At 28.9% G+C, this 68,753-nt stretch overlaps 1 protein-coding gene across 2 annotated transcripts; it reads right to left on the minus strand.

The window, feature by feature from the left end:
* Nucleotides 1-23,361: 23,361 nt before the first annotated feature.
* Nucleotides 23,362-48,623, minus strand: LOC107452879 (uncharacterized). Of its 2 annotated transcripts, none has more exons than XM_071182431.1 (6): nucleotides 48,428-48,623; nucleotides 33,273-33,357; nucleotides 30,170-30,235; nucleotides 29,963-30,028; nucleotides 28,399-28,479; nucleotides 23,362-25,085 (listed from the first exon to the last, which is right to left on the minus strand). In XM_071182431.1, exons 2-6 carry the CDS (start codon nucleotides 33,352-33,354, stop codon nucleotides 24,670-24,672), a joined length of 711 nt encoding a protein of 236 aa, XP_071038532.1. In that variant the 5' UTR covers nucleotides 33,355-33,357; nucleotides 48,428-48,623; the 3' UTR covers nucleotides 23,362-24,669. The 2 variants fall into 2 exon arrangements, with proteins under 2 accessions (XP_071038532.1, XP_015924990.1); XM_016069504.3 differs by lacking the exon at nucleotides 48,428-48,623 and adding an exon at nucleotides 36,472-36,936.
* Nucleotides 48,624-68,753: the final 20,130 nt, after the last annotated feature.

The raw sequence follows: 68,753 nt of genomic DNA on the forward strand, positions 1-68,753 counted from the left end.
AAAAATAATATATATATATATATATATATATAATTTATTATAAATTACATGCATTAAATATATATTTAAAAAATTGTGAATTACTTTAAATATACTAAGGATATGCGAATTATTTCAAATGTGCTAAAGATTTGCGAATTATTTCAAATATACTAAAGATTTGCGAATTATTTCAAATATATTAAAGATTTGCGAATTACTTCAAATCTATGGAAAAATTCAGAATCATTTTAATTATATGTAAAAATAATTGTGAATTTATTCAAATACATTTAAAAACTGTGGATTACTTCAAATATAATTAGAAGTTCTAAAATATTTTGATTGAATAAAAAATTTAAAATGTCTAAGTTGTAGATGTTTTTAAGTTGAAGGACTAGAAATAATATAAATTGAAAGAGGTTAATTATTTTTGTGTCACATAAATTCCTTACCTTAATCTTGATAATTTTGGTAACAAGTATTTTAAAATTTCACATTAAGAGCAATTATTATGGATATGCACCTCTATATTTTACAAAAATGTGTAAAATATCAAGGAGCAAATTAATGAGTGTTAAGATTTATATTTCAGCACTACAAAGACATAAATCAAACATCAAGTTGCAAACATAGTTGGATAATTGCACTCAAATATTTCACTTCTTTCTCAAAGAATCACATTACACTTGAGCATTATACAAGAAATTACATCTCAAATTAGTACCCTTTTTCAAAAAAAATATTAGCAGCAAGGGTTCATTCTTATTTTAACTTCCAGACATGTAAGTCACTTATGGTCTTGTTTTAAAAAAAGAGTTAAAGATGAAAGAGAAGATAGAGCTGTTTTGAAGAAAAAAAATTATGACATTAGGCATTTGTCATGTGTGTAACACATGGTACAAGCAGCAGTTTCATGCCTTCACTTTCTCTTGATGCAGTAGAAAGTTTTTCATTTGAAAATCCTAAAAGAGATAGATATTATAATACTTTTGAAAACGGCTTCGAAGAAAGGGAGACGAATAGGATATTACAACATTTCTCTCTGTGTGTGAGAGAGAATTTAACTTTTCTAAGAACATTGATTAACCTTTTCCAATTCATTTTATTTTTATTCCTTCAACTTTAAGACATCTACAACTTAGACACCTTACAATTTTTTATTCACTCTAAATATATTGGAACTTCTAAATATATTTGAAGTAATTCTTAGTTTTTGTAATATATTTGAAGGTGCTAAACTCATGCCGACCTTTCTTCCATTTTATCTCAAGGGAAAAACTGAGTTCCTTTTTTTTTCCTTCATTATTTTGAAAAATAACCTTGAGTTAGTCGTAATAAATTACAATCCTAATATATCAGGAAATCCATTGTCTACGAATTAGAGTTTAAAATTACAAGTGAATATTAAAAACAATGTATCACTATGTATGTCAGCTGATTATCACTGAAACTGAAATAAAATTTGATTGTAATTTGAAGGATATCATTTCAATACTAGAAAACAATAAAAGAAAAAGAAGACAGAAAAAAGAAATGAAATAGTTGGTAGACGAAATGGATCTGGTTAAAACGCAAATGAAAAAAAAAGAGAAAAAAGGAAGAAAAGAAAAAAAGAACCTTTGTTCTAATGATCAGATAGTTACGAACTATGTACTGTTTTTCAATAGTGCAGTAGAAATAACATCTAAAATATGCCAATTATTTTAGCATATTTTAGATTTTATTTCGTATTTCGTAACTAAAATATCGTTTGCACGATATTTTCGTTTAATAAAATAATATAACGTTTGCACGAAATACGACACAAAAACGTACCTTTCTTGAATAAACATGTTTTTTTTCTTTCTTGATGGATTTGAAATTTTGATTATCGAAAAGAGAATAAAGTGCAGTCTGTATAATGTGGTTCAAAAAGTTTCGTCAGGAGATCGGTAGAAAGTTTGGGCCTACTTAAAGTTAATTTCACTTTTTACGTATTTCTTCACATCTTGGAAAAATTTTTAGCGAGTCAAAAAATATTCTCTCACAATTTTAAAATTCGAAAATAATTCTATGTAAGAAAAATATTTTTTGATAAATGTTCATTATAATTGCATTTTTGATAATTTTTGAAATTCTAAACTAATTGTTTTTGTTAATTTATTCAATAATACTCAAAAGATTTATAAATTGTAAGGTATGCAAACTTACGATTTTGAACTACGCAATTTTAGATTTTAAAATACAAAATTTGAAAGAAATTGGTCTGAAGTGAGAAGAGTTTAAAAATACATCATTTCAGAGTTTTAATAAAATTCCGAATTTGTTCCATTTTTAATGGATTTATCAAACGTATCATAAAATGGCTTTTTTGTTTGAAAAGTTATCTAAAGCTATAAGGTCCCTTTCTGACAATCATTCTGTAAATTAACATAGGATGGGCAAATAATTTTTTTTCTTCTTTTTTTCAAAAATAGAACGAAGAACAGGGTATTGTTTTCGCCTGACATCCTAGAATGAACAAGAAAAGCGAAATAAAGCTGAAAAAGAAAGTCGGAAAAAATTGTATCTCCTTCACGTTTAAGATCTGTTTCATTTTCAGTTAAGACAGAATTCAGTTTAAATAAGGAACCCTGGATATTATTTTCGAGAGAGAAAGGGAAAAACAAAACAGAAGGAAAAAGGTAGGGATCTTCTTTTTCACGTGAGTTTTGTCACGTGATTGTCAGGTCGTAGAGGGAACATCACGCTTTGGTGAAATGGGGAAGAGGGGGGGAACTGGTTGACATCTGGTTTCCATCTGCTTCCCCCCCCCTTTACTTTTTTTTTATTTATTTTTATTTTTAATATTTTAAGCATTTTTTTTTCTTTCTCGAAATTGGCAACTGGTAAGGCCAAACGTATTTTGGAAAGAAAAAGTTTTACTTTCGATATTGAAAAGCGAAAGTAACGAAAATAAATAAATAAAACAGTGAATAAAAACTTTTTCTTCGCTGGCAAAAAGTTTTCCCTTAATAAAATTTGTCGGAAAGTTTCTATTGCAGTAGTATTGATTTGCAAAATTAAATACATAATAAATATAATCATCATAGGGTCATATGGAGACTATAATTTTTTTTTTTAAAATTCATATATTGTTTTTTTTTTCCTCATAAAAAAATTCATAAAAAATAAGTTCAAAAGTTCTCTATGTCATTTTTACATAAAAAAAAAGAAAGAAAAAATAAAATTTTATTTACTGGAGTTTTTTTATTTTTGATATAGTTTAAATTTCTTCAGTATTAAAATTTTTCAGCTTATATGTTTAGCATAAAAATGTACTTATTTTTTATCTAATTTTTCTTCAGAACTTTTCTATTTTTTAAATCGAAGGGAAAGTTTGAAAAACATTTACAATTAAAATTTTATGATTTTTGTAATAATTTTCCAAAAAAAAAAAAAAAAAAAAAAAATTACAAAAAACACATTTTAAAATGTTTTGCTGTTTTATGGGAATAGATAAATTAAAGTAAAATAACTCAAATGTATGTATTCCAAATTTCGCATAATTATGTTCAAAAAGTTTTAAGACATTTCGTCTTTACACAAAAAAAATTGGAAAGAACACATGAAAAATTTCCTGTTCTTTTCCATTTTTTAGAAGATTAAAAAAATCCACAACCATAAACAACATTGCTGGGTGATATCGGAATTTCAATATATCGTGATGTTCCGTTAAAAAATATTGATAATTTACGATAGATTGCGATACTTTTAAATTTAACATATATTTTAATTGATCAAGATTTTGGTCATCCAAATTAAATTTATCAATACCCACGATTGCATCACATTCGAAAATATCTGCGATATTATCGTAATTAATATTTATCGCTGCTGATAACATTCGCGATGTTGTAGTTGACGAAAATACGCAATATTTATCTCAAAACATAGTAATTATGATTTATTGTGAGATAATCCTTGTAAATATCGATTTTCAAAACGTCGATATCTTATGATATATAGTAGAGCTCTATTAAACACTAAATGGAAAAAGAAATGTTAAAATTGGTAAATGTTACGTTATATTTGTCGCTGTTTTTAATGCTCATAATATTTCTGTTGATGCAAATTATCGAATCTTCCTTATTTATCGTAAGATATAATATTTGTGATCTATTGTGAGGATGCTTTTTTTAAATATCGTTATTGCGATGTTTAAAAATATCACTGAACATCATTGGATATAGGACAGCTCTAATAAACCCCTAAAGGTGTCACGTCAATTCGCCGCGCTAATGTAGTCGTGTTACATTTCGTCACGCAAAATTCGTCGAGACGTAGGGTCAACTTGTCGCAGAGACAATTAGTAGCTGGCACAATTTATTGCGTGCACAACTTATTCGTAGTACGACAATTCGTCGTGGGCACAAATAGTCAGGTTCGCAATTCGTCAAGGGAACAATTCATCACGGCACAATTCGTCCAATCGACAATTCGTCTTCGGCAAAACTCGCTGACGCGAAAACACTCTTCGTGGGGGCTTATCATCGCAACAACAATTCGTAAGAAACACAATTCTTTGCGATTTCGATAAAGTACATCATATAAAAAGACAAAACTCTTGCAATGAATTTTTTCATACTTCACTTAGATTTCCGTATCATGATCTGTGGCAGAATAATTGCCAAGTCTTGGAAACTCCCGGGCAGTGGCCCCCGAGAAGCTAAAGAAAAAAAAACATCACAGAAAGGGACCAACTCGGAAGGCATAACTCGTAGCCACCCCCGAGCAAACATCTACATGTTTTTTTTAAAAAGATTTGCAAGTTTAAAATCTATTTGGCACACTTGGCGATTGTAGTTGGCGCGACAGATCACGATACGGAAATATCTCCCTTTACTTATGCACGATTTTAAGCAAAAAACTAGATAATAAACTAGAATAATGGTTTAAAAGTTACACATTTTGCCATTTTGGTTGCCTTTTTCTATATCTTATTTCAACATCCGTTATTTCAATTGTGTCAACAGTTATTCAAGACTATTTGGCTGATTCTTTCATTTTTAACCAGCTCCCTCTATGCTTTTTATTCAGAAAATGGTGAAAATTTTAATAAGAAGAAAAGATACAGTTTTGGGGGAAAATAAAAAGCGCTTGTGCTCTAATGATTGAATATTTGAAAAGTTTCTCTAACAATGCATTGTTTGACTCATAAACACATTAAAATATTGAGAGTTATTTATTAATCTTAAAAGCTTTCATAGATGTGGAAAATTTTGAAAATTAAATTAAAAATTAAAAATAAAATTTAATTTGATTTACTTAAAAATTTTAATAAATTTTTTTTTAAAAAAAATTATTACTTTTTAAGCAACTTTATAACAAATTTTTTTTAATAAAATTAATAAATTTTCGTAAAAATATCAATTTAATTTAAAATGAGTTGAATTATAATTTTTTTTCGGAAAAGATGTATAGAAAATGGAGAGAAAAATAATTCTTTATTCTTGAATTTGGTTACTTTATAATAAATTTCGAAGTTTGATGAGAGGTAATTTGTAAATGTATATTTTAGCAATTTATTCAATGTATTGATATTGGAAAAAAAAATTTTTAATTTCCCTTTTCAAATTTATTGCAATTTTACATAAATAATTTCATAAAAACAACCTTAATATTAAATGAATAATGGATCATTAGTTGGATGCAAACCTATTACAGGTGTCAAGAAATTATTATTGATAAAAAAAAAAAAAAAAGAATAAAAGACAACTCCCGTTGCCTGTGACCTTTCCGCGGAACTTTTGGGTTAAGCGGAACACCACTTAGGTATCGATGGTCTAGTTCATAATATCGGTTTGAGTGAGCGTTTCCCCAAGCTTCTTAACATTTTATTTACTATTTTTTGAAATGCTTCTAATTTAGATAGAATAAATATTTCAACTTTTTACAGAGCGAATCATATTTTAAGAATCTGTAAAAAGAGAGAAAAGCAAATCAGTGTGGCTTTCTTATTTTGAATTTCAAAGTTTGATGAGAAATACCAATGCAATAATTTTTAAATGCATATTTTAGCAATGTATTCAATGTATTGCTATTGGAAGAAAAAAAATATTTTTAAAAAAATTTCCTATTTCATATTTATTGCAATTTTACTTAAATAATTTCCTGAAAACAACCATAATAATAAACAAATAATATATTATTGGTTGGATACAAACCTATTATTGGTATCAAAATATTATTATGTACTGATAAAAAAGACCTAAATCACGGAACCCTAGTTGAGCTCGCTGGTCTAGTTCATATTTTCAGATTCAGTGAGCGTTTTACCCAGCTATAACATTTTGTTTGCTATTTTTTAAATTTTTTTTAATATTTCTAATTTAGATAGAATAAATCTTTCAACTTTTTGCAGGACGAATCATATTTTAAGAATCTGCAAAAAAAAGAGAAAAGCAAATCATTGTGTCTTTCTTATTTTGAATTTCAAAGTTTGATGAGAAATACCAATGCAATAATTTGTAAATGCATATTTTAGCAATTTATTCAATGTATTGTTATTGGAAAAAAAAAGTTTTAAAAAATTTCCTATTTCATATTTATTGCAATTTTAGATAAATAATTTCATAAAAACAACCATAATAATAAATGATGTATTACAGGTTGGACACAAACCTATTATAGGTGTCAAAACATTATTACTGATAAAAAAGACCTATATCACGGAACGCACGGAACACTAGTTGAGAATCGCTGATCTAGTTCATAGTTTCGGATTTAGTGAGCGTTTTACCCAGCTATAACATTTTGCTCACTATTTTTTTTTTTTTTAATTTTTTAAAATTTAGATAGAATAAATTTTTCAATTTTTTTGCAGAAAAAATCATATTTTAAGAATCTGCCAAAAAAAGAAAAAAGCAAATAATTTTAACTTTCCTATTTTCATCGGTAAAAAGCATTAAAGAATCACTCATAATATCATTTAAATTTTAAAAGTTTGATATTCTTCCAGGCATTTTATTATACACCATGCAAGAGCCAAGGTATGTTTTTTTGCATCCAAAAACAACCAAAGGTGTATATCAGCTGCCCCTTCCAATTGACAGGATGTCCCTTTGATGCAGGTGGAGTTCGAAAGGATGTGGTAAAAGAAGGAGGAAAGGTACAAAAAAATAATAAATCAGCGGGCGAGAAGGAAGATTTAGAACTTCAGAAGATTGACTGGTGACGTCATGGAAGTGGGAGAAGGGGTTTTCTCGTAGTAGGTGCCTGGGAAAACGGAAAATAGAAAATTTACGAAGGTCGTGTGCAAAGATCACTTCCGAATTCATTTTCCGGTTCTGTGTTCATGGTAAGAGACCAACCAGTAGTTTCCTTTAGATAAAATCAACAAATATATTATAAGTGAATATTAAATGACCTTATGAAAAAGCCTCCGTTGCTAAGAAGTTATAGTAGTATCAATGTAGTGCTGCTAACTGGGGCAAGTGTGTTAAGATTTTAAAACGCAATTTGTTATTCTGATATTTTTTCAAGCTAAACCATGTCCCAATTCTGTATTTAGATCCTTCCGTACAAAAGTATGTTTAAAAAAAATAAAAAGATGCATAAGAATTGAATACCGAGACAAACATATAATGCTTAGTAAGTGTAGTAACATAATATAAAAAAACCTCTAAAACAAAATGACTAAACATATAAAATACATCGGCGAAATATAAACACAGTGACAAATGATATGGAAACGCTATTAAATGTACAGTCCCTGGTCAAATTATTAGAAACACAATAAGATTCTATGTAAAATCTTAAGTATCAGTTGATACTATACAGCTTTATTGTTTGTACGCGACTCAAACCAGTTTGCACTTGCTTACGTTCGTGTAGCAGTTGGTTCAATTAGACAATATATAATATAAATTCGATTATTGGATAAATTATACGATATATTATATAAATATGGAATGTTTATTATATCAGGTATTATATTAGTATATTATAATAATTAGATCAAATTATTAGACGCGCTGTTCTGTTTTAATAATAGCATGTTTTGCACGAGTTTATATGCAATACTTTTATATTTAAACATACATGTAATGTGTTTTTTTTTTCAGGATACTTTTTTTTATGCTTCCTATGTGTATTTATTTTTAAACTATTGCATTACAATGTTAACAAATTGATACACGAGCATAAACAAGGACAAACCGGTTTCAATCGCGTAAAAAAGATAATGCTGTACAGTATTACCTGATAATTAGGATTTTACATAAAATCTTATTGCGAGGTCTAATAATTTTGCTTGGGACCGTATACTAAATATTTCTTTGCGAAAAATAGAACTGTGAAAAATAAAGAATTAAAAAAAATTGTTAATTAATTAAAGAGAATTTTTTTTTTTTAAATTAAAAAGTCTTAAAAATATTATTATTTTTAATCAGAAATCTATGTATACATAACAAAAAAATACTGAGTACTCAACAATACAATGCTTTGTTGAAACTCGCCTTGAAAAAATGTAGGACCAGTAAAATATTCCTGATACCCTACATTTAAAAGGACCAAAGGGGACACTTCTGGCCTCCTAATATCGGCGAAATTGATAACTATGAAAGCAAAATTTTAATAATCTGGGATGACATCATGTTGGATGGTCACATGATACCCCTCCCCACCATGTTTTTGAAAGAGCACAGTTACTGCTATGAGTATATCGATATATTCTAGAAGCCCTATATTTGCTTTTTAAGAGATTCAGTAAGGATCTTGACTTCATTTTTTTAACTGTGCATTTTCCCAACTGATCGGCCAGCCAGATCTCCAGGTCTTATTCCGATAGATAACATTTTAGACCATGGAGAAGCTTCTGCTCTGAGTAGTACTCCTCCACGGTCGTTACATGAGCTGAAAAAAGGGTAAGTCTGGTTTTTGCTCCCTATTTTGGAGCCGGTCAATATGCAAAATCGATTAGACCAATGCATCGCAGTTAGGGGTGGATAATCCGTTTTTAGAACACATTTTTGTGATATTTCCAAGACAATTTTCTGTGTTGTGCTGTTTTTTGTGACAAGAGACTTTATTACCAAATTTTCTTTTTTTTCTCTCCGTTTTTTTAAATGGATATATGAAAATTTCCATGCATTTAATAATGGACTAGTTACATATGCATTCCCTCTGAAATTCTAGTTTAAATTTGTTTACATTTTTTTAACTGGACGTGGAAAACAGGTTATATTTTAAATTTTAGAGAGCGTAGTGTCCTAATTCGGCGGAATCTCAAAACTACCGGTGCGTATTTTTTTTTTCTTTTGAAATGAAATATTAAATTATTCTTTTATATCCAAAATTATTATTAAACAAACATATTCTGTGAACTATTGGCTTTTAAAAACTATGCTAATTATGCTTGGCATTTTTATTATGGTGTTATGTATATTATTGCAAGTTAAATTTTTGCTAAACGTTGGTTTTCTTGTGTAGAAATTATGTAGAGTTAAAAAATGGTGCATATCTCTCTATATTAGGAAAAAAAGCTACAGTTGCTGTTACCATTGATTCAGGAAATTTTTTCCCAATGTCATAGCTCAAAAACGTTTTGATAAAACGATATAAAAATTTGAAAATTTCTTGAAAAATATTCATAGAGCATTCTAATGTCTAATGTATGGCATTCTAATGTAATGTTTTTTGTACAACCTCGGAACATTAAAAAATATAAATATTTTCATCTTTTGGGCGAAATCAAGCCCAAATATTCTTCTTTCATTAATTTAAAAAAAAATATTATTTTAAACAAGGAGTTGCATGTTTTTTTTTATTAACTACAAATCACAGATTCTCCGGTTCTTCGTCTGTTTCTATCATCGCATTTCTCTTATTCGCATTCTTCAATTCTTCCTTCAACAATCCTTCTTGCATTCGATGTTTTTATTCATTTCCAAGAAATTAGTTTTCAATTTTAACATTTGCGGTTTTAATTTTTAAACATATGTATGCTATTTAAATTTTTCTTTCAGGCTTAATTTAGCAATCGAAACGTACGTGCCACATTTTTAAAATTCAAATAATAAATTAAAACTTTCAAAATTTTTCATTTTGAGTTTCCATTTTTGTTTTTAGAATTCAATTTTCATTTTTTTTATTCTGAACTTAAATAGTTTTTACTTTTTTTTCTTCAGTTGAGCTTAATATTTCATATATATTTAATGCCAGAGAAAAAGTAGAAGAATAATTAAAAGGGTACCAAATAGAAAAAAAGTAACGAAATAATCATGGCTTCAATACAACAAGCACTTGAAGCCTAAGCAATTAATACTAAGCTGTTCTTATACAACTATAGAGTAATCTAAAAAATGTCAGTATTTCGTTCGAAAATTGATTACAGACTGTTTTGTGATGACCACCTTCTCTGTAAATTTTCAGAATCTTTCTCAATGATGGAATCATAAAAAGCATATTTAAATAAAAATTAAAATAACAAAAACAAAATCTACAAAAAAGTTGTCATCACCTAATTACGATCACTGGTTACCCATTGGTGAATAGCTTTTTCTTTCTGGATTGACTACGTTAAACGTCACAGCATTTCAAATCATGGGTTGCAAAAACTGTCTCAATTGATGTTTGTCGTCGGATTGATATCCTGCCTATGTACGTCTTTCAAGACATCACAAAATACTTTTCCTTCTTCAGCATTCATATTAATATTAAAATCACCGTCAAGACAGTAATTATACTCTAATAATAAATAGAATGTAATAATACTTTAAATTATTATTACGTAAATACATTAAAAATGCCTGCTAGAGAAAAGAAAACGAAAAACAGCAGCGGTCGCCATAGCAACGCATGCAATGACAACGCATGCGCACTGTTTACTATTACTCTTGAACACAGTTGAAAAGTGTGTGAACGCCATCAATCCAAACCAAGACCCATTTTGCCAATGGGTAATAACTCTTTTTCGATTTGAATTTTCACATTTGACATCTTAACATCTATAAGCTAATGAATTTTATTTCGAAATTTTAAGATAGGTGAGATAAATGAGCGAAATGAAAGCAATTCAGACTGTTAGCGAGACATAGTTCGCACGTAGCGTAGTCCGTAATATAATAAAAATAAGAGACTATTAATTTGTGAGCTATTTTATGCCAAAGTTGAAGATTTTTCATCGTACCGCTTAATTTTGTTTTGGGGAAATTATAATCAGGGCAATTACTAATTCTTGCACTTGCGTACTCTTAAGTCTGATGTTGAACTTTGTACTTGTCATACTATGTCAAATTTTCTAATTTGTTTTGGAGCAATTAAACTGTAAAGTTACATTTTACCAATATAACCCATATCAATCCAACCATTCCAATTAACCCATATCAATCCAATCATTAGCAAACATTCCAATATCTTGATCTTCTGAATTTTCTTGATTCTTCGTCTCATGACATGCTGGACAAGTAAAAAAAGCGTGTGCAAGGATCTGGAAAGAACTACGCAAGCAGTCTTGAGGTTTGCCGGAGAAAAAGAACAAAAGGCGTAGATTCTTATATAAATAAAATAAACTGTAAAAAATATGAAGATATGAAACTGGAGTATTAATACAAAACAAAGAAGAAAAAAGTGAAAGAAGCGAGCTTAGATTGTGAAGCGAGGAAAATGCGTTAGTTGTTTATTTGGAGAGCGATATATAAAGAGCGAAGATGGAATCCACTAGTAAACTTGAAATAAAATTTGATTTTTGTATTTAAAGAACTGAATGATTTCAACTTTAGAAGAAAAAATTCACCGTAATGTAATTGGATTTTGAGATTGTGAATTTGGATTTTGAGCTTTGAACAACATGCTTAATGTCATTACCACAAATCACAACGTTGTAAAATAAAAAATGAATGAAACTAAAAAAAGTCAAAGCCATAACAATTATTATTGAGGAAATTACATTTTTGCGGAAATGTTTTTTTACAATTTTTTTGCTTATTGAAATATTTTAGCAAACAATAACAAACCTTAATTCTAATTTTTGAGGGAGTGTCTTGTTGCAACAAAAATCATCAGTAAAGTCAACTAATTCTTCAGAATTGGAGTCTTTTATAGAATGTGTCACACTTAATATCATTTATAGCTGTTTAAACTGTAATTTTGATAAAATTAAAAAAAACTAAAAATTGCTATTTTTCAAATTGTGAACAAAAATGAATCATATTTTTCATCCGTAATTCTGTTCTTAGTTTCAAAAACCATAAGAAAAAAGTTTGTATCAAATACAGAGAAATTAACTTACGCAAAATACAAAAAATTTTAAGCATTTTTTTCTTTCGAATGTGCAGACATTTTACTACGGAATTTTTTTGTCTTGCTTTGACTACTATAGCACGAATATAATCGTCATTTATAGTCAAATTGGAAATTCTCACGTGACTTGTGATTAAAAAAATATCTTTGCCATAGAAAACAGTGAGGAAGAAGTGGACGCAATGAAAATTTCTTAAAACAGTTGCAATGAAAGAAACAACTTTCTTTAATGGGCAGAGAAATTGACACACGTTTGTGTTATATGGAAAAGAAAACAACGAAAACCTTCCACGTTCAGTTCCGTTGTAAAGTGGCTCTGACCCACCTGTCTGCAACTGCTCAGTGCTGTGGTCATTATTTTACGCGATAATTTTTTAAAGTAATATTGCCACACATGTTATTTTATTTTATAACCGTCGTTGAACAGCAGACCCAATTTTATAGGTTTACGACTACTAAAGCTCAACTCCGCAGCCTTGTAATTTTGAACCCAATCCAGAATAGACAAGGGAACTCCTGAATCGAGTATTGGGAGAAATTTGTCTTCGTGGAGGGCTTTTTGATGGAGCTAACCCGCGTTTGCGTTGTATGAAGGGGAAGACCACAAGAACCTCCCACCGTTAGCCTGATGGCAAGGGGACTCCAACCCATGATCCGTCTACCACTGAGGATATTTCACGTCAGCACTGTGGTCGGTGCAAGCCGGATGCGGAATTCGTATGGACAGGGATTCGAACCCGGTTCGCCTCATTGGAAGGCGAACGCTCTATCTTTTGAACCATCGCGGCCACCACACATGTTATAGAATAATTGAAAAAAAATATCAAATAAAATAGTTTTCTCAAGTGTTTCATTAAAAGCATTTAAGAAATTTATTTTTTATTAGATGCCAAAAATATTAAATTATTTTTTGATTAATTTATAACAAAAATAATTTTTCCATAATATATTTAATCTGAGCTAGTTTTTTTTTAACAAAGAAAAAGTCTTTAGTCCTGATGAATATAGATAGACTGCAACATCAAAGAAAGCTTAATTATTTATTAATTTTTGCCACACCTATTCACCCCTCTCTTCAAGTAGTAAACAAACCTGGACACGTGCCGTCATCAGCGCCACCAAGAAGCGGATATCCGCATTACAGCAGTGAACACTCTACATGCATACCTGATCATTTCTATCTTTGGAACTTAGAAGAAGATCGCAACTATGACAGATGGGAAAAAGAGGATTTGCAAAAGAACATTCAGCTGCCCGCAATCTTTAAAGTGCGCGGGCAGGTGAAATTCATCTAAGTATCTGCCTTGAACCAGGTGTAACAATTCGTGTATTTTACATGAGGTGCAGTATTTTGGGTGTTCTAAGAGGACTTAAGCCTTCTTATAAATCATCACTGAAAGATATCTTTAAAATGTGTGGGCAATTATTTCTTCAAATCCAGACATAGATATTTAAATGATCATAGCAAATGTCTTTAAGTCAGTCTTGGATTCTTTTCAATTTGCTATTAATGGAATGTTATTTTAGAATTCCTGTGATTTTTTTAACGTAGGATATTGATGGATTCAAGAAGTAGCTGTCACTTTAACAAATTTGGTGTCACTGTTATATTCCTTTCAGTTTGTAATTAAAAGAATGTTGTTTCACTATTCCAATTAATTTGGTTTTTATATTTAATAATGAATGTAAATAATAAAGTCAAGCTGTAGCTGACAATTTAAAGAATTTGTTGGTGGATTTGGTTTCTTTTGTCAATTTTGAAACTAAACGAGTGCTTACTAATATTTTGTTCTGGCTATTCTGTATTTATTGATGGATAAAGATAAATAAGTCAAGATGCAGCAGTCAATTGGATTCTTTTCAGTTTGTATTTAAAGGAATGCTGTTTATTTCCTGCTATTTTAGTATTTGTTTTTAATAATGGAAATAATAAAATCAAGTTGCAAATGTTAATTTAGAGAATTTGTTGTTGGTTTTGAATTTTCTTAATATTTCATTTTTAAATTAAATTAATGCTTATTTACTCCTTGTATTGACTTTTTACCAGATACGAATTTTTGATACAAATTCTGCCCCCGGCTCGCACTGATCAGAGATCTGACGTAAAATATCCTCAGTGGTAGACGGATCATGGGTTAAAATCCCCTTGCCATCGGGCTAACCCTGGGAGGTTTTCGGGGCTTTTCACACCGTATAACGTAAAGACAGGTTAGTTCCATCGAAAATTCCTCCACGAAAGCTAGTTTGATCCAATGCTTAATCCAGGAGTTTCTCGTCTTCTAGCTTAAGGTTCGAAATTACAAGGCTGCGGGGTTGAATGCTGATGGTCGTAAACTTAATGCCGGTTATAAAATAGAATATAAAATAGATCTTTTCATACTTTTAAAAAGACATATTTCAAGACTTATCAACGTTTACTCTTTTTGTTGACTGGAAGTGATTAAAAGAATTTAAATAATCACCTTTTTAAAATCATGTGACTATTTATTCACAGTTTTGAGCAGTTATGCTAAAAAAAACAACTTCCCTATTCATTTTTTTTTTTTTGCTGAACATTTTAAACATAATTAATTGAATTTTTTGGCAATACTTTGATTACAAAAAAAAATATTAAAAAGAATTACAGAAAACAGTATAATAATATCAGTAATAAATATCTTCATAATTTTAAAAATTAAAAGAAAATCAAGATAAATAAAAAATTTCCGAATAATACATTTCAACTAAAAAAAGTCTTACATTTAAAATTAAATTACTTTACAGACATTTACAATAGTTAAGAATAAATTACAGGCAATATTATTTAAACTTTTAAAGTTACATAGGAACCATCAAAAGCTTTCTCAATCATTATTTTAACAAAAATTATCCACACAAAAAATCATTTTATTTCACTTATGGATAATTTTCCATGAACTGTAAAAATATTTTTAGAGCTTTATTCCGCTAAAAATTATCTATAGAAAAAAATCTTGAAGGGAATCTGTTTCACCTTTATTTTGTTGGAAAATTCTCAGAGATTTACTGTCAAATTTTTATGTCACTTAAAATTTTACAAAAAATACTTTCAATGAATTGTAAAAACTCTTCTACATCTTTCTTTCAGTAAAAGTTATGTAGGGATAAATCTTAAAATAAAATCTGCTACATCTTTATTTCACTGATAATATACAGGAATAAAATCATCTTTATTTCACATCAATTCTAGATATTTTTAACTGGAATAATGGAGTTTCTCTCAAATAGTTGATTCCCGAAGGGAATCAACTTATCTTCAAAGGGACTATTTTAAATTATCATATGCTTTTGGCTCGCTACATCGATTCGAATTGCAAATAATCTCTCTTCCTGTTCTAATGGAATAACCGTAAACCGCATCACTAGAAAATGAAATTTCCAAAATGCATGGAATGATGAGAACTTTCTACCAGAAGCATTTTAGAATCCTGAAAACTGATTCTGCTCTGTAAAACTGGCAGCTGAAATTGATCAGGGGTGTCTGAAACTGACAGCTGGCACGTGCAGAAGATCCCCCCTCTTCACCTACATCTCTTCACATTTTTCCTCCGTAGAAACCACACTGAAAGGGAAACTTTGCAATATCGGTTTAAAATTCTTTAACCCGAGCACCCTTTCATGCCTGAGTTCAACACGAATTCCTTACTTAACATTACAGGTGAACACTGATGTGCAACTGCCTTGTTCGAGCGCAGCAGGAAAGAATGATTAACCGAAGTATAACTCCTCGAATAATGCTTGAATGCTAGATTCCAAGATACATTGATTTGAAGCAGTCTAAGATTTATCAGATTCCAGCTTTCGTTTAACAGTAAATTGATAAGCAGTAGATAGAGTGCTGGAATTTTTTTTTTCAACCTTTGGAAAGATGGGACTTGTTTTTGGTTTTTCTTGGCCACACTTCAACATCATTATCAAAAGTAAAGAGTTGTAAGTGTCATAAGAAATCCGGCTTAAGTATTAAAAAAAGCAGCCATAGATCAATTTAAAAAAAAAAAAAAAAAAAAAAAAAAAAAAAAAAAAAAAAAAAAAAGCAGACGACAATTTTGAAGCTTTTTGAAGTCAATTCGCGATCGCAACGAACTATAGGGGGCGTTGTTGTATGAGACGCATACCTGCGATTTCTATATGAACCGTCATTCAGTTACTCTGGAGACGTCGTTAATGTAGCGTGTAGCATTGCAACGTTCCTTCTTTAATGTGGCTTATTAAATTTAAAAAAGAAAAATGCTTGATCTTCTTTCTTGTACAACCGAAAACAAAATGGTATCTCTTTTTATTAGAGAAGGAATATCCAAAACACATCGGAAAAATATTTGTACATTAACAGAAAAAAATATGTATATTCTTATAAGAGTTAAAACCTAATGCCCGAGAAATAGTATTACTAAATTTAATGATATAACATGAAAGGCCCATTTAAACTTTACATTCTATAGTTTTAAGAATCATATTACTTCAAAAATTAAAATGAACAAAAAGTATACATAAGCCTCATAATTTTATGAAATTTAATTTTGTAAACAAAGTTTTTTGACAACAATTTTTATCAAAAAATTTCAAGTTTCAATAAAAATCATTATTTAGAAACTAAGAAACGTAAAATAAAGAATGCTGACGAAACAAAAAAAAAAAAAAAAACAATTCTTTTTTGTCGCCATTTTTAGTGCTACGAAAATTCGTCTTTGGGATTTGCCAAAAACAAAACAAGATGCAATTTTATTTTTTCAGGAGGGAAATATTTTACCGAAAAAACGAAAATGTACCAATTCCCACAACATAAAACTTTATCTTGGTAAACGTACGTTTTGGAAATGTTATTTCATTTGGAATCTTATTTATCAGAGTTCATATGGCGATATGATTGTTTTGAATCTATGCTAAACTCTATATCGGCTCATTTTCCACCGAAATCCGATTGACTATTTTGATTTTAAATAAAGTGTTTTATTTTATGAATTGTCGCAAAAATTTTAAGTGTAGATTGGCGGCACTTAAAAACCGCCAAATCTGTAGCGGCGGTGGCGTTAATACGTAAGTACCGAATTTTTATTCCATACTTTTCTGAATCCATAGTTGTTATAAATAATTACATATTTGGAACATTTGTGATACAAAAATCAGAGCTAACAAAACGGTCGCTGAAATGTTCGACACCAACTCCGTCTTATACACTATTAAAACTCTTACAGAGTCCTCGGAAATTTTTAATTAAGAAAACTAGATGAGTAAAATGACATACTAATTTTAAACATTTGTGAAAACAAAATAACTTTTATAAGGTGAAAGATTTAATTTCACCTTTAAGACCTATTTTTTATCCCCGGAAGTCGAAGTTAAAATTATTTTTCCACTCCCGCAAAATTTTCTCTGACTCCCCGCAACTGACAAAGAAAAAAGGTAAAAACTTTAGAAAAAGAAAGCAACTAAAATTGAACCGTTCATGTCATTGTTCAATCTATCTTTACTTTCATACAAGCATCAATCAAATCCATACGAACGCTTCTCTAAAGGTCATGAACCTCGTCACCCAACGCACGTCTTTAAACGTTCCTCAACCTATGTAGGAAAAGAATTTCTGACATCTGATTGACTTGGCAACAGAAGCAATTCATCAAATTACCTTAGGAGTTCGCTTTCTCTTTCACACACACGCTTTGGCCTTACCTTCCGGTCGGATGATCGAGGCAGCTTTTCGATATTGCTCTCTTTAACCACCTCGCGAGGGAGAAAAGTTTGGGAGGTCGGAGTACCTGCCTTCACATGTTGAAAGAGATCTAGATTTATTACAGAAGTCATCCATGGGTGCCTATAGAATCTCACACCTTTCTCTCGCTTCAAGAAGTGGGGGAGATATGAGTAAACTGAACTTCTCCTATATGCTCGGTAGAACTTGTTGGTATATTTCTCTATGCATTTGCGTATTTTGCTTTGACGCCTACTTAATATACATTTCATCCATCAAATATCAGATACAGGTATTTAATGTTAATACATTTCTCTGACAAGAACTTGTAATGATAAGTGTATCAATACAATAAGGTATAAAAATGTAAATACTATTTTAAACAAAGGAAAAAAATTTCTTTGAAGAAAATATAAAAAATTTTAGAATACATCTTTTCAATTAATAATAAGACAATATCTGCATATATTGATATGCAATAGGCTCTGTTTGTTGTTAAGGCACTGAGCTGTCTTATTGCAAAAATGGAGTTCTAACTTGAAACCCGCCCAGCTTCAAATGGTACAAGCTTGTTTAAGAAGTAAAGGGGGAGGGTTTCGCAATACTGATCACATTACCACAATTGTGGAGTTTAAACATTCCCAACTACCTTAGACTACAACTGTTTGTTGTAGGATTGCTTTACTTGCCTAAACATTCAGCAAATACGTTTGTTTAATACGCAGAATTCGAGCACTGAGCAGCCATTTATAAATGCCTCCAAATATTCTAGATTGGCCTCCTGAAAATGAAGCGTTAGCTTATGATGTCTTTTAGAAATGTCTCAATATCTTATTCCAGTTTTGCTTTCGCAAAGTATGGGACTATGTGATTTAAAAAAATCTCTAAACTAGCGCAGTAGTTTAAAATAATAATAATAACTTCATAAATTTTTTTTAACATTTACCTTGAGTATTATTTGAAACATTATTCATAAATTAAGAAGAATTTTTTTTTAAAATTGTGTGATAAGGATGAGGCATAATTTTAAAAATTATGTGGATAAATTGCAGTTCATTCAGAAAACAGCTAAAACAGGGAAAAAAATTATTATGAAAAAGGATGCACTTTTTTTTTCTGGGTATAATTCTATATTTTCAAATATTGCAGTAAGTTTTAAACTATGTTACATATGACAGCCAAAGGAAGTTGCTAAAAGAATAATTAGAATTGATAAAGAAGGTGATGAAACAGTAAAGACAAGTTTATCTAGTAGATGAAGACATTTCGTGGGAAGATAAAAATTAAGTGGATGCCTTTGCACATTTTGAAGGGTTCTAGACTAATCTCTTTGACCTTTGAAGCTTGGCATTTATCCTCCTTAAAATTGCAGTCCTAATTTTTATAGTTTTGAATTCAGCTTAAAGGCAAAATTATAAAAATGTGAATTACAACCTCACCAATTAGCAAAAACTTAAAATATATATATGATGGAAAAGAGATTCTGACAAATTATACATCAACTACCATATTTATACCAAAATGGTAGTTAGTGAATCTTTGAACCAGTGTACAAATAAACGAATTACGTTATTACCAGAATTACAATCTGGATTGCTGATGTCCAAAGCAAACTCCTTATCTCTAGAGCTATTCCTAGACAGAACGCTACCTTCCAAGCTATCCTCTATCCTCATAGCTATTTTATATCTGGTATTGAACAGCCAATTCATATCAAATTTAGGACAATCAATGTTCTATTCCTCAGCCGTGTAATTTTGTGCCCAAACCTAAAGCTAATGGTGTTCTTCGTGTAGTACTCTTTTAAGCGTTACGAATTCGCACTTGCCTTCTATAGAAAGAAATTTCTCGAAAAGCTACCACAGTTAGCTCAGCGGAAAAGAATTCCAACTCACGATCTATCAACCACTGAGGATATAAAATACCAGCACTGTGGTTTTTCTGAGCCCGGATCATGTGGGATTCGAGCCTGTATTGGGAGGTTGTCACTTTACGCCTGGTGTTACTGACTCAATCAATTTGTGGCTGATGCCTTTTTTTTTTACCATGCACTGGTAAGTTTGGCATTGAAAAATTAACTTAAAACGGAGAATCTAAAGCAAAACGCCACTTTAATTTAAAACATTCCCAGCCAGTTGGTGTTACTTCACGGTATCTGTAAATATTTCAGAAACCGAACCTCATATTTCATAATCAAATTACTTTTCCATTTTTTTTTAAAAAAAAGCATCAGTTTCATTACATTAATGCCATTTTAAATTTTTCTTTTTACTGGAAAATAAATAAAAAAACACTCGTAGGATTTCTCCAAATCTTGCCTTTCAAGAAAGATAGAACTTAAGTTACAAAACACCAAAACGAATCATCAATTTCGAAATTCTCCCTCCATACCGCCATCTTGGGTGAAATCTGTTCTATCTTAGCAGACTATTTGTTGGTCTTGGTTTAATCCAACGGTAAAACAGCTCGTTCTAGTATTTTATCGTGATTATAATTTTCCCTTAAAAGAATTACGGTAGCAGCCCGTATCCCCTGCTGATTCTACGCCACCCCTCTTCAAAAGTTCTGGAATTTGTTTTACTCAAAGCCCTCATCTGTTTCATGTCTTGTGTCTACATAGCAAACAACAGGAAGAATAGGCTTCCCCCACGCTTCATAATATCAGAGAAATGTTTCCATTGTTCTGATGTATGCGAGAATCGGTAAATAATTTGGTTATTTAGAGAAAATACGAATTTCCTCTTCTGTGTAAATAATTTGAAAAAGGGGATTTTAGGCTTACGCTTGCTTACTTCCCAAATTGCATTTTCCTTTGGTTTACCTCCACTGCCTCTGCAGCTTTTTAATATTTTTAGTTTAATTTACCTTTTATATATTTTGGTAGATTTAAAAATTTCATTTATGGAAATTATACGATGGTATATTGGTACCATACTTGTTCCTTGGAATAAATTTTTAAAAGTGTTTTTTTTTTCCTTTCAGAAATACTTAATATAAGTTTCTGGATTTGTTTTAAATTATGGAAATTGGTGTAAAGGAAGAAATTCACCGATTTTTATACAGTTATTTAATTTATGGAAATGGTGTGATTAAAAATATTTTATGGTGTGTGCCTACTTCAATTTTTTTACTGCTTTTTCAGCAATTCTTTTAAAAAATTATAGTTATAAAACATTTAATAAAGCAATTATTTAAAAAAAAAACATTCTTCCTTTTCTATAATTGTTGGAGTGCTAATTTATCTTCAAGAAAGTGATTTTATAACTCAAGGGGTAACTAGTTTCTGGTACATGAACACCAACTAGGCAGTACAATCTAAAAGTGTTCAATAAATAATGGTAGGTTTTTCTCCAATAAATACTTCATGAAGAATATAGGAAACTATAGACAGATTTATAGCCCGCACATAGACAAAAAAATTCAGGTAAAATTATAGCACTCTATGGTAATGACATTTCTGGTAAAAAAAATAATTTTGCTAATAAACCAAAATATATAGTAGTTAAGCCAATCATTTGGTAATTTTTCCGTTCATATGGTAATGATTTACAGTAAATTTTGGTTTTTAAAATTATAGTTCTTATTACAATTAAAGTTTTTACACCTTTAATAAAAAATAGAAAATTGAAAAGTAAATTTAAGCGAACAAATGGAATTTATGCTCTAAGGTATGAATAAAACTATCAAATTTTACCACATTGATCAAATCTTATAATACATCCTAAAACAATATTTTATTGTTAATTTTATTAAAATCATAAGGAAAGAACTTCGATAAAAATTACCAAGCTCTTTGGTGTTCCTTAGAGCCAAACACAAAATTCTGATAGTTTTGACTATATTTTTCTCAGTGAAACAAGACGTCATCACTAGAGCAAATTCTCCAGTCAGCAATTACCGCCGTACTGACAAACTGTCTCAAACGTTATATTTTAGGTGGACCGGAAAGTAATGTCGTTCCGGAGCATTAAATATTCGTAAAAATCTGTTCAACAACGAACCATACATTGAACCACAGCTAGGGAAAGTTTTCCTCAATTTTTATATGGTGTTAAATAAAATCCCATTTCCATTCAAATTGCCCAGGTTGCAAAGAACCATCAATTTTAAGTAAAGAATACGTATAGTTTTCCGTTAAAGCATTCATCAAATTTGCGTAAAACTGAAACGTCGAATTATAAGAGAAAACGGTTAACCGAAAAACGTAAAATTCACGAAAAATTAAACGTAAATAAATTCTTTTCTTTTCTTTTGCGAACATTTTACCAACTATTTTTTACATTATAAGAATGTATGCGGTATTTTTTCCTATTATTTACGTCAAATCATAGCGTCTAATTATAGCAAAAAATTATTTAAAAAAAACGGAAAATGGAAGGAAAATTTTACGTAAACAAATACGTTTCTTTTACGGCTCTTTTATCAACCACTTTTTGCTAGGTAAGAATGAGTACGTCATTTTTACGTAATATTTACGTCAACAATACGTCAAAATGTGCGTAAGTTGAAACTTCAAATTATACAAAAAAGTGGTTATCCAAACAACAGAAAATTTACGCAGATAAATTCGAACCGAAATTTTAATGGTAAATTTGCTTTGTCAATAATACGTGAAATTCACAGAATCATTTTTACTAAATCTAAGTAGTAAATTATCTTTCGTCAATCTTTCGTAAAATATAGCTAAGCAATCTTATCGAAAGGTAATTGGTAAAATCTATTACGTTAATATTACGTAAAATATACAAAAGTTTTTTCACCAAATATCTCAATGGTAATATCATTCCGTCAATATATTTCGCAAAATTTACGTATAACACGTATTAACTTTACCAATTTTCCAAAAATATACGTTTAATTTACGCACCATGATACATGGGATAGTATTTTGTAAAAACGTTTGAGAAATACCATAATATGGTTTATTTGAGCACTATATTGGGTATTAGAAAATTTGATTGATATTTTGATTGAATTCGCTCTAAAATTCGCATAGGGACTTATAAATTGCAATAAAACAATTATCATTTTTCAAATTTTCGTTTCAGATGCTATTTCAAATCATTAAAAACATGTTTTAAATACGTAATAACAAAATAAATTTTTTTTGTTTGTAAAAAAATCTCCTCAGTATTCAGTATTTTTGAAGAAAAAAAATGGAACAGACTTGGCAATTTCAACGTGGGTTAATAAAAAACGCCGGAGTTCTCTTAAGGTTTTCTCATCTACGTTTAAATAGAAAGAAAACGAGTTTTAAAAAATTCTTTTTTTTAATTTTATTTTACTTTACTAGTGTTTATAACAACATAATATCAATACTGAATCTATGTACATAATACAGCAAATAAAGACCTAAAGATATTTCGATCAACATTTGTATTGCATATTATCTAACTAAATAAAGAAACCCCACAAAAAATTCCATTTATTTTTTATTTTGTAAATACACCAATTAAAAAGTAAAATACAAAAGATTTTAAAAAAATACGTGCATTTTTAAAAAATTTCCAAAACACCAGATCTTTTTAAAATAAAATACAATTTAACAATCTTACAAACATATTCAAGTTTCACATTTATCGTTTAAGCATGAATTATTTTTAGCTTTTTCAATTATGACTGTTAAGGTGACAGTTATGAGACAGCTCAAAAAGTAACAGTTGTACACTATAAAACAGTCCGGATCAAATTACGGTATTAAAGTCCCGGCATTTTGGGCAAATCATCCTTAAAATCCATTTTACTATAAAATATGATACAGTAGTATTTATTTAATTAGAGCAACTCAGTGATTTTATGGTGATTATTACGGTAAAACTTAGTGTAAATCAGATTTTTTGTTCCGTTATTATGTTCCGAGCCCTAAGTGCTGCTACTTTCTAACCGTAATTTGATCATGAAGTTCTTACAATGTTCTCAATGTTGATCATGAAGTTCTTACATGGGATTATTCTTAAAATTTTGATTACCAAAATAACGTTGAATGAAATAACGCTTCATTGTTGAAAGCAAGTGGAATCATCGGAAATATTGACTTTATTTTTTAAATCCATTTTACCGTAAAATATTATATCTTAATTTTTACAGTAATATTTATTTAATTAGAGTCATTCAGTGATTTTACGAAAATTATTACTGTAAAAATTACGGTATATCAGATTTTTTGTTCCGTAGCCTTTTCCGGTAAAAATGGATTTTACAGTAAAAGGTACCGACATCCTAAGTGTCGGCATTTTTTACCGTAATTTTGTGCTGTGAATGGCATTGAAATATTCTTAAAATTTTGATTACCAATAAATATTAATATCGTTTCATTGTTGAAAGCAAGTAAAATCATAGAAATATTGACTTCATTTTTGAAATCCATTTAACCGTAAAATATTATATCGTAATTTTTACTGTAATATATTTAGTATTATTATAATTAGTATAAATATATAATATAATTAGTGTAATTCAGGGATTTTTCGGAAATTATTACTGTAAAAATTATTGTATATCAACCAGCACCCTAAATGCCGGTACTTTTTAGCGTAATTTTGCACTTCATTGAAAAATTCTTAAAATTTAGGTTACCAATCAATTTAAAATATTTATCATTGTTGAAAGCAAAAGAAATCATTGGAAATATTGACTTTATTTTTTAAAACAATTGAATTTCTTGAAAATATCATTGCATTGTTGAAATCAAGTAAAAATAATATTTAAATAAAATTATCTCACTATTTGTATTGCGTACAAATACAAGTATTACAATGACATGTTTCGTTTGAGTATGATTTCTTTTTCAAATGTTTTCCTTCACAACATTTAGTTTCTGACTTTATTTTATTAGTGGTTATTGTTAGCTCTTTTTTAGCTGTAACTTTATTTTTACAGTCTGCAATATATGCTTTAGCTCCTTTGCATGCCAGAGAAAAGCAACATAGACTGAAGATGCCTGTTAAGGTAGCAGCAATAGGCACTGGTATATTCATGAGACTTGTTTTATCAATAAATGGAGATACCGTTACATTGCTAAAATCGGGCGTAGATGTTAGAAGCATTGTTTCATTGTTGAAATCAGGTGGAATTATTGGAAATACCGTTGTTGTATTCTCAAGTGGAATTGATAAAACCTCTGTTGTAGATGATAATGCTGAAAATAGGAAAAGAAAAGTTTATAGTGAAATTTTTGTACCTGTAAATCTGAAACTTTAAAGAGAAATTCAATATATTAGAAATATGCCTTACTGGTTCAAATTTTAAATAGAAATTCAATATACTAGAAATATGCCTTTCTGGTTTAAACTTTAAAGAGAAATTCAATATATTAAGAATATGCTTCTCTGGTTTAAACTTTAAAGAAAAATTCTATGTACTAGAAATATACCTATCTGGTCCAAACTTTAAAGAGAAATTCAGTATACTATAAATATACCTCTCTGGTTCAAACTTTAAAGAGAAATGAAATTTAATATACTATAAATATGCCTTTCTGGTTCAAACTTGAAAGTGAAATTCAATATATTAAGAATATGCTTCTCTGGTTTAAACTTTAAAGAGAAATTCTGTATGTTAGAAATATACCTCTATGGTTCAAATTTGTGCTGAAAATTAAGGAGACTCGATCGTAAAATTTTGAAAATTTAAAGATTTGTGTTATTACTAAACAAATAATGCTATTGTAGTCATCTCTAAAACTGGGTTGAAAGAATTATGTTAGTCTACGTATGAATATAAATTTTAACGTGAAGTAGGACTTCTTTTTTTCCGTCTGAGCTTCAATTTTCGAGTTAAAGTTTTGGAGGCTTTTTTTTCTATGATGAATTTATTTTTCGCTCTTTTTTAACTTTAAAACTATTTTCCGAACATTATTTTAAATGTTTTACTTCAAGAAATAGGTTTAATTTTGATGTATTGTGTAGCATTAAAAATAATAAGAAGAAAAAACAAAAAAATATTAAAATTATAATTTTTTAAATTCTAATAAAAATATTGTTAATATTAAAGCATAATATTTTCCGCAACTTTAAAAATTAAAAACATTACTTTCTAAAGTTATGAATTTTATTTTTTTTTAAAAATGTTTTGCTGAAATCTTTGCCAAGAAATGTTTATATTCATTAAAAATAATGTTTATATTTATTATATTCATTAAAAAGAATGTTTATATTCATTATATTCACTAAGAAGAATGTTTATATTCATTATATTCATTAAAGATATTTATTAATGCCATTATTCATCATTATATTCAAATTAACAAAAGACTCTACATATTTTCATAAAATTTCAACTACTTGAAATATCAAGACCTATCCTGATTGCCAACTTCAACGTGAGCAGCATTCCCCTAATATTGTTTAAAACATTGGAATATTTCAATTTTACATTTGCTTAATAAAGTTCGAAAAATAGAGTGGCAAAAATTGTTCATTTTTAAAATTTCAAGCTTATAGAAAGTTTAAAAAAATAAGACCTGAATAGATTAAAAATGGTGTGAAATTCGCTATTCCCGATCAAATACTGGAGAGTAAATAATAAACTTTGACTCTAAAGTAGCTGAATTTGACTCTAGTATGACAGAATTTGACTCTAGTATGACAGAATTTGACTCTAGATTAACAAAAGTTTACCCTAGTGTAAGGAAACTTGATTTTTAAATAACGGACTTTAGAGTAGCTGAATTTGACTCTAGAGTATAGAGTAACAGAATTTGACTACAGTATAACAGAGTTTGACCCAGTCGGAGAGAGAATCGGAGTCTAGGGTTACACAGTTAGTCTAGAGTTGACTCTTGTTTAACAGAATTTTACTGTAGAGTAACAGAATTTGACTACAGTATAACAGAGTTTGACCCAGTCGGAGAGAGAATCGGACTCTAGGGTTACACAGTTAGTCTAGAGTTGACTCTTGTTTAACAGAATTTTACTTTAGAGTAACAGAATTGTACTTTAAAAGCTACACAGTTTGACTCTAGTGTAACAGAGTTTGATTCTGAGAGTAATTCTATTTGTCACTAGGGTTGTAATTAAAAACTTATTAACATGAAACGTCTTCTTTATTTTTTGATAACAAAAAGGAGGAAAGAATTGAAAGGTGATCTTTTGTAAAAAGAATCATTATTTTAAAAATTTAACTCATAAATTGTTTAAAAAGTTGTAATGCTATTATTTTTCATTATGATATCCATGAAAACATTTCCAAGTTTAATTGCAATGACAGCAATGTGACAAACTGAACCATGTTAAATTGAACCATAATATCATGTTGGACAATGGGTTTTTCAAATGTAAAAAAAAAGAGCTTATATTGATTGCTTTTGGATAGAAACTTATTTGTTTTACGTCGAACAATACATATTCAAAGGTACTTTAGATGTAAAGATTTGTAAAAAATATTAGAAATTTAGTGCAATATTAATTACCATAGTTATTTTATTTCAGTTATTTTATTACATGTAACTAAAAACAGTCTTTGTATTAAAATGCAAAATTTTTAAATAAAAGCATTTTTTCTACAAAATTTTCTGAAAACTTTTTTTTTATGACATGATTTAAATAGAAGTAAAAATATTGAACTGAAGCAATGTTTTACTCTTTAAAATTATTATGAGTCGTTTTAAAAAATATAAAGCAAAGCAATACTTGTTCTACGTTCATTAAAGTTTGAAAAATATGTTTTATATCCTAAAATAACAAAAAAAAAAAGGAAAATATATTGTCTCCAAAAAATTTTCATTTTGTATAGAAACTTAAATGAATATAACAACTTCCATCTCATAATATTACTAAATATCAGAATTACAGTGGATTATTAATTTTTTTTTAATATTTTGAAATGTAAACGAGCGTCTCATGTCTGAAAGCAAATTTTTATACCAGGAGAAGCTTCTTTCAACATCTACTGATGTTATTGGTGCGTACTTGAAAAGGACGGTCACACTTACTGACGATTCTTCTTCAATGTGAAAAGATTTTGCTTCAACTTTTAATATCCTAAAGATTTTCTTCATTGTTTAGAAGCCAGTGTAATAATAAAAAATTATAAAAAATAATAAAAATTAGAAAAAATTAACAAAAAATTTAAAAAATGTTTTAAAATGCAAAATACGCCCCAAAATTTAAAGAAAATGCCCTATAAATCTCAAAAAATGCTCTAAAGGACAAAAAATGTCCAAAAATGCAAAAAAATGCAAATGTTTTTAAAATCCGGGCCTTAGTTATAACTAACTATAGAAATCCCACAGCAGTTATGAAAATAGCTTGTTATTTACAAAAACGCGCTATTTGTGAGACAACTGAGCCTTCAAAAAACATTTTAAAATTCAGGTGTGTTCTGAGATGTGGTGCTTGTTATATTTATTAAAAAATTATAAATTTATCCATTTAAATTTTAAATTTGACCTTTTCGTTTCAAATGAAATCTATAACTTGAATCTTAAATTTGACAACAAAAAAAAGTCTTACTCGTGTACGAAGTCACATTTCTTAATTTTCTTGTTACAGGTTCCAGTACTCGATTTGCTGCTTTGGATGAAAGAGTTGTTGCTGAAATTCAGTGTCAACAAGTCATTTATTAAAACAACTTGAATAAATGAATGTAATTGAATCAATGACTTCGAAAACCGATCATCTCCAGCGAAACAAATTTTGTAGGAAAGACAAAAAACTGAATAGTTACGTATCAGCTTCATGCCTGGAGCTTTTTTTCCTTTTTTTTATTAAAATGTGTGGCTGGTTAGAAAATATTCGACTGCAATTGAAGACAAATGACTTAATTTTTTAATTTAAAATATAATTAGAACTTGAAGATGACCAGTTTTCGGATAAAACGTTGAAACGAGCTCTATACATTTTTTTAACAAGAGAGAATTACACTTACAAATAAAATAAAGACTTTATTTAAGTCTTAGACTATATTTTCATGGATATTTGTGTAGATTTGAAAAAATCTTTTTGATTATTATTACCTGTGTTTGGGTACTTACAAATTTCTTTATAGAAAGGCAAAAACATATTTGATTTATAATGTAAATTTTTTTTTTTGATGTCTACAAATTTCAGTGGTTTATGACAACTTTTTCAAGATACGCTTCCATAAATGGTTATGGTGCCACTTTTTGGGTACCTTTTTTGTATTGAGTAAACATTTCGCTCATGGGCAGCAATAGCGGCGAAACTCAAAAAACTCATGTTTTGAGATAAGTGGGTTTAAAGTTTTCATTGCTAATGAAAATGCATAAGAAAAGCCTTAGTTTGCTTCAACGAAGATTACCTTCAAGTTGAATTATGAGTTGTGCTAGTATTGCTGCTGAAAAGAGTGTGTATTTTCATATTTACACCTGTTCTTAGTCCAAAACGCGAGTTTTTTGAGTTGTGTCACTAATGCAGCCCATGAGCGATTTGTTTGCATAAACGACCAATGGAAAGAGATAATACAATTTACCAGGTGTCGTGCGTTAAAAACTAAAATTGCTATAATGTGACTCCTGAAACTGTTATTTCTCCTTTGTTGCTTTTCCACAGGAGCATTTTGTTAACACATTTTTCTTATAGTTTTCTTATATTTCCGGTCACCAGATTTTGAAATCAAGTATCATATATATTATTTGTAGTCACCTCCCTTACAGTTAGTTACTCTTATACCCCTATATTTTCTTGCAAATACCATCTAAAAACTACTCTCTGTATCACTCATTGTGTGATAAAAAGTATCAACAAAATAACAAGCCTAACTAAATAATTAATCGTTACGTTATTCAAACGATTCCTTAAGTAACAATGGCAGCCATCTAGCCGTATATTTCCAACTTTATTCCGTGGAACAGGCCACAAGATAAGTTGAAATTTATCAGCACAAAATATACTGTGCCAAGTAGAAAGGAATGATTTTTTTAAAATCCTAACCATGTATCTACGTCAGCTAAACTTAAAAATGTAAAAAGCGTAATTTTGATGAAAAAAATGGAGATAATTAATGGTTTTTGGACTCATCGATTCAATTATAATATTTTAACTGAAAAATACTTACTTAAGTCAGGTGAAGTTGTATTTCTCAATTCTGTTGTTGGTTTCAATGAAAGAGCAGGTGACATTTCTGAAATCAAGATGAACTAGTCACTTAGTAAAAAACATTAGAAAAAATAGTTAACTTAGAGGAAGAAAAATCTATGTGGCATTTTTAAAAAATTTAAATTTCTTCGATTCAATTATAATATTTTAGCTGAAAAATACTTACTCATGTCAGGTGAAGTTGCATCTCTCAATTCTGTTCTTGGTTCCGATGAAAGAGCAGGTGATATTTCTGAAATCACGATAAACTAGTCACTTAGTAAAAAACATTAGAGAAAATAGTGAACTCAGAGGAAGAAAAATCTATGTGGCATTTTTAAAAAATTTACATTTCTTCGATTTTTAGAGAGGTCTAGCTGTATTAAACTATAAAACATAAATTTATTTAGCCAAATCTTTGAGAATACAAGTTCTAGGATATTACTCATGATGAATTTGCCTCATTTACAACCTTTCAGCCACCTGCTTATTTTCCATTTTTTGATGCTTTGTTACCAATAATATGTTATTTTCATAACTGTTGTGAGTTTACAACAGTTACTTATGGCTGTTAGGCTAAGTTTAGCCTATCTTTAGCCAGCGCCCTTAATGATTAATCAAAAAAAAAAAATGGCTCAAAACAAATATACGGAGAAAAGACACAGTTTTGAGAAAATAAAAAGCATTTGTAGTTAAATTTTTTAATATTTAAAAACATAATCCATTGCTGCAGTACCTGGGCTCTTAAGAATTTGCAAAAAAAGGATATAAGACAATGACTTTGATCACTTCAATCTATGCTTCAAAATGTCGCCAAACTGGCAATTTTTTAAAAAAATTTAACAATTTTTAAAATATTTATTTGTCTGTTCTAAACCCCAGATAATTCTTCATGTACTTAGTTGAAAATTATGAATTTGCTATCATCCCATAATAACAAATTTCATAATTTGTTATCATGGAATTATGGAAGCGCAAGGCAGTTAAACTGTGGCTTTTTTATTTGCCTTGTCCAAAGAAAAATCGTGTAAAGAAAGTGGCGTGAACTTAACTAATTTAGATCCTTGGCTAGACGCTACATTCCAACTGTCATTATCGTAGGAGTAAATATCGAATAGTCTCTCCACGCTCTCTGAATATTGCATTTTAATTGATGAAGATAACTACCATATATGGCAGTACTTTTACTTTCGTTACTTGTACCGCCGGTACAAGTAAAAAGTACGTACTTTTACCTGTACTTCATTACTTTTTAAATTTAGTACTTTAACTTGTACTTTGTTACTTTTTAAATTTAGTACTTTTACTTGTACTTTCGTTACTTTTTTAGGAAAACAGTACAAGTATTTGTAACGGAAATATCGAATGAAATCGTTACTTTTTCCTAAAACTCGGTAAGCTTTCTAAAAAATAAAAAAAATAAATAAAAAATTTAAATTAAAAAAAATGCTTATGTTTTTTTAATTTATAAAATTAATGTGCAATATATATGCATTCACAGCTAACTTCGTGTTTAAATACCTTCTGTTTCATCTTATACTGTACATTCAATTATTTTTTACTAGCTCAAAGATCACAAAGCTATCTGAAACCCCGTGTTTGCTTTGTTTATGTTTCTACTTTTAAAACGCGTTTCTAAAGAGTAAAAAAATTTTAAATCAATGGTAATTTAAATAAATAAAAATAATAAACTAAAAATTAAAATCTATAGATAAAATTTCCTTTTCGGGCAAATCTATAAAAAGTTTGATATTAAAGTTATATTTGATTTTAAAATTATATTATATGATTATATTATAAAATTATATATAATATTCTTCCGAATTTAAAAATAAATTAATAACCATAACTTTCAATATTAAAAACAATTAAATAAATAACAACAATTTTGTAACAACATTAAAGAACATAAGAATATTATTCTATAAAATTTTAGGTTACTTTGAATTTTCGATTTCCTAGAAATGTACTTTTAAATCGTTACTTTTTGTTTAGTACTTGTACTTCTACTTGTACTTTTTACTCATTACTTTTTAAAATAAGAACTTTTTACTCGATACTTTTTTTAAAAATACTTGTACTTTTACTCGTTACTTTTTAAAAGTAACGTTGCCATATATGATAACTACTCAGACTAAATATTAGAAATAGTCTAAGTAGTTATCTTCATCAATTAAAATATAAGGAAGCTGAAGGAAGTTTGAAACACCATTTGGCACCAAATAGTCTATAACAGCCTCTCTTTCGACTGTATTTTAAAACGAAGAATTATACATTTCGCCAATTTGATAATTGTCAGCCAAGAAATAAAAGCAAGGCATAGTCTTTATTTCCTTTTGTTAACGCCTAAACTTTAAATCTAATTTATCAAATTCACTAATTCGTCACTTAAAACCTTAATGGATAGAAATAATCTTGTTATCCAAGACTTTTGGAGGACTCTAATCTTTGCACTAGCACTGTATGCATAGACACGACAACAACAACAACAACATGAATAGAAATGCATTTTTGAAGTACACTGCAAAAAATTTTAGTGCACTTTAACACCAAAAAAAAGTGGCAACTACTTTACGTCAAAGTGGTGTAGAACTACGGACAATTCCTGACAAATTGAAGCACATTTTTGGTGTGAAGTAACTACCATCATTTTTGGTGTTCAGCAATAATGATGGTAGTTTATTATTCATTTCATCATTTATTATTTGTAAATAAAGTACGATAAAATATACATAAAAATTAGTAAACTTATTTTTAAGAGAAAATACAAAGTAAAAATTACTTATTTAGGATGCATATATATTTGTTGCCAGACTTAAATCATATCATATGGATAAATCAAATTTTTTTCGATGCATAAATTTCTTGAGAAAGATTTAAACTGTTCGTAATTTGAACTCTTATATAATATAAGGTTATCTTTATGGAGTGTTGACAATTTTTATTGCGTCATTCTGAGTTTTAATATCTTTTCTCAAATACAGTTAATTATTTTTTTAAATTTCATTTAATTGTGATTAACATATTAATTAAATGTACTAAAATTATAATAATAATTATATATTTTATAAACAAAGTGATCTTTTAATTTCATATATATATATATATATATATACATACATACATATATTTGTTTGATTTGTATATTACAATAACAATATGATACTGTAACTATATGAAGGTATGCTTCAGAGTTATTGTTTTATTACTTGCAGAAAAGATTACAAAAATTTGACCTTAATGTTATGATAAAAGATTTTAAAAATGGTAGAAATCATACGTATACTCACCTTTAGTACATGGACATAACATAGGCTTAGATTCAGAACCATTAAACAAAAAGAGAGTAGCAAAACAAACTGCCAGTAGCATCGCCTGGGGAAAATGAAAAAAACGACTTTAAAAACAAAGATTCAGTTTATACTATAAAAAAAGTTGCTCGTGGGGAAAAATTTCTAATAATCAATTGAAGTATAGCAGAATCAGTATTATTAGCAAAGCAATAAAGTTTTTATTCCAACTTTTGTATTTTCAATTGCTGTTAACTCATTTTAACATGAAATTTAGGATTTGTTTTGTTCTATTTGTAATTGCATCTTAGTCTGATATTCAAAAATCTATAATTGAGACTGCGTAAAAATTCCTATTTCTTTTATAGTTGTTTTTCTTGTATTTTAATAACACAGTACAAACCATTCGAAACTGAATCTCTAAATTATATAAACTACACGGAAACTGAATCTATTTTTAAACCTCGAGATAATTTATTTGTTTTCGTTTAGTTAACTTTTTTTCGCCATATCTAGATTTTTTGACATTGTTTATTTCATTGTAAAGCAGCTTTATTTTGAAATCTTTTTTTAATTTTTTTTTAATTATTATAGTCGAAAACACTACAGCATTTTAATGAAATCCGAAAATTTGGAATTTTAGCGATAAGTGATGTTCAATGGCTTTCTATTCTTGCTTTGAATTCAATTAATATTCAAATAAGAAATAATTTTTAATTTTTGCTAAATTTAAATGCGCAAAGAACTTTGACAATATCGCAGACATCTCTTGAAAACAGTTAAAATTAAGATCAAGCTACTATTGGGCGAGCAACAGCTGAAGAATTAGAATATTTAAATACTGTTGTGGTGTGCTTCCGGTATTGTTACCATTAGAGTATATGTTATGCAGTGAGAATAAAAAAAAACACCCAAAATAAAGTTTGATCTAGACGACCTCAAATATGCTAACTAATTGGTTCTGACAATATTTTAAGTTGCGAAATCAGATACAAAAACGTACTTTCTCTGAATAAACATACCTTTTTTTTCCCAACGGATTCGGATTTTTGACTTACAAAATAGAGGGGGCAGCTGCAATATGGGAAATATGGCCCCCATACTTTGGTCAGGAAAGCTATCTAAAGTTTGAACCCAATAATGTTAATTTTATTTTTTGCATATTTCGTCATATCTGGAGAACTTTTTAAACGAATTGCAAAACCTTTGCATGCAATTATAGAATTCGCTAATCCAAAGATAAATCCATACAAAAAATATAAATTTTAGTAAATATTTATTATTTTCGATTATTTTATTTAATAATAGTTAAATTTAAAGTATCTAATTTTACATGGCAAAACAAAAATGTGAGCGAAATTGGTTGAATAGTTCCTCAGAAATCAAATTTTAAGAAAACCGTATATTTAATAATTAAAAATGTTAATTTTTAAAATTTTTTAAATGTTTTAATATTTAAAGCTAATATAATTTTTTTATGCTTTATTAGTATTAAATAACAGTCTTTTCAAAATTTCTAAAAATAATTATTGCTGTTTAAAATATCTAATAACATGGTATTTTCTAATGTAAATATCCGTAACTCTTACGAAAGTGGTTGAAAATGTGAGAGAGCGAAAAACTAATGCTAAAAATGGCATGATTTTTATAGCTTTTATTAAAAAAAAGTGCCATCTAAATTAGAATCATCCATTTCGAATTAGAACATCCTATAAGACTATATTTTGTTTCTGATATGACAATATATTTTAGACTTTCAAATTCAATGAAATATTTTTTAACTGTTTCAGAAATATGAACAAAATAAATCAGGACTATGATTTTTTTTAATAACAAGCAATTCCATTTTTCTTTGTTATATTTGTAGTAAATAATAATCCTTCAAAGTTTCTAAAAATTTTTTTTATTAACTTAAAATATCTATAGAGCATACCATTTTATAGTATAAATATCCACAACTCTTACTAAAGTGGCTGAAAATATACGAGACTGAAAAAGCAATGCTATAAATGATTTAACTGTTTAGATGCTTTTAAAAGAAAAGACAAAAGTGATATCTAAATTAGAGCCATCAGTTTTGAATGGGAATATCCCGTAGGAGTATTTTTTAGATAATATTTCAGATAATCTCTTATATGGGCTTCTTTTTTCCTTATATAACAGTATCTTTTAAAGTTTCTAAATCAATGAAAAATTTTTTAAACTGCATCAGAAATAGCAACAAAAAATGAATACAGAAGATTTTAATCGTTAAAGCTGTTTTCATATTTTAATAGTTAAAGCTGTTTTACTTTCTTTATGTTTTATTAGTAGTTAATAAGAGTCTTTTCCAAATTTCTAACAGAAAAATAATTTTTTTAACAGATTGATGTATCTGTATAGCACTCCATTCTATAATATAAATATCCGTAACTTTTACTAAAGTGGTGGGAAAATATGAGTAACTGAAAAACTAATGCTAAACAAGACATGCTTTAACTTTTTAAAAGCTCTTATAAGAAAGAAAAAGTACATCTAAATTGGAGTCATCAATTTTCAATTAGAACTTCCATTAAGAGTATCTTTTTTTGTTTTTGTTTATAACAGTATCTTTTAGATTTTCAAGAGAAATGAAATATTTTTTTAACTGTTTCAAAAATATAAACAAAAATAATAGGAGATTAAATTTAAATAAACTTCATATTTTATTTTAAGCTATTTTAATTTTTTTAGGTTTTATTAGTAGTAAGTAACTCTTTTTAAAATTCCTAAAAATATTTTTTTAAGCAGTTTACAATAACCGTGCAAAATACCATTTTATGGTATAAATATCCACAATTTTTATTATAGTGATTGAAAATGTAAGATACTAAAAAACTATGAGGATGAAAATGACATGTTTTCACCGTCTAAAAGGTTTCATAAGAAAAAAAAAAGACATCTAAGTTTGCATCATCAAATTTAAATAATATCCTATAAGAGTATCTTTTTTTTTTATCTAACAGCATCTTTTAGAGTTACAAAATAATAAAATAATTTTTATTCTGTTTTAGAAATGAGATCAGGAATAATAAGAAATAATTGAAAAAATATTAGATTTTTATTTTGAAAACTATTTTAATTTTTTTGCTAATTTAATTTTTTTAATAGCTGTATTTTCAAACTCTTTTTTTAAACAAAATACGTTTCTATAAAAATTTAAAATATCTACATAACATACCATTTTATAGCATAAAAATCAGTAATTCTTGCTAAACTGCTTGAAAATATTAGAGACTGAAAAACTAATGCTAAAACTGACATGGCTTTACTGCTTAAAAGCTTTTATAAGAAAAAAGTGATAGCTAAATTTGAATCATCAATTTCGAATGAGAATATCCTATAAGAGAAAAGCCTTGTTAAAAGATAAAACACTGTTTCATGTGTGTACAAAATTTTGAAAAAATTACAAAAAAACTCTTTTCTCTTACTGATAATTCCGCTTATTCGCAAAATTGAACGTATTTCGTGTTCACCACCAACTTAATGATAGATGAAAGTGTTTGAACAACCAGATAAATAATTTCTCTGATAAACAAAACAAACAAATATTTTGCAAATAATCAATATTTCGATTTACTTTTCATTGCAAAGCTTTATTTTTATGAAATCATAGTTTGTTTTAAAATTGTTTATTTTCTCCTAGTCATTTAGTAAGATTATTTCCGATAAAGGGGAAAAAAACCTAAAAAGCATATTACTTTTTTGGGAAATAATTCATAATATTTTTACAAAGAAGTTTAAAATGATGTAAGCATTCCAATACAAAAAAAGAAACTTTTTTTCTGGAATATATTCTTTTACAGCAAATTTGATTGCTTTGTGGCTTTGGAAATAATTCAGATAGGTAATTTACGCCCATTAAAAGTAGAATTGCAGATCAATTACAATACTTTGAAAACGCTGTCATACTTCGCAATAAATGAAATGATCAAAAGTCTTTTTTTAATGCACTTTATAAAAAAATAATCATTTTAACGTTGCAAATAATTGTTATTTTAATTACTATTAATTATTATTTTAACCTTGTAAATACTATAATCAAAAATTTTTAGTTTTACTTTTAAGTGCCTTGCTCTTTAACAAAACGTCATTTTTTCTACGTTTTAATCTTATAATGGAACCTACAATATCTTATCCATTAAATCTCATCTAAATTTAAAGTTTTTAATTCTTGTTTTATTATTAAGTGAATTGCCTTATTTATCCATGGAAACGAAATTAAAAAAGATGTACAAGAGTATTTTCATTACAATTTGATCTGAAGTCCTCAATTGGTCTGCAATGAAAATAAAAGAAAGAAAATAAGAATATGAAGAATTTTAAGACATTCTCTCAAAAGGGACGTTGGATATTAAAGAATTTAAAATACGTACAATTTCTATTATTCTAATAACCTATAATCCATATTGCGACTAAATAAATTTGCTTATTTTTTCCTAGAACTAAAATAAAAAAAGGTATATTTTCATGACAAGTTGATCTGAAGTCCTCAATTGATCTGCAATGAAAATGAAAGAAAGAAAATAAGAATATGATGAATTTTAAAACCTTCTCTCGAAAAAGATGCTAGGTATTAAAGAATTTAAAACGCACACAATTTCTATTCTTTTAATAACCTCTAATCCAAATTCTTGTCATATGACTAAATAAATTTGCGTATTTTTACCATGCACAAAAACCAAAAAAAGTCATATTTTTATGACAAGTTGATGTGGAGTTCTCGAAAGGAAAACCCATAGTGTGGAAAGAAAGAAAGAGAAAAAGTATTTGACTAAGAGAGAGGTAAATCTTTAGAATAAGAATGCAATAGTAGTAGTAAGGCCGCCAGAGAGTTGGATGGTGATTATAGTACCGCAGGCATTGTAAAGGGTGAACATGTGGAAGCCATTATAAGACGGCTAAAAAGCAAGTGGCTCAACGTGGAAACAGCTGCTACTAATATCCAAGTGCTGGTCGGTTTGGCTTGCACTTCGGAAAGAGACGACAGCTGTTTCTATTCGATGGGTTTGCCAGAAATATTCTCTTTATGAATCTTTTGGCGAGAGTCTTTACTGATTACTTAAATAATAAATTTAAATTACAGTAATATAATAAAACTATATATCAGATATTTTTCTTTTCGTAGTAGATATCTATATGTGTTTTAATGTTGAACTTGTCTCAGACTTTCCCCTAGGCAAATCAAGCTTCTATTTAGCTATATTATCCTGTAAAATAATAGGTATTCCTGAAAAATTTACGGTTGAATACCGTTAATGCTGGTGCTCGTAATTTTACTGTAAATTTGATGTTTAACGTTAAAAAAAATTTTGTGGTCGAATAAAACTTGTATTGTATTGTAAAACTGAAGTCTTAGTCATTTAGCCAGGGGATAAGAACCTGGAGGACCTGAATAACAAGCTCGTGCAATTACCCCTTTAACTATCCCTTTACACAGAATGAATGGTTCTAAAAACTGACACAGTGTGTTAAAAAAAAGTGGTCGTGACGTCATAGTAGATTAGAAGATCCTAATTATGGCCCTCTATGGACATTGCTTTGAACTGTATTTTTCCTGTGAAAGTTAAATATTATAGCTGAGACTAAAGTTTACTATAATCTTACTATAATCACACTGCCACAAACCCGTTCATAGGGTGGGCCACATTCACACATCACACACAACAGAGGACAACACAAGAGAGACAAGCATCCATGCCCAGAGCGGGATTCGAACCCGCTGGCATTGGCTTCGCAGACAGGCGCGCTAACCGCTCGGCCACCGGGCCGGCAGTTTTAGAAATCTAGCTTGTGGTAGAAAAAAAAAACGCTGTTTTGGGAAAATGCTATTTAAAGTTTTGGAAAACTATACCATGCATGTGGGCATAAATTTGAAATCTATATTCCTTCTCCTTTATATAAGTGTCAGATTCTAAATATTAAGAATCAGGGGGGAAAAAGCACCGGAAAAAAGCACCAGAAAAAAGCACCAGAAAAAAGCACTGCAAGAAAACTTCCGGTAAAAAAAGCACCTCATAAATCATTATAGATTGAACGTTCGTATCATTTGTCCCGTTGAACCCGAGTTGAATATAATTAAATAATATTCGAAGTAAATTAGATATTAAGTAATTAATGAATTTAAAAAAATTTGAATGAGAGAAGCTTTTAATACTTTATATATTTTAATGCAATTATATATCATTATAAATGATGCATTTACATTATTATAAATGATGCATTTAATAATTTTTTTTTTAAAAAATAACTGGTTTAAAAAATATTGTTTGTAGATCATTATTGTTTCACGATACGATAAATGTAATTATTTAAATTTAGAATAATTTCAGAATTGCTTAAGAGTTCTTCTAAATTTTTCTTGTCTAATGAAAGTTTTTCAGTATTTATTTAAATTAACTCCTATTTAATTAGTTTTTAAAGGAATATCTAATTTCGTTCGAATAAACATCTAATTGCATTAAATTTTAACCCGACGGCCTACATTGAATAGAGTTGCTAATTTCATATAATGAGATGCTTTCTTCGGGGTTTTTTTTCAGGTACTTTTCTTCGGAGCTTTTATCCGGTGCTCTTTTTCGGGGGTTTTATGCTTTTTTTTTTCTCTTTCCTCTGCCTACCACACCTGCCTACTACATTTTATACGGCAATTAAAAAAATTGAAAAAATTACGCTTTTTTAAAATTAAAGCCTTATTTTAGAGTCTAAGAAAAATTTATAGGTCACATTTAAACAACAAACACGTCATCTATAATTTTCAATAATTCAAATAGTGCTCGAATTAACTAAAATGAGAAACAAATTAAAAGGAATAAATCCTAACAATTATCAAACTGATAGTAATAAAATGTTAAAATGAACGATAGTTTACAATGCTTTAAGTGCATCACATTAGCAGATTAGCATCAAAGGCATTCTATGTTCACTGTTTTATTACAAATCAAAACTTAGATTAACCAGCTTTTTGCAATGTGAGGTTAAAATATATTTTTTAAACTTGCTTCTTTAGTGCTATCAAGTATATTATATTTACTTAATTCTTTAATGCTGTCAAGTTAAAGCCTTATGTTTTTTAGCTTCTAGGATGTAAGCAAACTGTTTCTACAGTGCTGGAAAGTGGAGTTGCATCTGTTCATTACATTCTCAAATGCTACCAAGTTAAAGTAAGCATATCGCTATCATTATTTAAATTCTTTACCAAATTAAATAACTAATGTTCTCTAGTTTCTACAACGAGGTAAGTTTAATGCTGAATCCACTGTAATAGCAAATCAAGTTGTGTGTGTTCACCAGATTCTTCAACTCCACCAAGTTGCATATGCTCACTAACCTCTACAATGTTGCTACTTTAACACATGGATCAATAAGTCCCGAGACTAACAATGAAAACAACATTTTTTTTGCAAAATTTTTTTTTATTCATCAACATAATCACCTTTTAGGGTGATACAATCGTTCCAACGCTTTTCCAATTTTTCAATACCATGTTTATAAAAAAAATTATCTTTCGCTTCAAAATAAGCTTCAGTTTCAGCGATGACCTCCTCATTTGAGCCAAATCTTTTTCCCTGGAGCACTTTTTTAAGATCAGCAAAGAGCCAGTAGTCACTGGGGGCTAAATCTGGCGAGTATGGGGGGTGGGGAAGCAGATCAAAGCCCAATTCGTTCAATTTTGCCATTGTTTTCATCGACTTGTGGCAGGGTGCATTGTCTTGGTGAAAAAGGATTTTTTTTCTCTGCATGTGCGGTCGTTTTTTTGCGATTTCCTCCTTCAAACGCACCAGCAAGTCAATATAATAATCACTGTTGATCGATTTACCTTTTTCGAGGTAGTCAATGAAAATCACGCCATGCGTATCCCAAAAAACTGACGCCATGACTTTGCCAGCTGACTGCTGCGTTTTCGGACGGCTTTCGCCAGCTGTGCGCCACTCAGATGACTGCCGCTTCGACTCTGGAGTGTAGTGATGTAACCATGTTTCGTCCATGGTCACGTAACGACGCAAGAAATCTTTTTTGTTGCGTGTAAATAGCGATAAACAGCTTTCTGAATCATCGACTCGTTGCTGTTTTTGTTCCATCGAAAGCAATCGCGGCACCCACTTGGAAAAAACCTTTTTCATGCTCAATTTTTCATGAAGGATAGTAAATACACTTCCATATGATATCTGTGTCATCTCAGCAATCTCACGGAGCTTCACTTTACGATCTTTCATTATAATTTTTGTCACTTCACTCACATTTTCCGGTGTAACGGCTTCCACAGGTCTACCCGAGCGTTCCGCGTCATTTGTGTCGGTACGACCACGTTTAAACTCGGCAAACCACCGACAAATCGTTGCTTTTGATGGACAAGAGTCCGGGTAACATTTGTCAATCCATTGTTTCGCTTGCACGGTGTTTTTACCCATTAAAAAACAATGTTTTATCAGAACACGAAACTCTGTTTTTTCCATTTTTTAAACAAACTACAAAACGACTTTACTCCAACCTCGATAACTCAGCTGTTTCTGGTCCGATCGACTTAAAATTTTGACACGTTTCAAGCAAAGGTTAGTACTCTAGAAAGACCTGGTTACTGGTTTACTACGAGAGCCATCTCTGGGTTAGTCTCGGAACTTATTGATCCATGTGTTATATGTTCAATGTCAACTTCGTCAATCTTTTCAAGTTAAGTCGACGCAAAGGTAGAGTGCGTAAAAATTTATCACACCATTCAAAATTTGTTTTAATTGAAAAATAAATGAAACTGGAACTGGTGTTAAGCAAATATAAAAGTGAAACTCTGATATATTAGCAACATATCATCCTTGCAAATTTTATTCTTGTATAAAAAATGACAATAATTCAAAGAAAATAGAGAGAAAAAATTATTTTTGCAAACATTTTTATCTTTTTCATATGAGACAATTTGGGGTGAGTAAGGCAGCTACTGCTGTATTCATTTATTGATTATACATGTAAATATTTTTTAAAGTTTCTTAACTTCTACGATGACTGATTAAACATGTAAAACTCAAACTGATGTTCTTATACAAAGAAATTGAGCTTTATAGCATTTTTTTCCAGTGTGAAAATATGGTGAAAAAATTTATCCAAACATATAAATTGCGGTTAATTAAAACTTAATTTTTATCTAAAAATGTTAAGAGACATCTCACAAACATGGTCAGGAGAAATTTTTCTTAGATAACGAGCCACTAACTTTTGCATGTAGTAGAATATCTTTCAAATAGTTAAACAGTTAATTAATTAATTAGTACGTATATTTTTTATGTATTTTCGATAAAAGAAAACTTTAATTAACAAGTAATTGGATACCTGTAACTGGAGAAGAAATGAAGTGAATACACCTTGTAATTTAAAATAGATTTAATTGGATACCTCTGGGCAACGTCACGCGTGTGTGGCGAACCTGATTGGCTTCTGAATCGACAAATGTCTCGATTTAGATACAATGACGTCACTAGCAGGTATCCAATTGTACACAAACAATTATATTTAATATAATTTTTTTAAATTTTTCGATTTTTTTTTTGTTGATAACTTTTGACAATTAAAATTATCGCGAAAAAGGCCTTAGAAAAAATAATATAATGACGATTAATTGCAAAAAAGAGAAAACTGTGATCGCTAGTTACCAATTGGTACTTTTTTTCTAGATAGAGTTTTATTAACGCCACAATATTTCAAGACATATGTTGCAATAAGTGCATCAATTTATGTTTATCCTCTATTGAGATACCTACAAGTGACGTAGTATGGGTATCTCGATCCTGATTGGTTGCTGCAACGTGGCGTTTGATTACGTTAGCAACTGTTCTTACCATTCAATTTCGAGTAAACCAAATTCATCAAGTATCAATTCTCTTAAGTGACAAGTTCTATATTCTTACACAAAGATTCTATCACTAAGATTTCAATTCTTTGGCTTACTTCACGCAAAGACCGGCACGAAGCCATGTAGAACATAAACAAACTAATTATGAATCGAAGTTGCCAGACACACAAAACAAAAATATATCACGGTTACAATAAAATACATAAACAGATAGTAAATCTAAGTTAAGTGAAAAAACCTAGGAAGGACGTAAGAAAGCGAGGAAGAATTATATTTCAATAAATTCGATGCGTGATACAGAGCTGTTCACGCAGAGCAGGAAAAACTTAGTTCAACTTTAACGTGCTATTTTGCTTATAAACGATCAGCTGCCACTAACGTCATTGACCACATATGTAGGGTATCCATGATCTTCTTCTTGAAGTATAAGTACTCAATAAGAATGTATGGTTTTCAATTTCTGCAAATATACATTTCTTAAGACGTCACAAAATTCCTTGTCATTTTCTGGATTCATATCTAGATCGTCTCCAAGACAGTAATTATGAATAAGTCAATCACGAAAAGAACATAAAGCTACCTTTAACTTAATATAAGATAAAAAAAAAACATAAAAAATGCACACTGGTTAAAATAAAAACAAAAAAATTAAGTCTATAAAACAACCAACTCCAAAAAGTTCCAAAATTATCGTCTGTTTTTTTTTCTTTCCTATTTGATCTTGTTGTGCTGCTATTTTATTAATGCTTATGTTAACCTGATTCTTTATCACTCTTACGTCTCTTTATGTTTGTTTATGACGTTAAAGTTAAACTAGTCGCAAAATGTGAGGGCATAAAAGATCTAGAACAACATCCATTTTCCCACTCGCTAATAATTGATTTCATGGGAAAATGAGAATTCCTTTTTAACATTCATTTCTTCATCTTCGTTATCGACTCGAATACAAAGACGGGATAATGTCTGCTTTAGAACCTTTTTCCATTCTGCTCTCTTCGTCACATAACATTCTTTTACTTATTAGTATTTCCTGTAAGTTGCTTAAAATTTGAAAATGATTATAAACATAGGTAAAGCATGAATAGCATTATTTAAAAATGTATTGCAGATTTTGAATCCCCTTTGGCTTGCTGATCGATAAATTTTTTCAGTTCAATTTACATTTCATTGTTTTCTGCTAAATATGAGAAAAATTCAACCATTAAATTCTTCTAGTTTAAACTTATTTTAGTAAAAAATGAAATAGCAATAAAATTTTTGACCGTTTTTAAGCATTTCTACTAATATAGATAATATTAAGTGTCATAAATATTTATGTGAGTTTTTACACAACATAGTTCAATAGTACGTAATACTTGTTTGAGTTTTTAGAATCTACTACTTATAATCTTGTAATTTAGTTTTTTTTTACTTTTTGAGCCAGTTTCTGAGCTTCCCTTCAAGTAATTGTTCAAAACAACCTGAACATTTAGTTAAGAAGTTAATTCTCTCTAATTATAAAAAGTTAACGCTTCTAATCATTTAAATAGAGTTCTTATTACTTTTATAAGTAGCTCAGGTTTAGATTCTGGCTATGCGAGTTGGAACCATTTCTAGTTTAAGTTTACAATGACTAGGACATCAGCAACACTAGGAAGAACCTAGAAGTCATATTGCGATTCTCTTTTAATATCTAATTTTTTAGAGCAATCTTGATTAAAAATTTTGGCATGCCTTGCTTAATAGTGAAAATGTCAACCTAAAAGTTAGACATTAGTCAATAGAATTACTTCTTTGGTTTTGAAGTATTTCTTTTATCAGAAATTCTGTCTTGGTTAGTAGTGTAGTTACCTTCCCTTTGTGATATGGCGAAATAGAATTCTTACCTTGGTTCAAAATTTTCATTGATTAGAAGTCCTCCCTAGGTTAGCAGTGCAATTGTATTCCTTTGAACAAAATGTTATGTATTGACCAATAGAATTTCTATCTTGGTTTGAAGTCTTATCTTGATTAGAAGTCCTCTCTTGTATAGCAATGCGATTGCCTAACTCAAATGAAAAATTGTACTTTGACCAATCGAAAGTCATACTTTAATTAGAAGTATTGTTTCGATTAGTAGTGTAATTGCTTACCTTAGTAAAAAGTTGTATTTTGATCAATAGAATTTAAACCTTGGATAGAAGTCCTGCTTTAATTAGAAGCCCTCTCTTAATTTGCTGTGTAATTGCCTTCCTTAGTAAAAAGTTATACTTTGGCCAATATAATTTGTACCTCGTCTAGAACCTTGATCTTAACTTATTTGAAACCTAACCCTGATTAAAAATTCGGTCTTAATTTGAAAAGTTAGTACCTGTCTAAATAAAAACTCCGATGTTGGTCAGTTGAATTTTTACATTGGTTAGTTCATCCAAGAAACACAACTACATGAGAATAGTTAAAAATAATTTTTCATTTTTCATAAATAAGTGAGACTTTTCTATGCTAATAAAGATTATATAATATCACCGAAAGGCCACATTAATATTTTAGCTTGAAACAATTTTATATTAAAGTATGTGACGCATAGTTCCTATCGCTTTTAAATATCTATTTACACTTAACCTTCCAACATGAATATTTTTGTTATTCAATTTTTATGTAAAATTCATTCACTTATGTACAGTTCATTCATGAATAAATTTTTATGTACAATTATTTATATTACGTTATAAATACAGATTTCGTATTTTGAAGAAAAAATTTAATTTAATAATGATTTTTTAAAATAAATATTGGCGATGTTGAGTGTCTTTCAATGGAGAATAAAAGGAAAATTCGCCAAAAGCAACCCTATCGCCTTTTTGGTCACGGGCGAGCTTTGCGGTGCAGTGAAGGTATTGCCCCGAAAAATGTTGGCACGCGCCAAGCTGCTGGGGGGTAGAGAGGGCGTCAACAAAGTTTGGCTGGAGGCAGAGCGGGCTGATGATGTTTAGCCATGCATGCCTTGCCCCTTTACTCCTATCACATGTAGAAACGAAAAAGAAAAACGAAACTGCTGATATTTCTCGAGGATCTTTTTTTTTTTCTTCTTGCATCCCCGCGGAGACGTTTACGCAGAGCATTTTGATGACAAGTTAAAAGGTTGTGAATGACTTGAAGGAAAGGAGGTAAGAGAGCGATTCGAGTATTTCTTTTGAGGAAGAGAAAAGCTCCAGAAGTGACTCACTTTCCATTTACAAGTAGAGTAGACAAAAAGTTTTAAAGAAACATTTATTTAACTGCTTCAATAAACAAATATTTTAATCATTGTTTTTTTTTTTATCTCAATATACATAAATTCTGCTATATATGAGAGAAATTAGATAAAACTAAAATTTTCGGGTCCGAACGACCATGTATAGCTTAATAATGACCTTTCTGAAATGTATGTGTGCTCCAGAAATAAGAAGAAAGTTCCAGAAATGACTCACTTTCCATTTGCAAGTAGAGTAGACAAAAAGTTTTAGAAAACATTTATTCAAATGCTTCAATAAACAAATATTTTAGTCATTGTTTTTGTCTCCACATACGAAAATACTGTTATAAATGAGACAGATTAGATAAGACTAATACTTTCCTGCCCAAACTACAATTAATAACCTCGTAATGAGTTTTGTAAAATGTATACAAGGACACTAAAAATGAGAAGAAAATTCCGAAAATGGCTCACTTTCCATTTGCAAGTAGAGTAGGAAAAATATTTCAGGAAACGTATATTCAAATGCTTTTTTAAACAAATATTTCAGTCATTGTTTTTGTCTCCACATACGAAAATACTGTTATAAATGAGAAAAATTAGATAAAACTAAAATTTTTCTGTCCAAACTACAATTAATAACCTCGTAATGAGTCTTATAAAATATATACAAGGACACTAAAAATGAGAAGAAAATTCCGAAAATGGCTCACTTTCCATTTGCAAGTAGAGTAGGAAAAATATTTCAGGAAACGTATATTCAAATGCTTTTTTAAACAAATATTTCAGTCATTGTTTTTGTCGCCACATACAAAAATACTGTTATAAATGAGAAAAATTCGATAAAACTAAAATTTTTCTGTCCAAACTACAATTAATAACCTGGTAAAGATTTCTGTAAAATATATACAAGGACATTAAAAATGAGAAGGAAATTCCGAAAATGACTCACTTTCCATTTGCAAGAAGAGTAGGAAAAATATTTTAGAAAACATATATTCTAATGCTTTTTTAAACAAATATTTCAGTCATTGTTTTTGTCTCCACATACAAAAATACTGCTATAAATGAGAGAAATTAGATAAAACTAAAAATTTTCCTGTCCGAACTACAATTAATAACCTGGTAAAGAGTTCTGTAAAATATATACAAGGACATTAAAAATGAGAAGGAAATTCCGAAAATGACTCACTTGCAAGGAAAATGACACATTCTTCATTTGCAAGAAGAGTAGGAAAAATATTTTAGAAAACATATATTCTAATGCTTCTTTAAACAAATATATCAGTCATTGTTTTTGTCTCTAACGTACATAAATAATGCAATAATTGAGAGAAATTAGATAAAACTTAAATTTTTGCTTTCCAACAGCAATGTATTACTTTATAATGACTTTTTAAATATATATAAGGACACCAGAAATGAGAAGAAAGTTCCGAAAATGACTCACCTTCCGTTTGCAAATAGAGTGGAAAAAATGTTTTAGAAAACATTTATTCAAATGCTTCTTTAAACAAATATATCAGTCATTGTTTTTGTCTCTAACGTACATAAATAATGCTATAAATGTGAGAAATTAAATAAAACTTAAATCTTCCTGTCCAAATGATAGCTTTTATAAAATATATGTATACAATGTATAGCTTTTATAAAATATATATGTGATCCAAAAATGAGAAAAAAGTTCCAGAAGTGACATTTTTTAATTTGTAAGTTTTGAGTTGTAGAAAAAAATATGCATTTTAAAATATAATATAAGTTATTCTAATAAGATATTCCACTTTTTTAGAATGTCGAACTCTAATTATAATATTCTTCAACTTGGAATACAATCATAAATTTTTTTAATATTAGAAAGTCTAGATATTGTATTTTTCCTAATCATTAAATTGCATTTCATTTTTGACTTATCCATAAATACTGTGAAAGAAAATTTGCTACATTGAATAAGAATTGCCTTAATTGTTTTCAAATAAAAATGACTTGAACATATTTCAAAACAGGTGAAAAAGAAAACGTTAAATTGAGATGCAATGCTTTAATGAAATTTGCATCAAATTTCACTTTTGAGTTTTACATTTAAAAACTACTCTGCGCACAAACCTTGAGAAACTTTCAACTCAAACCCGAGAAATTTCGCAATCTTTCTTTCCAATTTCAGATAGAAGTTAATTTGAGTAACACGTTGTGCCCGCACATCCATTTTTAAACTTGATCGAAAACACACGCAAGGGCATTTCTTTGAAGCTTAACGCGCGATTTCACCGAAACAGGTGCAACATCTCTTTGCAGCAGCAGTTTTCATTTTAGAAGCGATGTTTAAAGGCAGGTGTATTCTTTTAAAAACATCTTAGTGTGAGGCCGAGAACACGTGTTTCCGCATTTTCTGTGGAATTAGAAGGATGTTTAATTGAGTTATTATTTAATTTTTGAAGATCACGTGTTTCAAAATGTATTCTTTTCTCCTTTCATTGGTTTGTTGTTGGCAGGGAACGAAAACTAATAACTATTTAAAATTAAAAAATCAGATGTAGTAAAAATTATTTCTTCATGATAAATAGGCTTAACTATATCTCATTTAGCCATTTTTTCATATTTCTTTTTTCCACAAGAAACTTTCTTTTGTACCAAAAAGTTCAAGTTCAATATCAGACTGGCAGGTTTTCAAATATTTATAACAGGGAAACAGTTAAGATCAAAGAAATAATTTTTGTAGCAAATCCATGTGCCGAGACGTAAATGCTTCCTCTAAGAGGTCTTGTTTGTAATTTTTTCGGCTGTTTTTTTTTCAATAGATGCTCCTGTATATTGTACAGTGCTAAAACAACGGACCATCCTGAATAACTTTTGATCGAAAGATCCGATCTTCACGTTCTAGGTCCGAGTATTAAGGGTCCGAGAGGATGTCTCTAATATGCTAATTAATTATAAACGATGTTTTAAGTTATGAAATCAGATCAGACACAGAAACTTTCTTTCTCCGAATTAGCATATTTGGAAAAAGCATTCGCATATTTTGATAGACTCGGATTTCAGATACCCGAAATACAGTAGTTTGGTCAAGAGAACGGTCTAAAGCTTGAGACCCCTCACTGTTAAATTTTCTTTCTTCACCGCTAGCCATAGTTCAAAAACTTTTTAAGTGAATTGAAATTTTTTTTCACACAATTATGAAATTCGTTTATCCAAAAATAACTTTTAGTAAATATTGTGATTTTTTATTATTTTATTTAACAATAGTCGAAAAATTTTGAATTGTAAGGTATATAATTTTTACATAATTTATTTTAATATAAATTTACATTGTAGAATGCAAAAATCGAGCAAAATCAATCAATAGTTTGTAAAAAATCAAAGTGTTGTTAAAAAAAAAATATTTTTTTCAAATTCGATTTTTTTAAAATTTGTTTTTTTTTTAAAAACTATTCGACCAATTTCGTCCTTTTGTATTTTGCCATGTAAAATTAACTTTTTTAAAATGATGCAAAAATGCATACCTTACCATTAATTTTTTTTTCTATTATTAAGTAGAATAATAATTATTTACAAAAAGTTATATTTTGCATGGAATTGTTTTTAGATAAATGAATTTTATAAAATAGTGCATGATCTTTTTAATTTGTTTAAAATCCCTTCTTGAAATAGTAGAAAATGCAGCTTTAAGTCTATAATCAAAATATCCAATATTTAAATACATCTGGTGCAAGGATTAATCCACCAATCAACTTTAAACATTAATCTAAACTTTCAACCTGCGAAAGAGATGTTTCACAAAAGAAATTTAGAAGAAGGATGAAAAACTTTGAAGAATCTTTGAGAATATTCTTTGAGTAAATCTGTATACAACTTAAAAATCTTTTGTATAAAACATTCTTTCACTAAAAGGAACAGCAAAAAATCTGTAAAAAATCGTATTTGTTCAAAAATTTTTTTATCTTAGCTGTCATGAAAATTTTAATCTTTATTTAAGGAAATAATCCAAACCTAAAATGCTTTCATAAGTACAAATTATTTCTAAGTGTAATAATTATTTTAAACAAAACTAGTAAAAATTAATTACATTTTCTTACAAAAGTTGAGTTTCAAACCATAAGATTAATAACAAAAATGCCTTTATTAATAAAGGAACAAAAATAGCGACTACCATTTGTGGTAAACACATCAGCCTCAGTTGTTTTCTTGAAGTAGAAAATGCAGCCTTTGGTCTACAATAAAAATATCCAATATTTAAATACCGTGTATCTGGCACTGGGACTATTCTACCAATCATCTTTCAGCGTTAATCTAAACACTCAACCTGTGAAAATAGATGTTTCACTAAAGAGGAAAGCTCAGGGGGAAAAGCGTTCGCCTTCAAGTGAAGTGAACCGGGTTCGAATCCCAGCAATGGCTGGTCGATATGAATTCCTCACCCTGATCGCACCGACCACAGTGCTGACGTAAAATCCCCATTGGTAGATGGACGTATGGGATAGAGTCCCCTTGCAGTCAAGCTTACAGTGTGAGGTTCTCGTGGTCTTCCTCTCCATGTAACGCAAATGCGGGTTAGTTTCATCAAAAGTCCTCCACGAAGTCAAATCCCCCCCTTCCAATATTTGATCCGTGAGTTCCCTTGTCATCTGGATTGGGTTAAAAATTACAAGGTTACGGAGTTGAACATTAGTAATTATAAGCCCAAAATTGGCTCATCTGTTAAAAGACGATTATAAAATAAATTAAAGACGAAAAGTTTGAACAAATATCCACTCTAAGTAAATGTATAAACAGCTTGAAATCATTTGCAAAATAACTTGTTTCGCTCAGTTTTCAATTTTTCTAGAAGTGGAAAATACAGCTTTTAATCTATAATAAAAATATCCAAAATTTAAATATTGTATATCTGGTGCTAGAACTAACCTATCACTCAACCTTCAATGTTAACCTAAACATTTAACCTTCAGCGTTAACCTAAACACTCAACCTGAGAAGTAAATGCTTCACTAAAGAAATTTACATAGATCTAACATTTGCAAAATAATTTATTTTCTTAAACAAGAGCGAAAAAGAATCCATAAAAAATTGTATACGTTCTAAAAATATTTAATATCGTAAATGTCTTAAAAAAATTTATCTCTTTTCAAGGAAATAATCCTGACCTAAAGTATTTTCCCCTAGTGTGGATTGTTTCTTAATGTAATAATTATTTCAAACAAAACTAGTAAAAATGAATTACATTTTCTTACAAAAGATGAATTTCAAACCATAAGATTAATAACTAAAATGTTTTCATTAATAAAGGAGAACAAAAATAGTGACTATCATTTGTGGTAAACACATCAGCCTCAATTCTTTTCTTGAAGTAGAAAATGTAGCCTTAGGTCTATAATCAAAATATCCAATATTTAAATACCGTGTATCTGGCGCTAGGATTAACCTACCAATCAACCTTCAACGTTAACCTAAACACTCAACCTGTGAAAGAGATGTTTCACTAAAGAGATTTACAACACGGACGAAAAGTTTTGAAGAATCTTAAAAGGTATAAGTTGGGTGTGGAAGAGGGGAGAGCATCCTAAGAGATTAGCGATTACAGGTGTTCTTTCTCCCAGGGGCGCACCCAGTGGGGCATTATTTCGCTCCATTAGGGGCAGGGGCGCCACTGGCTACATGATTGATACATTCATTTACATCTGTCAACGCGCAGCCTGTGTTTCGTTTTCGCCATTTGAGCCTGAGCAAATGTGCGGTTGCCCTATTGCTATCGAACTCTTTCGTTTGGCGATAAAAAATTATTGAGATGGTGCCAAGGAATGATGCCATAGAATTAAATGTAGAAAAATATTCTATATTCAAGGAAAGTTAATATTTTTAGTGGTGTAAACTATGGAAATATGACTAATAGTCATACTGTTTCATTAATTGAACATTTTGCTATTAAACATGTTTCTAAATTTGCATAAAATGAATTGATACGCATTTTTCTTACGACTAGAATTAACTTTATCTAATGTTAGGTACAATTAAATGTTAGTTAAAACTGTAGTTTTAAGTAATTATTAAGAAAGTTTCATCAAAAAATAATATAAGAGAATAACTCTGTTTGAGTGGAAGGTAATTGTCCCAGTTTTATAAAAATCTTTCTAGATATTAATATAGATTAGTACAAAATTGCACAGTGCAGATGACTATACACACATGAATAATTTTCATTTCTTTTTCTTCTTTTCCTTTTCTTTCCTTATTTTTTCCCCATCATTCTTTTCAATTTTCTTAATTTTATAACTATGCGCAACAAAACATACGCAATTGCAATTTACTCAAAATTGTTCTTAAGGCACATTTATAATTCTTTAAAAAAAAGAAAAAATTCTAATTAAATTTGATTGTTGCGAATTCAAACTACGTTTTATTTCAGGAACAATTCAAGCGAAGTATATAAGGAAGAGCAAATGATAAAACTAAATAGAAACCACATAAGCGATTTATTTATTTAATTTTTTATTTATTATTTTTTGTGATTTTGAATCTTTTGAATCCTTTTCCTCTTGTTAGTATATAATCGCAGCTATATACTAACAAGATATAACTATATAATCGCAATATCAACAACCCTTGGACGGGATAGCCTGGTCAGTAGGGCACTGGACCCATGTCCGAGAGTTCGTGTGATGAGGTGACTGATGCTCATTAACTCTGTCGAGTCGTAATAAAAAAACTCTGTCGAGTTTCCAATAAAAAATTTTTTTTATTGCTTACACCCTCCTACCTGTCAGCATAAGTAAACAAATAACGAGACTCTCTTTCCCCTTTTAGGTAAATTTATAAATACTTCCAATACTTAGAGCTATTGTTAATTTTTAAACTATAAATAATACTATTTCCTAGTTCAACTTCAAGTTTTATTTTGTTTTTCCATTTGAAACCATAAGATTTCGAAACTTGAAATTATGAAGACTTTTTACTAGAATTTATAGAGAAATATATATAAGGAATGCGTGCGTAAAGAAAAAAAAATCAACTATTAGTTAAAATTTCACCGGCAGTGAAAGTAGATAAAACAAATATTTTGGCTCATCTACTGCCCATTGAAATGCAACTGCAGAGTTGAAAACGACATTTTTGTTAATATTTCAAAAATTAATTTTTTTTTAAAATCCAATTTGTTTGAAAATTATTTCAATTTTAAGCATTATTTTTTCGTGATTTTTTTTCAACTTTTCTTTTACCTTAAATAATGATATGTTTAAACATTGTTGTAGAAAAATGTATTTCTCTCGAGATTTTCCTTTTGTTCGCTCACACTTTGTCTCAAAAAAAATAAAAAATAAAAAAAAAAAACGAGAAAGAAATCCGGATATAAATTCTGACATAATTTCCTGACATAAATCAAAGCATTTGTATGGAAAATTTTGAAAAAGTGAGAGTCTAAGAGCGATAAAAACATAAGATTATCGTTATAGATTGTTAACCAGTAAAATTACTCATTTATTACTTCGTATTGTGTCATATATTTTATACTAAGTTGAATTTTTTTCAAGTAGAGTTGATTTGTTTTTAAATTCAGTACGATTCGCGTGTACGAAATTAATCCGTAACGATTAACATGTTCCTTTTCCTTTTATTTTATGTTAAAACCGATGGTATACAGTTTACCAAATTCTGATTTCACGACTAACAATGTTAATCTCCGTTGCTTTGTAATTTTGAATCCAACCCAGAAAACAAGAAAACTCCTGTGTCTAAGCATTGGACGAAACTAGTCTTCATAGAGGACTTTTTGATTAAACTTATCTGCATTTTCGTTACATGGAGAGGAAACCACAAAAACCTCCCCTGTGAGCCTGAAGGCTATATAGCGCACTATTCGCCTACAACCGGGGATGTTTTGCGTCAGCACGTGGTCGGAGCGAAACGGGTGCTCTTATAATTATAATACATCTCATAAACAGAATTATATTTTTTTAAAAAAAGATTTGACTTTGAGGAAGAAAAAAGTATAAATGAATAAAAGGCCACCATGGGGATTGTAGAGTAACTGAAGGGAGGATCTTTCAATCCATTAAAAAAAAAAAAAATTAAAGATCAATCTTTTTTTTTATCTTATATAGTTTGAAGTATAGATGAATATTATTTTTTCCTTTTTATGATTGTAGGCTACTCTGTAAATTATGGTAACCAAATTAGGCGGGGTTTGCTAAAAATATCTTGTTGTCAAATCTTTTTTTTTCTTTTTTTGTTTTCCTGTAAATTTTCGACCAGTTGCTTTTATCTTGATTTATTTATTTATAATTTTACCTTGGTCCCAGTTGGGCTCAAAATTGGCCCAATAAAGGTCCTCTAAAAATGCATCGAAGAACCAATGTCCAGACTTTTTAATATTGGTTCTAGAATGGCTTTTAATAAATGGCAATAACAGTTCTATAAAATGCCGATATTGTTTGAAAAGTGTCTATAAAATATTGGGCGAAATGCACAATTCTATATAGGGCCAATATCGGAAAAATATAGGCCCTTTTCTTGTGAGCAACAGTAATGTTTCTGTACTTTAAAATTAACAAAATGTTATTTATTTTTCAATATTTCAGGTATCAAGCTAATACAATTAAACAATTAAATTAGTAGATAAAATCAATCGTCAATTTAATATAAAAAATTATAATACAGAAAATCAAACTGTTTAAAATATTATCTAACAGAATTCACAATGGGACTATGTTCATTATTGCTAATATCAATACAATATTGAAACATTTTGATGCGTGTTGTACCATAATATTACCATAAGTATTATTCCAATTAGTTGCTACTATCTTATTAGCTGTTATAATCTCGTACGAGCTGTAAATATGGCGTTATGTTGAAACTTGATTACACTATACTATAGAGGTGAAACTAGAAAGGAAACTTTAATTTGTCAACTTAATATACAAATTTGAGCAGCTTTATGGTACGATATTGTGGTTCAACTTAGAAGAGATTTTACTGTGATAGACTCAGCCACCGAACTCACACAGTCGAGTTTGCTTATGGTTATCATCGAACTATTTATGGATTGGCTAGGTTATCATCGAACTGGCTATTTATGGATTGGCTTGGTTATCATCGAACAGGCTAAATATGGATTGGTTTGATTATCATCGAACTGGCTATTTATGGATTGGCTTGGTTATCATCGAACTGGCTATTTATGGATTGGCTTGGATATCATCGAACTGGCTATTTATGGATTAGCTTGGTTATCATCGAACAGGCTATTTATGGATTGGTTTGGTTATCATCGAACAGGCTATTTATGGATTGGCTTGGTTATAATCGAACAGGATGTTTATGGAGTGGCTTGATTATCATTGAACAGGCTATTTATGGAGTGATTTGATTATCATCGAACAAAATCAAGATTCCCAGATTCTTAGAGAAGGATTTTCTTGAATGGTTTGTTAGAGCAATCCTCATCGAAATGAATGAAGAAGGGAGAGTTTAGCAAAGCCCCCTAGTAAACCAACATGACATCCGACATGACAATATATGATCTTCAACTACAGCAGACCGTTAAAAATAATTTAAAGACATTCTAGTAGTACTCTAAGCCAGTTCCAACCAACACAAGTATAAAATGGGTAGGGTGCAGTGCGCAAAAAGAAATAAAAATACTACCCTGAAGACCTCTTATTTTTTAATTGATCGGACTGTCAGATAATAAACTTAATTTTAATGGTTTGCAAATTTTTGTATCAATCTCAATATTTTAATTAATTAGAGCTAATAATCAGACACAAACACTTACCTTTTCTAAATAAACATTCCATTTTTTCCGTAGGATTTTGATTCTTAAAGCTCAAAATAGTGTGGATAGCTGCATTCTGAAAATACAATTCAAATAGATCGGTCAGAAACTCGGGCTTATAAATTCTAATTTCTTTTTTTGAGTATTTCACCATATAGAGAGATTTTTGAGTAAATTAAGAAATTTTTTCACGCTTTTATCAAAAACATGTTTTAATGTAGAAATATATATGTTTTTTGATAGTTAATTATCATTTTGCTTTAAATTTTCAGTTTTTGGGCAGAATTTTTTTTTTTATCATTTTAAACTTAATAACTAATTTTAAATGATGAAGTACAAGATTTAAACGAAATCAGCCTCGTAGTTCATGGAGAATGAAAGTTAAAAATATTACTCTTTTATTTTTCAACCCAAATTACGTTAAATTCAAAATGTTGTTCGACTGTTACTAATTAAAATAAGAGCCAATAGCTGAATGAATAAGACTTAAAATAGTGTGCAAATATTTTTAATTTTGCTTAAAAAGTTTATTTTTACTTGAAAATTAAGTTATAGTGAAGTTCATAAAAAGTGAAGTTAATATCAAAGGGCCCAAACTTTCGACCGCTCTCTTGACTAAATTTTCAAGACCCTGTTTTTCAAAATTCTGCCACCCTTAATATTTAAATTTAAAAAAAAACGAAAAATAAACAGAACACGTAGAAAAAAGGTGAGTTTAGTCAGACAAATGACGTTCTTGTGTTTGATTTCCTTACTTGACTAATAGCAAATACCAATTAATTATCCTATATAAAGTTAACCTTGTGTACCTTGTTGTGTTAGGATAGTTTTCTTTTTGTACGAGAAAATCCGATGATTAAAACAAAAGTTTTTCAAAAAGATATTTTCTTTGAGTATCCTACTAAACACGATGCAATTGATCACAAGCTAATTAACTAGATGATTTAAATAATGAACAATTTCAATGATCATTTATGATGGAAGACACTAACGAAACTGAAAGAATTTTGAACAATTAATGAAGGAATAAGCTCTTCTCGAGAAATGTATCATACATGTAAATAAATGAGTGTATGATTTGATAACAGAATAATAAATCTTGTTATGTTCATGTGGAAAGTTTATTATCTGTAGAACGTCCTTAAATTAAAAAATAAATGTAGAAAAAATTATGCACAACATTCTATTAGAAAATATAGCGGAATTAGAAAAAAATATGTGAGGACATTTTCGTTTTTTTAATATCTAATCACTAAAATTCGATGTCTCTCAATTATATCCGTAAGAAAATAGAATTGAAATTACTTGAAATGTAATAATTAAAGAAAAAATGCACATAGATTTTATAGCTTTAATTCTGTGAATGTATATGAATAATAAACCTTTTGCTATATTCAATAAAGTTGTGCTATATGAATTGAATTTTTAAACTAAGTTCCCATTTTTAACAATACATATTTAATTTAATTTAAATATTATCAGGACTTTTTTTGAAAAAGTATGGAGAATAACTTTATGATTGAGCTTCGATAAAACACCAATCAAAAAGTTTTGGAGAAGTGTTCTCTTATTGCCTGGTTTTAAATTGAAGTAAAAATCATGTTTTTAAGATATTTTGGAAGAAATTTCGGCTGTATATGTTTTTAATCTACCGAAGAGAAACTAACATTCTTAAAAATATTTAGATATTATTCCTATTATTCTTTAACATTTTGAAGCTATATAAATTGCATTGAAAAATATCATTAAAAATCCTAGTTCGCTGCAATAATTAACAAAATTTTGAAATTTGGTTTCAGAATTATATGTTTACTTCAGATCATTTATTACGAGCATCTTTTTACTTTTGGCGAAATCTTGGCGTTCAAGAATTTGGCGTGATAGAAAATTAACGTCGTATGGAAACACAGTAGAAAGGTGGCGCTGCTTTTAACTCATTCATCAATCTGAAGCAGCTGTCTCCTCACCCACCAATAAGCAAACAACTGATCGATAGGAGCATTGGGAGAACTAGCCGCTCAAAATAAATATAAGGAATTCTTTGCTTCGCTTCAAATCGCCGTCTCCAGAGATTCAAACCAATCAGAGAAACAAAGTATAAAAAATAATCTTTGAACAGCAATTTTTATTACTTTTTTACTATAATATTTCTTTTTTTTTCTTGTTTTCATCGATATCGGTTAAAAATTCATTCTTTTACCAAATGAAAAAGGGCCGAATCGAAATTTTATTTGATTCTCAATCACCAAGTAATGCATAAAACTTTTTTCCGATGGCACTTTTTTTCAGAAGTCCCATTTGTTCTTTAAAATAATTGTTGTTTTCTTCAATTTATTTGGAGAAGAAATATTGCTAGCATTTTGTTTATTTAAGAGCTTCAAATGCTTAGAACTTTAAAAAAAAATATTTCGATACATAACAATGAGTGGATACATAACTTAAATCCTTAGATGTGTCATAAATAATATTAAAAACAAATATTTATTTAGAACTGCTTATTTCATGTCCTTAAACTCAGTCTCTTGCTTCATAAATTAATTAGTAATTAGTTTCTACAAAAATTAATTTTTCCCTCTAGCTTTTACGTAATTTTTTTACCTAAATACACTGCCAAAATTTTTACAGAAATACAGTACACAAATCTGCATATAAATGCAATATTTTATAAAATGACATTGTTATAAGTTTCACGTAAAACTTCACTATACAAATCTGCACATGAGTGCACTGTTTTAAGTTTTATATATTTACGTAGCACAAATGTTTACTTAAATGCACTGCATGAAATTTTCCATTTGCAAATAAGATCTGCACATAAATCCACCTGTTTTACATAGTAATTACATTGCCCAAATTTTAACCTAATTGCACTGTCTAAAGTTTTGCATTATTGTAACACACAAATCTGCACATAAATGTACTGTACAAAATTTCATATAATAAGTTTTTACCTAAATTCACTGCGAACAATTTTCCCCAATTACAGTATACAGATCTGCACGCAAATCCATTGCTTTAATTTTTATATAATTATAGTCGAACCTCTATTTAACGAAGTTGCTAAATCGTTAGTTCGTTACATGGAAAGTTCGTTAAACAGAAAATCACCTTTTAAAATGCTTAAACACAAAACAGTTTTTAAACTCATAAACACTAGACATAATTAAAAAAAACGCAATGGACACACCTTTAGCTTGTAAATTAGTATCTACTATTTATTTTATAAATCTTAACCATAAAAGAAATCTGCATGGAAAACAAGAGTAGAGCAAAACATTATCCAGTGTTACACTATAACACTAGTGTTACATCACCAGTGTTACATACATTTTCGAATCATACGAAGAAACAAACATACGTTACATACGAAGAAATTTCCAAAATGTTCTTGGCTCTTCAAAAAAATTCGCAAAATAGAAAAATTCGCGAAATGGAAGTTCGTTAAATGGAAGTCCGACTGTATATTGTCCATAGTTTTACACCGTTAATATTTTTATATAATTGTATTACACAAATCTGCGCATAAATGCAATTCATTAAGTTTTATGAAATTATATTGTAAAAATATTTACTTAAATGCATTGACTAAAGTTTTGCAAAATTTCGGTACACATAACTCAGATACCTACACTACGGTACATACGAATTCACAGTCAGAAATTTTATGTAATTACATTAGACAAAATTTAACATTCATCCACAGCCTTAACGTTTATATAATTACATTGCAGAAATCTTTGCAGAAATGCATTGCAATAAGTTTTAGATAATTAAATTATACAAAATCTAGCTTAAGTGCCCTGAGTTTTACAGAATTATATTACACAAATGTTTGAATAAATGCTCTATCTGAAGATTTATGCAATCGTATTTCACAAAATCTAACGTAAATGTACTGCCTAAAAGTTTGGCATAATTACATAGCACAAATGTTTGAATAAATGCACTACCTAAAGATTTAACTAATTGCCTTATACAAAATTACATAATTACATTGCGCATTGCGCAATTTTTAAACAAATGCTCTACCTAAAGTTTCATATAATTACAGTACGCAAAATATATAAAAATAGAATTTATATTATACATACATTTTCACTAATTATATGTTATATAAACTTTTATTAGATTACATTCTTCTATTTCAAAAACAGTCAACATTTTTAATCAATTATTTGACAAAACAAGCAAAAACAAGCAAATAAAACAAGCAAAGCATTTGAGTAAAAAAAAGCCTATTTTTAAAAATATTAAAAGAATATATATTGAGTTAAGAGGTGCATTTAAATAAAGAAAAAATAAAAAAAATAACGAATAATAAAAAATAAATAAATAATCAATATTATCACGGAAGATTTTCAGCAAAGGGCTAACTAAGCAGATGCTTTTTTTTTTATTTCATGTTACAGCTGGATAATAGCATATTGATTTGAATTTTCCAGACTGTGCTTAGATCCTCATTAGCAGCAGCATAGACATACAAATATATACAGCTAGACCAGGTGACAGCAACACCTGTGAATAGTCTACTTCATTTCTTGTTCTACAGATACATTTAACTATATAATAAATGGACGAAAATAAGAACATTAAAAAACATTGTTTTGAATTTGCTTTTAAGAAAAACTATTCGCAGTCTTTTTATAAGTCATCCGTATTACAACAAAGCCAATTTTCGCATACATGTAAAATCAGTAAGTTTGCTGATAAATTGAGTAGTTAAAAAAAAATTTTTTTTGAATAAATTTGTTTATATAGGGCTTTTTGTATGTGTTTCTTCAACTATCATTGATATATATTTTTAGAAACCTTGAAAAATGAAATTTAAGGAAAAAGTTTTAAAAAAAAACAATATTTTAGCTAGCACGAAAAAAAACTAAAACAATATCGAAATGTAATGAATCGTCAATCAGAACTGAAAGCATTGAAACCCATTTGATTGTCGGAGGAAACAGATGTGATTTTAGAGGTGATTATTAGAAACACCAAGTGTCATTAAGCAATTAAACTGGTTTTGATGTTTTTCATGTCACCTTCCTCTAGTGTGATTTAAGAGATTTTGATGAAGTTTATGCTTCATCCCTGCTGAATTTTTTTTTGTATGAATATTAAATAATATACAATAATGTGTATACTTTTTTAATTCAGTTTTGGTATCGTTGAAGGACGGCGCATACGGAACACAGTGAATAATTTATTTTATACAATTCGCTTAATGTTTATTTTATTAAACAAGCTTTTTTCATTAACTCATTTAAATTCATTTATTAAAGTTGAATATGTACTTATGATTATTTTTATAAATTTGTTGTCATTATTTGTGAGAGTGGGATCTAATGTAGATAAATTAAAGAAGTTCATTCAATGTTCCATTGAAGGGCTTTTATTTTTACAGATTAGAAGTAAATATATTGCCAGTAAAACTACTTTTGCCTGAAATTTTCCTAAGAATTATTTTTTTCTCCATGTTAGACCTAAGTTAGCTTCAGTTTCGACAGATTAGCAGAACGTTTAGATTGCCTGACTGTGAAACTAGTGGTCATGAATTCGAAACCAACTCAGGGCATGGATCCTGTGGTGTGTGTATGTGACCTACTCAATGAATAGGCATCTGTGGTGCGGGTAATGTTTCTCACGGGTGCAAATATTGCTCAGGATCACAGGTGCTCACGTGGTAACGTTAAATGAACAATACTTCTGGCATCTTTCTTGGCGAGGAACGTAATAATTCAGTAACAGCCATTAGGGAAAAAAACGGTTGTTTATTGTAAGAAAATGCTTACCCAAATTTCACGAAACTCTTTTCATTTTTGACAAAACCGTTTCCTAGTAAATGTTCCGAAAAAACATTTCGTTAAATTGACGAAACAACTATCGTCACTTCCTTGAGGAAACGAATTCCATCAATACTTTATTTTATTTAATAACTGTCGTTGAACAGCAGACTCAATTATTTGGGTTCGCGACTACTAATGTTCAACTCCGTAGCCTTGTAATTTTAAACACAATCCAGAAGACAAGGGAACTCCAGGATCAAGTACTGGGAGAAATTTGCCTTACTGGAGGACTTTTTGATGGAATTAACCCGCATTTGCTTTACATGGAGAGGAAAACTACCTCCCACGGTTAGCCTGACGGCAAGGGGACTCTATCTCATGATCGGTCTACCACTGAGGATATTTTACGTCAGCATTGTGGTCGGTGCAATCTGGATGCGGAATTCATATCGATCCGCTATCGCTGGGACTCGAACCCGGTTCTCCTCATTAGATGGCGAACGCTCTGTCCCCTGAGCAATCACGACTCGAATTCCGTCAATAGTTACGAAATATTTCATCATTCTATTTTTCCCCCAAAAAACTAAAAAAAAAAAAAATCGAAAAAGAAGAAGCCTAATATATCTAACTTTACTATTAATCACTTTATAGTGGGCTATGTTATCTTAATAACACATGAAAGACAAACAGAACAGAGAAATAAATTGCACTCAGCCTGAAGCGGGATTCGAACCCGGGATCTTTCTGGTGCGAGGCAAACTCCTCGACCACCTCAACCACCAGTGCCACTTTATTTTTGACCGTCTAGCCTTCATGCTAGTTTCGTCATTCTAGTTTTAAAAAAATCTCCCACAATGCACTGAGACAAGGTTTTGAGATGAAGAAACACTTTTGTCATATATTCCGGAGTAACAAATCACATAATTTTGGTGTAAAATAATTCTCAAAATTAACGAAATATAACTCAAGTATTTCTGAATCGTCAAAAGTAAGTGTTTTATTTCTGAAAGTGTTGTAAATAAATTTAAAGACAAAATATGCGTAGGTCTAAGAAATTAAAACCAGACAGTTTAGGGCCCGCTCTAGGGATTTCAAATTATCAGCCAGTAAATTAGCCAGTATTCGCCAATTTCCGAAAATCTCCGCCAAATGCAAATCTTAACAATTTTTTATGAGTAATTTTTTTCTCTATAGAATTATTTAACGGGGTTTAATCTGTATTTTACGGAAGTTTGTTTAAGGCTTATATTATTTGGACCCAATTCTAATCGGTTGTGTAGCGCATCTAATGAAAAATACTGTAATCGATTAAAAAATACTGATTTGTTTAGAAAAATTTATTTTAACGTAATTTTGAGGATCGAGCTAAATATATTCTTTTCTTTCCAGAGCAAAAAATTATTCGCCAAATTTACGATTTTATCGCATTTGGCGAGGTGGCAAATGCTTAGCGTGGACTAATTTAGTGAATTTATTTATTAAAACAATAATTTATGATAAATGTAAAATGTAGCGTAAATTATAAAGGGAAGGTAAATCTATACAGAATACTAAAATTTGTTACTTCTTTCATTTCTATAAATAACATGAAAAAAGTATTATGTCAGCATTATTTTCAGACAAATGACTTGGAAATATAATTATTAGGTTTTAATCCTCCTTAAAAAAAATTAGATTTAAATGGATCGTTTAGAAATTGAATAGATAAAGTAAAGGATTTGCTTTTATTTTTAAAGAGATTGGATATTACAAAATTTTCTATTCTACTATAAATTCTGTTCTATTATACTTCTGTTTTAATTATACATCCTATAGTTTATGATATTTTGTTTAGAAAATAGTCTCATTTCTTGAAATTATTATACGAAATGTTAGTTCAATTGCCTAAATCAAGAATTCATGAATTATATTTATGATACACTAAAACGGTAAAAATAGTCAGCAAATGGAATGGTTAGGTAAAAAACTTAATTTTTTTATTGAATGTTTCTGTTTTTTGTCATACACTCTACAGTTTATTCTATTATTGTCAGTATTATCTATTTAATGAAATTTATTTAATTTATTTTATGAAATAAAACAGCTATAAATAAAATTAATATATATGTAAAATGGTCATAGAACGTTGACTTTACGAGTCTAAGTAGGAGCTCTCAAATAATTGTTTGCTAGGACTCTATATTTTGTTATACAGAGCTTGATTAGGTAATTTATTTCCTTAATTACCATAAAGAGGTAACAAAAAGTTCAACAAACACTTGAAATAGTCATTTTTCTTTATCTTAATTTGTCAGACATTTCAAATTTCAAGCATGTTTTAGCATGTTTGTACAGATTTATGAAATATAAAACTAGAGAATGTGGTAAAATAAAATGTTTAAATGCAAAAAAAAAAAAAAAAATCTCAGAAATGAACAAATATTAGAATAAACAGGAATTTTAAAAGATACTGATTAAATATTTCCAACATATTTACAATTGTTATCTAAAATCATTTTTAAAAAAATGGAAAATATTTTTTAACATTTAAGTTCTTAAGTTTAAAATGAGTTATAAAATTAAATTGGAAACTTTTCAGTTTTTATGTTTAAAATAAAAATTTTAAAAAGGTTTGAAACCAATTCTAAATATAAGCGAAGATTTTTAATTGCACTTTTAAAAACTATCAGTACGAACAGATCTTACGCAAAAGAAAAATCGTTATCGAATCTATTCTTTAAAAAAAAACTTTTAAGAAAAATCACGTATTTCAAAAATATACTAATTTAAAATACATAAGCTATTAAAAAATTATCATGTGGTAAAATAAAGGAAAAAGTGAAAAAGCTTTTGTTTGAAAATTATTTTTTCAAGCAAAATGATCCCCCAAAATAATATTTTTTTTCACAATATAGAATTATACATAGAATAGAACTTATTTTTCCACTATCAGAAGCAGTAAACTCAGCACTATTGCAACTACTTAACTGTCAAATGTGATATGTGCGCGCCATCTATGTAACTTCCCTGAAAATACTGAATCCATGAAAAAGTAATGTTTTAAAAAAAGCGCGTGGGAAACATACTTCAAATTAGTTCACTCTAATAAGAATATTTCCTTAAGTAAACAACTAAATTAAGTACTATGAAGAAAACCGAAATAATTCGATATCAACTATGTAATGAAAAGTTTTGAAACCATTAATAAATTAATGATTATTTTTAAATTAATTAATTTATTTATTTTGAAAATAAAAGTGAATTTAAGGCGACGTAACATACTCCGTGAACATATTTTTCATAAAATTGTAACACAAATTTTTAATATATATTTTTTTGATGCATAGTTATTTATATTTTTATATTGAAATACTTTAAATTTAAATTATTACTCTTTATCAATTGTCTTTCGGTTTTTTAATTAATATTGTTTTGAATATATTTTTAAGATCTATTCAAACGCTCAGTACTTCAAAGGTGACATGTCTTTGAATACAAGAAAGCATTCTTCATGCTTGTAAACATCACATGAATTACCATCATAATAAGGCGAATCAAAAAATAACGTCACAATAAAGTGCACAACAGAACGGATGCGTTTTTTAAACGAATCAGTTTGAAGCTTTCTAATTATTCAACTTTTAAGTTAATTTGGTTCTTGCTAACTGGAAAACTTTATGAACCACACTAATTTAGGTCATTGTTGGCCATTTCCAATATATCAGACTTTAAAAAAGTATGAAATAATATCAAAAATGAAATTTTTAAAACATTGTTTGTTTAATGAAATCTTTTGTTTTTTAAATATTTTTATTTCAATTTTATTTTATTTTACAGTCATTGAAACGCCGACCTGATTCATAGTTTAAGACAATCGATGCTCAACACTGTAGCCTTGTAATTTTGAACCCAACCTTGAAAAGAACTCTTGGATCAGACGTTGAAACAAAATGGTTAAGTGAAAAGAAAAACCCTGAAAACCTCACACGGTTAGCCTGACGGCTAGTGGATTCTAACCAATGCTCCATTTACCACTTGGGATATTTTACGTCAGCACTGTGGTCGGTGAACGCCGAGATCAGAATTCGTAGTAACCAGCAACCTTGGAATTCGAACCTGGAGCACCAGATTCGGAGGTGAAGGTTCTATCCCCTGAGCCACCTCGACACTATTTTACTTTAAATCGGATTAAATATACAGGCATACTATTGGTAAATTTAAAGATTAAACATATACTGAGTAAAGTTTGATTTTGTAATCGAATTTTTATGCACTAAATTCTTATTTTTATAATTCGATGTTCCCATTTTGGACGTTCTAATCGAATGTTTTTAACTAATAATTGAGTAAAAAAACCGACACAAAGTAGTAAATTTTTAAAAAGAAAAAAATTCGAGTTATGTTATTAGGAGACACTAAAATGAGATTACGATATTTTGCATAAAATTAAATTTTAAAATAATAGTATGCTTAATATAACATGTATTTGACTTATATAACATGTATGTAGTACAATGCTAAAAATAAAAAACAGTCCACCCTGAATAACTTTCGATCTAAAGATCGGATTTTCACGTTCTAGGAATTAGTTCGACATACGCTAATTACAAACAACATACCAGTTGCGAGATCAGAAAAGAAAACGTACTTACTTTGATAAGCATACTTTTTCGTGAAAAAATTCGTATTTTTAAAATAGTAATATAGTTAAAATAGTCGTATTTTTCAGGAGCTATTCAACCAATTTTGCTTTTTGTATTTTGCATTCTGCCATTGTTAAATTGCATTCTTTAAAAGAATGTAAAAAATTGCACCTTAAAATTCAAAATTTTTTTGACTGTTATTAAATAAAATATAAAAGAAATAATAAATATTTTTTATAGTAATTTGGAGACTTTCTAGAACTCGTTTAAACTGATCTGAATACATTTTAAAATCACAATGTTGCCATCCTCAATTGCGAATTCCAAAATAAATGGGGAAAATTATTATAAAGGCAATTTAATAATTTTAATCATAATTTATTTTAATATCATGTAGTATTTAATAAAGTAAATCAATCTATTATCATGATTAATAGATTGATTTACTTTAGATAATCATGGAACACAGATTTTCGCATTTAACAATTTTAATCTTAATTTGGTGAAATGAAAGGCTTAGCAACAATTTTAGGTAATCAAAGATTTTTGATTTTTATATTTAGCAATTTCAATTATAATTTATGGATAATTACGGATTTTAAATAATAATGGCTTTTGGATTTGCATATTTCATAATTTGTTAAAATAGATGGAAAGTCATGGATCTTAGAAAGTTCATGGAATTGAATAAATTTCATTAAAATCTGTAAAATTTTTATTGTATAACAGATGAGGAAAAAATATAAAAGAAATAATAAATATTTTCTAATAATAAAATATAAAGAAGTATAAATCTAAATAAAATATAAAAGAAATAATAAATATTTTCTATAGTAATGCTGTTAAAATTTGGAGATTTCATAGAACTCGTTTAAACTGGTCTGAATACATTTTAAAACCACAATGTTGCGATCCTCAATTGCGCAAAAATGGAGAAAATTATTATAAAGGCAATTTAATAATTTTAATCATAATTTATTTTAATATCATGCAGTATTTAATAAAGTAAATCAATCTATTATCATGATTAATAGATTGATTTACTTCAGCTAATCATGAAACATAAATTTTCACATTTAGTAATTTTAATCTTAATTGGTAAAATGAATGGCTTAGCACGGATTTTAGGTAATCAAAGATTTTTGATTTTGATATATAGCATTTTAAATTCTAATTTATGGATAATTACTGATTTTAAATAATAATGGATTTCGGATTTGCATATTTCATAATTTCGTAAAATAGATGGAAAGCCATAGATCTTAGAAAATCATGGAATTGAATAAATTTCATTAAAATATGTGAAGCTTATATTGCGTAACAGATGTGCAAAAATTCTTCCGGAAGTTGCCTTACATTGTCTTACGTTTTATGAATGCAGATGTTAAGAATGTATATATAATAACAGGAAGTGTTGATTAACCCTTTAGTTCAGCTCTTTGACGAAGGAAGATGTAACTAACCTAGGGTTAAATATATTGTTTTACTGAACGTGATAATTTTTATCCTATGTGTTCATCTGTTACAGCCAGATGTTCTGTTTGAACTAAACGCACCGGGCTTCTACTTGCAGGTGTGGGCCTCTTATAAATACACAACTTAACACCAAATTAATTAGTTTTAATTTCTGATGTCTGGATTGCATATTAAGATGCGTTATTACTCTGATAAGTTATAAAATTAGTATTTAAAATTGTCCAAATTTTTTAATTAATTTAGTTTTTCTTAGCGGCATAAGCTGCTGAATTAATTGAACAATTCAAAGATTGAGACTGATTGCAAAGGGACACCAAATCAAGCAGAAAAGTATACTTACTCTCTAGATAAGCATACTTTTTTCCTCAACTCGATCAGCAACTATTTCTAAAAGCTTCAAGCATGATCTTTTAAATTAGTAAATAACAGTTCGTCATTTAAAAATATCCCAAAATATTTATTGCTAAAGAAATATTATTTAGATAAAGTTAGTAGCATAGAAATCTTTCCATGATTTATCCAGCACCAGTACCTTTACTTGTCAGAGAAAAAAATATGTTACAAATAGTGAAATTCCTAGATATTAACTGCTTAGTTGTTTAAAAAAGAAAAGTTCTCAAACTTTTGACCGCTTGTCAGTGATCAAGCTCCAAAAAGAGGAAACCATTGTAAAGATTTTTTTAAACAAAGATTTGTTTTTCTAAGTAAATTTATGCTTCGTATATATATATATATATATATATATATATATATATAACTATATATATATATATATATCAAGCATGATCTTT

Source organism: Parasteatoda tepidariorum, chromosome 6 (assembly GCF_043381705.1).
Source record: "Parasteatoda tepidariorum isolate YZ-2023 chromosome 6, CAS_Ptep_4.0, whole genome shotgun sequence".
Taxonomy (NCBI): Eukaryota; Metazoa; Arthropoda; class Arachnida; order Araneae; family Theridiidae; genus Parasteatoda; species Parasteatoda tepidariorum.

Bases quoted from the DNA above. Each gene is read 5' to 3' on its own strand.
- LOC107452879 (XM_016069504.3), bottom strand. The intron at 30,029-30,169 runs GTAAGTATTTTT...TCTTGATTTCAG, and splicing joins TGCAACTTCACCTGACATGA to AAATGTCACCTGCTCTTTCA. The intron at 25,086-28,398 runs GTAAGACTTTTT...TCCTATTTTCAG, and splicing joins AAATGTGACTTCGTACACGA to CATTATCATCTACAACAGAG.